General features: G+C 44.7%; 1 protein-coding gene, 1 long non-coding RNA gene and 1 gene segment (V, D, J or C); 1 reads left to right on the top strand and 2 right to left on the bottom strand.

Annotated features, from left to right (window-relative positions):
- Positions 1-18809: 18809 nt before the first annotated feature.
- LOC141272221 (uncharacterized) lies at positions 18810-42565 on the bottom strand. 3 transcript variants are annotated; one of them, XM_073682695.1, is made up of 15 exons: positions 42465-42565; positions 41911-42286; positions 40740-40851; positions 40313-40477; positions 36585-36718; positions 28193-28313; positions 27415-27564; positions 26970-27127; positions 26488-26853; positions 24252-24354; positions 23808-23938; positions 22672-22792; positions 22313-22462; positions 21942-22114; positions 18810-21583 (listed from the first exon to the last, which is right to left on the bottom strand). In XM_073682695.1, coding segments are annotated over exons 1-15 (2535 nt in total). In that variant the 5' UTR covers positions 42467-42565; the 3' UTR covers positions 18810-21310. The 3 variants fall into 3 exon arrangements, with proteins under 3 accessions (XP_073538796.1, XP_073538797.1, XP_073538795.1); XM_073682696.1 differs by having other exon boundaries at positions 42415-42542; XM_073682694.1 differs by having other exon boundaries at positions 42389-42525.
- A 15-nt stretch (positions 42566-42580) lies between these two features.
- On the top strand, positions 42581-48135 carry LOC141272220 (uncharacterized). Its single transcript, XR_012321994.1, has 3 exons — positions 42581-42727; positions 44495-44687; positions 47507-48135. It is a non-coding gene; the product is annotated as an uncharacterized lncRNA (long non-coding RNA).
- On the bottom strand, positions 46178-56792 carry LOC141272219 (Ig mu chain C region secreted form-like). The segment is given in 6 exon segments: positions 46178-47778; positions 47901-48209; positions 51742-52101; positions 53549-53869; positions 56043-56387; positions 56530-56792. Coding segments are annotated over 6 exon segments (1713 nt in total).
- Between the last annotated feature and the right edge of the window lie 15297 nt (positions 56793-72089).

Raw genomic sequence — 72089 nt, 5'->3', positions numbered from 1 at the left:
AATTTTGGAGATGGAATGGCCAGCTGAAGGGATTGGAGGAGGCTGGATTTTTAACACCATGTGTGCATGTCCTGTAGACTAACATACTTGTTGTTAAATTATTGTTAGGTGGCATGATGGACCAGAATATTTACATGCTTGTCAATCTTTGAGATGGCAAATTTCTTTGATTTGTATTCATAGTGTGGTTATTTCTTTCATACAATGCTGGAGCTGGACAGAATGGCAACTTTTAGTGGAAGAAAGATAAATGCTGTACATTGTCCTTAACACTAATATACATGTTGTTAAATTGACTTTAGGCAGTCTGATGGTTCAAAATGTTTTCATTCTGGTCACTCCATGATATGGCAGATCTCTACCCTTTCATTTTTATGTTACACCCCAACTCATGCATACAATGTGGGTCAAAATGGTATGTTTTATTCAAAGAACAAAGATGGTTTCCATTGATAAGATATGGGAAAGGTGCACCCAGGGCTGGTTTAAGGCAAAGTGGGGCCCCTAGGCAAAAGTTTCATACGTGGCCCGAAATGCTGACATTCTGCACTATCACATAAACATTTCGGTTGTATTTACTTGCACTGAGTTTAGGCAGTTTAATGAGCGTGATCGACAATATTAAAGTAATTCGACGCTTGTTTCCGGGCCCCTTTACTCAGTCTGACAAAGCATGATGGGAACACTGCCGGGATTTATAAATGTGGATCACGCACGCACACTGTGTTGGTAACCGACCATCTACATATACTATTAACATATATACAAGTTAGAATAATGCAATAAAATATATAAACATACACACTTATATACACACACACGCACACACGTACAAGGCCCACACGCTGCACAACAAATGCTCAGTAGATACACACAGCACATGTATGCAGGACAACAAACATTCATATAAACACATACAAATCTTTCACAGACAGCACACACCTCACATACACACACTGCTTTATGCTGCAGAGAATGAAGATGTTCCTCACTGTGAGCTGCAGCTTCTCCTGCTCACAGCAGCACTATCCCAGTAGACACCTCCCTGCCCTCTCCTTTGCTGGGAGCTGGCAGGAGCAGGAAAAGGCAGACAGGGGCAGGAGGAGGAGGCTGATAGGAGGAGCTGGAGAAGGCTGGCAGGAGGAGGTTGACAGGAGCAGGAGGAGATTGGCTGGAGCAGGGGGATGCGGGCAGGGTGAGGTTGGCAGGAGCAACGGGAGGCTGGCAGGAGCAACGGGAGGCCGGCAGGCACAGGCTGGCAGAAGCAGCACAGCTCGGTAGGTGCCGGGTTTCTGGCTCTCCCTCCCCTCAAGCTCTGAGCAGGAGGACAGGAGCATCGGCCAATGAACGCTTCTAGCACTCTGATGGGGGAGGTTCAGCGGCCGGTGCTCTTGTCCTTCACTGCACTCATCTTTCAATGCAACACCTTCACCAAAGGTTCTGAAGCTCTTCAGACTGCAAGGCCTGTAGTGACATCATGGTTACATGATTGTGATGTCACGACAGGTCCTTAACCAGTCTCTACATCGAAAGCTTCACTAATAATGCTAATATCAGTGAAGCTCCTGCTGTAGCCGCTGGGGGCCCCCAAGGTAGGGGGGCCCTAGGCAGATGCCTAGTCAACCCTAACGGCCCTGGGTGCACCAACCAATAGATGAAAAGAACAGTGGAGAAACACGCAAAAGTTGGACTATGGTGTGACACATTTTGATAGCTGTGGACACTACCTGTTTGCACAAACCTGGCCTTCAGAAAGATCAGGTTCTCTAAAGATGAGTAACAACTTTTCTAAAGATTGAATACCTTGCTAATACATTAGAAAAATGCACTGATCATCAGATAAGGATGGTGGCCCAATCTGCAATTGTTAAGTTGTGGACAGACATATTTAGGAAGTTCTGGACACCACATATTTGTACAACTAACCCTTAAAACTTGGCCTGCTCCTCAGCAAGATCAAGTTCTTCAAAGGTGCCTATATTCTGTTTGGTTTTAATGATTTAGTCATTATGTCTTCTAAACATTAGGAGTTTCTGCACCATTGGGCACTTTGTTTTTAACCAATATAATAGGAAATATTGGTGTGAAAATGCACAAATTCTGGAGATGGAATGGCCAGCTGATGTGGTTAGAGGAGGCTGGAATATTTTCCCACAATGTGTATGCTCTGAAGACTAACAAACATGTTAAATTATATTCAACAAGCTTCTTACACTGCTCAACTAGAATGCTGGACCACTCTTTTTTTGCAAACTGCTCCAGGTCTCTTATATTTGAAAGGTGCCTTCTCTCAACAGCAATTTTAAGATCTTTCCATAGGTGTTAAGTGGGATTTAGATCCAGACTCTGGATTAAAGCCAGTGTGTTAGTGCACATGGCTGATTTTCCACATGCACCAATGGTCTGCATAGAAAAAAAACACAGCATGCACTATTTTGGACTTGAGCACGTAAATAGGCGGATAGTATGCTATGTGGACGTGCACAAGGAGCTGCACACGAGGCCCGAGTTTTAGTATTATCACCTGGTCCTGCTATTACACTGATAATCGGGAACTAGGAATGTTTTATCAGAAAAATTAACTCTGCAAGAAGCACAGGAGTTGGACTGAAGAGGACTGTAGTAAAGTTATTTTCTCTGATGAAGCTCCCGTCAGACATCTGGAAGAAGGATTGTCTGGAGAAGAAAAGAGGGATTTTTGGTACTCACCGTAAAATCTTTCTTGGAGCCTTCATTGGGGGACACAGGACCATGGGTGTATGCTGCTGTCGCTAGGAGGTTGACACTAGGCAAAAAACAAATAGCTCCTCCTCCGCAGTATACACCCGCCTACAGGCACCAAGCTCACCAGTTAGTGGCTAAAGCAGTAGGAGAAGCATAAAATAACCAACTATGCAATGCCCAACAGGGCACAACCGTGAAAACTAAATGAGATGTCCAACAGGGCCAACTGGACATACTGTGGTGGCCAAAAGTATTGGCACCCCTGCAATTCTGTCAGATAATACTCAGTTTCTTCCTGAAATGATTGCAATCACAAATTCTTTGGTATTATTATCTTCATTTAATTTGTCTTCAATGAAAAAACACAAAAAGAATTGTCCTAAAGCCAAATTAGATACAATTCCACACCAAACCTAAAAAAGGGGGTGGACAAAAGTATTGGCACCCTTTGAAAAATCATGTAATGCTTCTCTAATTCGTGTAATTAACAGCACCTGTAACTTACCTGTGGCACCTAACAGGTGTTGGCAATAACTAAATCACACTTGCAGCCAGTTAACATGGATTAAAGTTGACTCAACCTCTGTCCTGTGTCCTTGTGTGTACCACATTGAGCATGGAGAAAAGAAAGAAGACCAAAGAACTGTCTGAGGACTTGAGAAACCAAATTGTGAGGAAGCATGAGCAATCTCAAGGCTACAAGTCCATCTCCAAAGACCTGAATGTTCCTGTGTCTTCCGTGCGTAGTGTCATCAAGAAGTTTAAAGCCCATGGCACTGTGGCTAACCTCCCTAGATGTGGACGGAAAAGAAAAATTGACGAGAGATTTCAATGCAAGATTGTGCGGATGGTGGATAAAGAACCTCGACTAACATCCAAACAAGTTCAAGCTGCCCTGCAGTCCGAGGGTACAACAGTGTCAACCCGTACTATCCGTCGGCGTCTGAATGAAAAGGGACTGTATGGAAATCCCGACTTATTATAATTGCCAGACCTGAAATAACAAGCACTTTCCACCTATTGTGTCCCCCCATTTCCATGTAGATTGTAAGCTTGCGAGCAGGGACCTCACTCCTGATGTAACTGTTAAACTGTCTCACCTTGTATTGAATTTATTGTTTGTACATGTCCCCGCTTAATTGTAAAGTGCTGCGGAATATGTTGGCGCTATATAAATAAAAATTATTATTATTATTATGGTAGGATACCCAGGAAGACCCCCCTTCTTACCCAGAGACATAAAAAAGCCAGGCTGGAGTTTGCCAAAACTTACCTGAGAAAGCCTAAAACGTTTTGGAAGAATGTTCTCTGGTCAGATGAGACAAAAGTAGAGCTTTTGGGGAAAAAGCATCAACATAGAGTGTACAGGAAAAAAAAAAGAGGCATTCAAAGAAAAGAACACGGTCCCTACAGTCAAACATGGCAGAGGTTCCCTGATGTTTTGGGGTTGCTTTGCTGCCTCTGGCACTGGACTGCTTGACCGTGTGCATGGCATTATGAAGTCTGAAGACTACCAACAAATTTTGCAGCATAATGTAGGGCCCAGTGTTAGAAAGCTGGGTCTCCCTCAGAGGTCATGTGTCTTCCAGCAGGACAATGACCCAAAACACACTTCCAAAAGCACTATAAAATGGTTTGAGAGAAAGCACTGGAGACTTCTAAGGTTGCCAGCAATGAGTCCAGACCTGAATCCCATAGAACACCTGTGGAGAGATCTCAAAATGGCAGTTTGGAGAAGGCACCCTTCAAATATCAAGGACCTGGAGCAGTTTGCCAGAGAAGAATGGTCTACAATTCCAGCAGAGCATTGTAAGAAACTCATTGATGGTTACCGGAAGCGGTTGTTCGCAGTTATTTTGGCTAAAGGTTGTGCAACCAAGTATTAGGCTGAGGGTGCCAATACTTGTGTCTGGCCCATTTTTGGAGTTTTGTGTGAAATGATCAATGATTTGATTTTTGCTTCATTCTCTTGTGTTTTTTCCTTGCAAGCAAATGAAATTAAGATAATGATACCAAAGAATTTGTGATTGCAATCATTTTCAGGAAGAAACTGAGTATTATCTGACAGCATTGCAGGGGTGCCAATACTTTTGGCCACCACTATGTCTAAAAACAGGGAGGGTGCTGTGTCCCCCAATGAAAGATTTTACGGTGAGTACCAAAAATCCCTCTATCGCTTCATTGGGGGACACAGGACCATGGGACGTCCCAAAGCAGTTCCCTGGGTGGGAGAACAGAAGATAGCCACAGACTAGGTCAGACTGCGGCAACTGCCGCCTGCAGGACCTTCCGTCTAAGACTGGCATCAGCCGAAGAATAAGTGTGGACCTAATAAACCTTGAAAAGGTGTGAAGAGAAGACCACGTTGCGGCCTTACAGATTTGAGAGGCCGAAGCCTGATGGGAGACCGCCCAAGAGGCCCCCACCGCCCTGGTGGAGTGAGCCCTTACTCCGGGAGGGAGAGGTTTGCCCGAGATGCGATGTGGCTCCAAGATGGTCGAACGTATCCAAAGGGCGATGGTTGACTTGAAAGCAGGGAGACCCTTGCGATGCCCCACAGGGATGACAAAAAGGGCATCCGAACGCCGAAGGGAGGCCGTTCTAGAAAGGTACACACGTAGAGCTCTGACCAGGTCCAGTTTGTGCAGGGACTTCTCCTGTGGATGCACTGGAGCAGGGCAAAAAGGAAGGCAAAACGATGTCCTCATTAATGTGAAAAGCGGAAACCACCTTTGGCAAAAAGGAAGGCACCGGCCTGAGCACTACTTTGTCTTGATGGAATACCAGAAAAGGCGACCGACAAGAGAGGGCTGTGAGTTCTGCGACCCTTCTAATAGAGGTAACAGCCACCAGAAAAGCCACCTTCCAGGAAAGGAGAAAGGCTGGAATGTCCTGAATGGGTTCAAGCGGAGGCTGTTGTAGGACGCTTAGGACCATATTAAGGTCCCATGGTTCCACTGGAGGGAGATAGGGGGGCGCCAGGTGGGCCACCCCTTGTAGAAACGTCCTGACCTGAGGACGGCTAGCTAAGTTACGTTGGAATAGAATGGACAAGGCCGAAACTTGGCCCTTGAGAGTGCTGAGAGAGAGTCCCGCCTCTAGGCCAGACTGAAGAAAAGCCAAAATGACTGGCAAAGAAAAAGACATAGGAGTCAGCTGATCCTGTTCGCAGTGACGAAAAAAGGCTCTCCAAGTTCTGTGGTATATGCGCGAGGTAGCGGGTTTTCTGGCGTTAATTAGGGTCTGAATGACATGGTCAGTAAAGCCCGCCGTCTTCAACACAGCGGCCTCAACGGCCATACCATTACATTCAGAGAGCGAGAACTCTGAAGAATAGGACCCTGAGAGAGGAGGTCCGGACGGTCTGGTAGTCTCCAGGGGGAGTCGACAAGCAGATTTACCAGATCTGCGTACCAGATGCGTCTGGGCCAATCTGGGGCAACTAGGAGAACTGGTACTCCCTCTGTCTTGACCTTTTTGATGACTCGAGGGATCAAAGGTAGAGGTGGAAAGAGATAGGGCAGTTGGAACAGGGACCATGATATGACTAGCGTGTCCTGGGCGATTGCTAGCGGATTGCGGGACCGAGCTACAAAGGACAGAACCTTGTGGTTTAACCGTGACGCCATGAGGTCGATGTCTGGCGTGCCCGACCGTAAGCAGATTTGGTGAAACACCTCAGGATGGAGAGACCATTCTCCTGAGGCAAGGCCCTGCCGACTGAGGAAGTCGGCCGCCCAATTGTCGACCCCTGGAATGTGGACTGCTGAGATTGCTGGAACCGTCTTCTCGGCCCAAAGTAGCACTCTTGCCACCTCTTTTAAAATGGCTTGCTGCGCATTCCTCCCCGATGGTTTATGTATGCCACGGCCGTGGCATTGTCCGATTGTACACGGACTGGGAACCCTGCCAGGATCTTCTGCCAGTGACTCAACGCCAGGTAAATCGCCCTTATCTCCAGAATGTTCATGGGAAGGGAGACTTCGTGGGGACTCCACCGGCCCTGGACCGTGTGTTGTAGAAAAACTGCCCCCCCCAACCGATGAGACTGGCATTGGTCGTGACCACCTGCCATCAAAGCGGAAGGAATGATCTCCCGGGTCTGAAGGAAGAAGGGCGGGACCACCAGGTTAGCGACCGTCTTACTTGACGAGGTAACTTGATGCGTCGATCTAGAGATGACGGATTCTTGTCCCATGCTGAGAGAATGGCTAGTTGAAGAGACCGGGTATGGAACTGGGCAAACGGAACTGCCTCCATGGCTGCTACCATCTTTCCCAGGACACTCATGCATAGGCGAAGGGAGTGCGGACTTGCGTTGGAGAGGATGTGGATTCCTTGTCGTAGAGAGTTGATCTTTTCCCTCGGAAGGAGGACCCGGGCACGGGTCGTGTCGAACTGCATCCCTAGGAAGGTTAAGCGTTGGGATGGGACCAGGGAGGATTTGTCTGTGTTGATCAGCCAGCCTAACCGGAGAGTGTGTTCAAGGTGATCTGGAGACTGTGGAGACAGTCCCTGAACGTGGGGCCTTTGATTAATAGGTCGTCGAGGTAGGGGATGATTACAATTCCCCTTGTTCGAAGAATGGCCATAACTGTCGCCATCACCTTCGTGAAAACCCTCGGGGCTGTGGCGAGGCTGAAGGGGAGGGCAGTGAACTGGTAATGCGTGTTCCTGAAGGAAAAGCGAAGGAACTTCTGATGTGACGCGCAGATTGGGATGTGAAGGTATGCATCCTGAATGTCCACTTAACATAGATATTCCCCGGCCTCCATCGAGGCGATTACCGACCTGAGGGACTCCATCCTGAACTGTCGGATGCGTACATGTCGGTTTAGCTGTTTAAGGTCCAGAATCGGAGGCGGTGAGCCGTCCTATTTTGGGACGACGAAGAGATTTGAGTAAAAACCGGAAAACCTTTCCTGAAAGGGAACCGGTACTATGACTCCTGAGCGCAGAAGGGAGGTGATGGCTTGAAGGAAACCGGGAAGCAGAGATGGTTGTGGGGGGCGGGACCTGAGAAAACGTGATCGTGGGCTGGAGTCAAACTCTATTTTGTAGCCGGAAGTCACAATTTCTTTGACCCAGGCATCTTCTATTGCCAGGAGCCAAGAATCTGAACAGAAGGAGACGGCCGCCCACCCTGGGAGAAGTCCCAGGTGGGAGTGACACGTCATGCTAAGGAAAACCTGTTTGATCGTGATCGTGATCCAGAGGACTTGGAGGAGCGACTCTTTGGGCGCCAGTTAGGCGTGGGCCTAAAAGGAGGGCTTACAACTGTCCCGCTGTGCTGGAGTACGGTCCTGTTGAGAGGAGGGGTTCGGTTCAGCGAACTGACGAAAGGACCGGAACTGAAGGGGGCGTCTCCTAGGAAAAGGGCATTTGGGTCTGGGCTGGGGGAGAGAGGAGCTCTTACCCCCAGTAGCATCAGAGATGATCTGGTCTAGCTTGGATCCAAACAGCCTGGAACCTTGAAAAGGAAGATTAGTTAGAGATCTTTTGGAAGCCGGGACGGCGTTCCAGGTTTTAAGCTGAAAGAATTCTACGTAAGGCAGCGAGATTACTGGAAACCCGGGCTGAGCATGCAGCGGAGTCGAGGGACACCGTAAGTAGATATTTTCCAGCGTGGCCGATTTGATCAGCTAAGTCGACCAGATCGTCCGGGGAGGCCCCTGCTAGGATGCCCTGTCTGAGCTGTTTGGCCCATGAGGACACCGCTTTTGATACCCAAGTTGAGGCGAAAGAAGGGCAAAGGGAGGTGCCCGCGGCCTCAAATGCTGACTTAGTGAGGGCCTCAACCTGTCTATCCGTGGTATCCTTAAGGGAGGAACCATCCGGAAGAGAGAGTACCGTCTTTGCGGAAAGGCGAGAGACGGGAGGGTCCACAGATGGGGACTCCGTCCATTTGCTGACAAGGTCATGGTTAAAGGGGTATAGGACGTTTAACTGTTTCTTTCCTGTAAAGCTCTTTTCTGGATGCTCCCACTGCTTTTGAAAAACACTGTCAAATTCTGCATGGTTAGAAAAAGTGCGTGCAGGACGCTTAATCTTTTTGAAGGAAACTGAGTAGTCCCGGGAAGGGCTCTCGTTTTCTGTAACATGCTGAGTCTGATTGACAGCCGTTATAAGGCTGTCTATCATGTCCTGGATCTTGGAATACTGGTCTGTGTCGGAACCAGAGTCTGAATCTGAAGCAGAGTTAGATCCCGGGGTGACCTCCGGGGAAGAGGTGTGAGAAGCAGGGAGCATCTTGGAGTCTGGAGAGCTGGAGGATGAGCTTGTGTGAGTCCGTTTCTGAGAAAGTGCCGTCAGTCTGCCCCTGTGAGGAGGGGGCAGGGGTGCCTGCGAATCGTCTGTGGGGACGTTCGGAGCGCTGGTGGCCGTGGATAACATAGGCAAACATTCTAAGACCTGCACCAGAGATTGAGAAACCTTGGTGAGGTCAGAGACAGACTGTGACATAGCAACAGCCCACTCCGGAGGGGAGGGGGTTACCACATCCTGAGCGGCGGGGGGATCTTGGGGTGCCAGCATGGCGGGAGGTTTGCAGGTCGAGCAGAAGGCCGTAGTGATACCCGAGGGCCACTTAGTACCGCAAAGAGCACAGGCGTAGTATGTGACAATTTGAGAGGGACGAACTGAGAGCTCCCTGGGTTTGGGCATATGTGCCTGACCAGGGATACTGCAGAGGATGGTGCTGTGGGCAGGGAAGGGTGGGGGTCGGTGTCAGGACAGACCTACCCGATCCTGCAGAGAAGCGGTCCGTGTCCCCCTGAAAGGCTCCGAAGGTGAGGCTGGAGCGGGTCACAGTAGGTGCCGACGGAGTAGGGAGCTGCGTGCGGCAGAGTGATGGCGTCGGTGTAGGGGGAGGAGCAGAGGACGCTGCGTTGATGATGGAGCGCGTCGAGGGTCCGATAGGCGGATGGGAAGGGGGGCGGGCTTGAAAGGCCCCCCGTTGATAGGTCTGCGGAATCGTCTCTTCCTTTCTCCTTCTGAGGATGGTCTCCGGATGCCTTCCTGGATAGGGGGGGGGGGATCCTGGCTTTTCCTCCTTCCCGCACTGTCCGGTCCTGGACAGTGCAGGAGACTGTGTCAACCCCAGAAAACTGGGGGAAGGTCACCTGCAGGGACCACCGTCTCCCTCCCAGGCCGCTCCGAGGAGGGGGCTGGGGTGGGGAACAGGCTAGGACTGGCCACCGAAATCACCCTGAGAAACCCTAAGGTGACAGGGGATAAGTCCTGCCCAGCGAGTCCGAGAGTGGGCCATGTGGGGGTAGCCACATTGCTCTCGGTCGCTAGTGGGTTAAGAGGGGATGCAGTGTTCCCTGTTAGCCTGAAGAGCTGTATCTGAAAGAGAAAAAACAAGGATTAATAAACACAACAAGGTTGGATCTGTGAAGATAAGGGTCTACCTCCTATAGACACTAAGCTTAAACTGGTGAGCTTGGTGCCTGTAGGGGGGTGCATACTGCGGAGGAGGAGCTATTTCTTTTTTGCCTAGTGTCAACCTCCTAGCGACAGCAGCATACACCCATGGTCCTATGTTCCCCAATGAAGCGATAGAGAAAGGTGAGTGTTACTATTAAGTCCTGCGTCATGTCACCAGTAAAGCATCCTGCAACCATGCATGTGTGGGGTTTCCTTTCATCCATGGAGGGGTCTCACTCACAATTTTGTCTAAGAACACTGCCATGAATAAAGAATGAGAGCTAAACATCCTTGAAGAGCAACTTCTCCTAACCATCGAGGAGCAATTTGATAATGAACTATGCTTTTTCCAGCATGATGGAGACCATGTCACGAGTCAAAAATGATAACTAAGCGGCTCGGTGAACAAAGCATTGAAACTTTGGGTCCATGCTCAGGAAACTCCCCAGCTCTCAATCACATTGAGAACCTGTGGTGAATCAGAGGGTGGACAAAATGACAGCAATTGTGATAAACTCTTAACGCTGATTAGACAAGAATGGCCAGTCATCATCAGGATTTGGCCCAGAAGCTAATATCCAGCTACAAGGGCAGGGGAAGAAGTCTTGAAAAATAAGGGACAGCTCTGTAATTATTGAGTCTTTACTAGTGATGAGCGAGAATGTTCTGTTAACCCTTTCGGCGAGCATGCTCGGGTGCTCGCCGAGTATTTGCGGCGTGCTCGAATGTTATGTTTGAGCCACTGTATGTGCATGATTTGCAACTGTTTGACAGCTTTAATACATGCGAGGAATGCCTAACAAACAGGCATTCCTCACATGTATTAAAGCTGTCGAACAGTCGCAAATCATGGACATGGAGTGACTCAAACATAACATTCGAACACACCGAAGATACTCGGAAAACTCCCAAGCATGCTCTTAAATCTCGAGTAACGAGCATGCTCGCTCATCAAAATTTGACGAATTTGTCAGAAGTGTAGAAACGTATGAAATGCTGGTAAGTTTTTCAGTAACGCGTTTTTAAATCTGTTAGTTTTCTGCTTCAGAGAAACATCCGACTATGTGAAAACCAAAATTTGTGTCAATCTCAAAAGTTTTGGCCATGACTGTAGTTCACAAACTGATCTACAGGATGAATGCACTCCACTCCTGAAATATTTTGTGCTGCTAGGATGACACTGCTCCTCGTTTATACAGCTGAACCTCTGTATGACGGATCTTAATTCATTACATTTATTTCATTGAACAAGACGGTTTGATTCCATGTAAATGGATTTATTCACATTTACATTTTTTAAATACACATTTATTCCGTGTGCAGTGACTGGTTTACGCAGCAAGTTCCAATGGCTCCATGTCATTATCTTTTTTGGCCAGTAGAAGTCAATGGCTTGAATTTAAACGCAGGTTTGTGCACAGATCACATCTCCACATTTCAGGAACATTACAAAACTTTAAAAATATACTGCGGGTGAAATAAGTATTGAACACGTCACCAATTTTCTAATTGGTAAATACAGTCAAGGCCTAAAGTGTTGGCACCCTTAAAATTGTACCAGAAAATGAAGTATTTTCTCCCAGAAAATTATTTAAATTACACGTTTTGTTAAAACAGAGGAAAAAAAAAAAAAAAGAGGTAAGTTGGACAATTTCACACAAAACCCCAAAATGCTGCTGTGAGTGGGTCGGATCCTCCCCGTACCAATATGGCTGGTCACAAAAGCAGCCCAGACCTCATCCCGGTCACCATCACAGGGAAGGAGTCCAGATTCCTTTTTCTCTTCCCAGGGATTTGCACCCCTCAGCACTCACAAATCCAGTTCAGAATCCATCCTGGATCCATATCAGTTGGGAAAATTAAGGGAAATGGTGAATAGTTTGGCGTTAGTAGTGGACGCAGACTCTCTGGGAGTTACAGCTGCACCGCCCCCTCCTGTTCCCGAAAAATGTTTCTGTAGGAGAGGTAAGCAGGTGGCTAGATCCTTTTCTAACCATGCGGAGTTTATAGAGGTGTTGCAGAAAGCATGGGAACACCCTGACGCTTTCAGAATTGTAGCTGTATGGAGGTTTCATATAACCTTCCCAGAAAAGATGGTAACTGCTTGGTCTACTCCACCGGTAACTCGTTTATCTAAAGTGATCACTTTACTGTTCAAGGAATCCTTAAGCGCCACAATCTCGGCAAAAGGTATAGAGTCTGTGGCTGGGTCCGCTTTTGAGGCAGCAGGCTTTGCCCTTTGTCCAGCCTTTTCTGCTACTTGGGTTTTCAAGGCGGTAAACGGCATGGGCTAGGCATTTGGGACAAAGTTTGTTGGCTGGTTCACAGGATCTGGAATTAGCCAAGATAACTCATCAAATCGCACTGGCAGGGAAGTATCTCTGTTCAGCATCCTTGGATGCGGCAAGCAATTGCAATTCGCCGTATGCTGTGGGTCTCAAGGTATAGAGGGCAGATTTAGCTTCAAAGAAATCTTTGACAAGTTTATCTTTCCAAGGGTCTCGCTTATTTGGGACCAGGTTAGACAAAATTATTTCTGATAAAACAGGCGGTTGAAGCACCCTTCTTCCTCAGTCTAGGGTCAGCAGTCCCTTTTGGAGGCATTGAGCCTTGCAGGTCCATCCCTTTCACCCTTTCCTGCACTTGACGAGTCAGGTCAGCAGGTTAGACCGAAGGTCAACCACTTCTGAGCGCTTCAAGGGGTTTTAGTCAAACCTATTCGTTATCCCCAAAAGCGCCATCTCAGAGCGGCCTATTTTAGGCACCTGAACAGATGGGTTCGGCTTCGTCACTTCAAGATGGAGTTGCTCTGGTCAGTGGTCGCATTCATGGAAACCAGAGTTTCTTTCTTCAGTAGATATTCTAAATGCTTACTTGCATGTGCCAATTTTTCCAGCCCCTCAGGGATTTTTTTGCTTTACGGTCAATCAGGATCACTATCAGTTCAGGGCTCTCCCATTCGGGCTGGCTACAGTGCCCAGGGTATTTACAAAGATCATACAGTTAGATTTCTTCTTGACTTAATTATTTTCTCCTCCTACTTCTTTCTCACAAAACTGAGGAATCTTGGCTCCAGCAGGAAGGATATAGTCTTGCTGTGGAGGAGCCAATTTTATTTAATTGCAATAATAGGGTCAGTCTCCATGTGGCAGCAGACTATCCCATGGTTCTGTGTACCCCAATGAAGACTACGAGAAACAGATTTTACAGTAAGTACAAAATACAAAACGAATTTTCACAAAAAAATTTGATGCGGAGTTGGACATACAATGTAATAGTGGTTGCAGAGTGGAATAAAGTGTTTGTTTTGTTTCCCAGAAGTACACAATGAGTTAACTTTTGTTAAGCCCAAGTGGGTGTTATCCCTGTATGAGTTGCAATCTGATAAATACAGGCCCCAGTGAAAACACTCATTTGGATTTAAATGAAGTTAACTCATCAGGTGCCAAGTAGTTTGATTGCTAATTTCTCCATAACCGAGAGGTGAAATAAAAATCAAATACAAACATTTTGTTACGCTCTGCAGCCACTATTAAATCTTGTGTCCAGCTTAACATGTAAAATTTGGAGAAAGGCCCTCTTTAAGAATGTTCACTTCAACAAGATCAAGTACTCGAAAGATGGAGATACTTGATAAGAAATTGGAAGAATGCACACGTAGGCTCATGTAGGACTGTCTAGCTTAATAGTTATTACTTCTGATGAGCATTTGTTACAAGTTATGTTGGAGCTTTGAATGATTAAAGAAATCAGTGGACAACGTCTGTGCTGCAGCCAGTGTATAACATTTGTGGGATGAGCTTTGTGTTAGGGAGTAAATAGATATTCTGCAGCCCCTCAATCTGGAGACTCAGAGGGGATCCGAGTTTATTGATATTTTAGCATTGCAGAGTGCTGCTTTGTTTGTTAAGTATGCGAACATGAAATATATGAAAATTGATAGCATTACTGCTCTGGAAAACAGAAATAAATGAGAAACACTAAATTACTTACCGGTAATGTGTTTTTCCTGAACCCATGACAGCACCTACAACGAGAGAGGGGATCCGCCCTTCCAGGACAGAAAACCTACAGAATAAAAAGGGCGGTGCCTCTCCACCACCTCAGTTGTTTACAGAGCATGAGAGGACACTACTTAATAGTTATATATCCCATGATTTTTCCTTCTACACACCACGTGAATCAAACACCATGAAGGAAATGAAGTGATCAACTTCTACCAGTGATGGGAGGGAATATAAAGGTGCTGTCATGGGTTCAGGAAAAACACATTACCGGTAAGTAATTTAGTGTTATCCTATAACCCATGACAGCACCTACAACGAGAGATTTACAGAGAAAAAACTTTAAAGTTAGTGTGGGACCACAGCCTGTAGAACAGTTTTCCTAAAGGAAAGGACAGCAGAAGATCCCAGATCAAGCCTATAGTGTCTATAGAAGTTGCAAGGTGAAGACTGAATCGCAACCTTGCATAATGCTTGATGGGGACATCCGCTTTCTTATTGTTCTGCCATGGATTCCCCGGATTAGCACAGAAAGTAGGGTGCACAATTTCCTGAATTCTCTTCCTCTTTATATGAGGTGCTGTTAAAGATAAAAGGTGAGACTTCACCATCTGAACTGATTAGACATAAGTGTCATTAGGGATCTTGTCAGAGTTCTTCCATAATGGTTTATGTAAGATAAAGCTACTCTATTGTATGACAAGACCTTTACATGGTGACCATGTATAGATGAATGGAGCTTTCTTATATACTGCCTAAAGCTTCTTTAGGTTAGAGTAACCGGATCTTTAGAGGCAGCCCACGGGTGTGTACCTGTGACCATGCTACTACTGGAATGTAGGAGATTAGTTATTAACAGCAATATTGCCTTGTTCAGAGTTGTGGCCAGACTGCTTATTAATTTTGACATAGCAGGACTCCTTATTCTACCTTGGGAGACCACAACTCTTACTCACTGCCCAGTGAGTTCTGCAGCACTCGATGGATCTGCCCATAATCCCGAAATAGTTGAGGTAAACTATTGTCAATGCCTCTTCCTTCGATATGAGAGTTGTCCTAACTACTATAATCCTCCATAAAGTCTTAAGGCTCATTAACATCTGAATGGAAGGACACAAACTGAAAGCCTAAATCCTCATTTTATGCCAAGAACTATTCTCAGGAAATTTGATGTTTCATGTGAATTGGAACCTGATTGTATACCTCCTTAAACGCCTATACTACTATATCGCAATCTCGAACCGCAGATTTACTAGCAGTTCTTCTAGAGTCCATTTCCGATGATCTAACTCTCAGGAATCTCAACAGCCCCTTCGGGTTGTAGCAAACTCAGGTAGGACTGGGTTAAATAGCAGCTTTACAGGTCTTGATTAGGGCCCCTGGAGAGCTAAGCACCAGTGCAGGCTAGGCATTCACCTTAGTCAGACTGCTGGAGAGCAGAGTAGATGGTATGTGTCTTGAAGCTAATCAGAGACACAGGCCAGACTCCACAAGTATCAGTGGTTACCCTGGATAAATATTGTTTTGTTTGATCAAGCTGGGTTAGCTGAACTGTATATGAGTAGTCAGAGTCTGTCCTATTTGGTCACAGCTTGGACAAGACCAGAAATATTAATGTTTACGACTTCTGTGCAACCTGTAAAAAGCAAGAAAACTGCGCTCGATTGGACCAAACCCACAATGGCTGTATGAGCACTACATGATGCCTCCTACCTTTAAGAGTGAAAACCTACAAGGTTTATTATTAACCTGCAAAACTAAGGAAGCGCTTTTATTGTCACCTGCCTCCAATCGGCATTCCACCGAGCCAGCTGAGCACCAGTCAGGAATACTGCTACCCTCTGTCTCAAAATAGAGGCTAGGATATTTTTTCCCCCTGAATTCGGTAAGCTTGCCATGCACAGTTTACAGTCGCTGAACTTGGTTTTGTCAGACAAACTTAGTTGTACCTTTACAAAGAGGGACTATGAGGCACAGACACCCTGTAAAAGCACTACAAGGCACAGGGGCACCCTGAAGCACTGAGAGACACTATGAGGCCCCATTAGGTACTAAAAGGCACTGTGAAGCGCTATGAGGTACTAACAGGCGCTATACGGCACTATGATGTGCTTTGAGACACTACAATGTGCTTTGAGACACTACAATGTGCTATGAGGCACTACAATGTGCTATGAGGTGCTGTGAAGCGCTATGAGGCACCATAACGTGCCATGAGGCACCATAACGTGCCATGAGGCACTGTGATGTGCTACGAGGCACTGTGATGTGCTACGAGGCACTGTGATGTGCTACTATTAAGTGACATGAAGCGCTGTGCCATGAGGCACCACGCTATGATGTGCCATGAGGCACCACGCTATGATGTACTAAGATGTGCTATGAAGCGCTATGCTATGACGCCATGAGGCGCTGTGAGACACTGATGTGCTATAAAGCGCTATGCTATGAGGCACTATGCTATGATGTGCCATGAGGCACTATGATGTGCTATGAAGCGCTATGATGTGCCATGAGGCGCTGTGAGGCACTATGCTATGATGTGCCATGAGGCACTATGCTGTGCTATGAAGCGCTGTGCTATGACGCACTATGATGTGCCATGAGGCGCTGTGAGGCACTATGATGTGCTATAAAGCGCTATGCTATGAGGCGCTATGCTATGATATGCCATGAAGCGCTATGCTATGAGGCATTAAGATGTGGCATTAGGGGCTATGAAGCGCTATGATGTGCCCAAAGGTGCTGTGAGGCACTATGATGTGATATAAAGCGCAAAGAGGCTTTATAAAGGCACTGCGCTCAGATTTTTATTTAAAAGAGCAATCCCTCTGAATGAAGGATAAACCTTTCCTTTGGGTGGTAAATCTCAATTGTCAGACTAGCCCCACCTGAAGGAGCCAACTGTTGAGACGCAGCTGGACAGCAGACCTTCACAGAGACCATGTGCTGTATTAACAACATGTGCCGTCCTATGGATGGAGTAAACAGACTGGAGGACACCAGTAAAAACCTCAGTGTTAGTTTAACATTTACTGAGCAGATTGAGGCTCATTTTTGTGGTAAATTCTGAAGGCCAATCATGAGGCTCTGTGCGGCCCAGACATGTGGCTAACTTTAGCCTAGAGGTCTAAGGTCCAGCTTCCATCCTGAAGCCAAATTTAAAGTACGATGCCCTTGGCCCAGATGGGGGTCTTACAGAGCGCACACACACCCATTTTTTGAGTTTTGCGCCAACATCCTTCAGCCTTTCCTAGTAACCATAACAAGGAAAGGGCCCCATAAACAAGGTAAACATTCACGAAGATCACTCACCACCAGCTGTACGGATTCGGAGGCTGTAACGAGTCACAGGCCTGTTCCTCTCCATCCATCCATGCCTGAGCAATACTGGGGTGGTCAATCCCAGGCAGGGGCGCCTCCAATAGTGCGCTGATCAAAGCTGGAGCTGCTACCCCCAGGCAGGGGCGCAGCTCAACAGGTGCTCCCACTGATGTGCAGAGCTGGAGCTGCTGATCCCAGACAGGGGCACAGTTCCACAGCAGCTTCTCCACTGATGCACGGAACTGGAGCTGCCAACCCCAGACAGGGGCGCAGGTCCACAGCTGCTCTCTCTCACTGACGTGCAGAGCTGGATCTGCCGACCCCAGACAGGGGCGCAGTTCCACAGCAGCTTCGCCACTGACGCACGGAACTGGAGCTGCCAACCCCAGACAGGGGCGCAGGTCCACAGCTGCTCTCTCACCGACGTGCAGAGCTGGATCTGCCGAACCCAGATAGGGGCGCAGTTCCACAGCAGCTTTTCCGCTCAGTCATATCCGGATCTTCAACAGGTCAGCCAGTCTAAGGTTCTCCCATTGGGAATAATCTTCTCTTCTTTCTTCTGCCGCCGTTTTAACAAGGTTCCCCCTCAAGGACAGGAAAACAAAAGGAGGTGGTGGAGAGGCGCCGCCCTTTTATTCTGTAGGTTTCCTGTCCTGGAAGGGCGGATCCCCTCTCTCGTTGTAGGTGCTGTCATGGGTGATAGGATAATCTTAGTGCATAAATTGGCCAATTCATGTGTACCTGGTAGCCACGTTAAGGCGTTTCTCAAAATATATGGAGGTAGCTGCTCTTAGCAAGCACCTGTTCACACCTATTTCTTGTTTTGGAAGTGCTGGTCAGTTTTTCTGTTTCTATGTATAAGCTTTGACTGAGCACTCCGCCTCTATGCCACAGGCAGTTTTAATTGCAGCAGGATCTTATTATCCCACACACAAGCAGACTTATGTCTCTTAGAGAGTTCACATTGGTAGGGTCCTGGTATTTTGACAAACGCCTTAACGTGGCTACCAGGTACACATGAATTGGCCAATTTATGCGCTAAGATTTCTCATTTATTTCTATTTTCTAGAGCAGTAATGCTATTCAAATTTCATATACTTCATGTCCTCATACTTAGCATTGCAGAGTGCTGCTATGTCTGTTAGTTGTATATGGAGGTAGCTGATCCTAGTAAGCACCTGTTCACACCTATTTCTTGTTTTGGAAGAGACGGTCAGTTTTTTATGTTTATTGAAATCTTCAGATATGGCACAAGGCATACGATTTTCGCTACACATTTCTCTTACGAATAAAGGAAGATGCGGGTAAATCAGACTCGCAACAAGGCTCCGCTTTTCCAAATTCCTTTATTGAACATGGAAACAGAAATATTGCACACTGCGATGTTAAGTGGAGCACTGCTCGGCTTGTCATCATATGAAATGTTTCGCCATTATAGCTTCATATTAAAATAAAGGCACTGACTTAAGATGACCACTGGGAACACAACATTCAGGTAAATGTGTAAATGTCGACCCCTAGAAAAGGTAAATCCCAGATGTTTCTGATGTTCCTTCATCTGCATTACACAGTTACCTGAAGGCCTTTACATGTTGTTGCTGCAGAAATCAGATGCAACGTAGTTTTAGAAATGGACATCAAGACAACAGCTCATAAGACATGGTTATGCTCTGCCAGCAGCCCTAGGATGGTAACCCTATGCACATGCATTATGATAGTCATACTAGATTGTGCCTGGCAAAATCTGCCATTATTTAACTGACTGATCATCTAATATAACGTTATTGCTGCTGGAGCGTTTCTCACATTGTCCCATAGATAGAAAGACTGATCCCAATGTCTGACATCCACCTCTCAGTGAATAGGGTCCTTCCAGTCTTGTGTAGCCCAATCCGTGTATTATGAGACGTTCTGCAGCCATCTAATAGACCTTTGTGCTTCATTCTTCACCATCTTCAAGATCTCGGCTTGCTAATAGTGATTGAGAATGTTCTTATTTACATGCACGGACAGAAACCCCGTCCTGGCCATGATGTAGGAAATCACGTCACTATATTAATTAATATATGTACCATATTTTCAGACTAGAAGACGCACCTAGGTTTTAGAGGAGGAAAATAGAAAAAAAAATGAAGCAAAAAATGTGGTCATGATGCACTGTTATAGGGGAGGGGGTCTGCTGCTGACAATGTTATAGGGGTAATGTCCCCCAATTCTGTACGGATATCCCTTATCCTGGTGTATGTGGCCCCCCTTCCTGTTATTCGTGGACCCCATCCCAGGATGCATGGCACTCCCACCCCCATCACACACAAAAGAAAATAAAGGATTCTACTCACCTTCCCTCTGCTCCAGGCTGTGTCCTGTTCTGATGCCAGCTGCTAATCTCAGCGCGTGAGCAGCGCATGATGTCACTGCCATGCACCCTCACCCGCTGAGGTCAGCTGACGGAATATTCACTGCTCTACACGCTGGGACTATGGGCGTGGGGAGCAGTGAATATTCATTCTTAATAGCGCGCACAGTGTCAGCCGCCGGCTCCTGTAGCGGCTTGGCGATCATGTGTTCATTAAAGAGAATGAATTTTCACTACTCTCAGCGCCCATGGGAGTGGAGAGCTGTGAATACTCATGCTTTTTAATAGCGGGCACAATGTTAGCCGCAGCCTCTGTAGGACCCGGCGGCTGACACTGTGCGCGCTATTAAGGAGAATAGGGGAGCAGTGAATATTCCTTTTTAACAGCAGGCAGTGTTAGTCTCACTAGGCAGCTCCGGCCTCCTGTGACCCGCTCCTCTGCCGCTCTCCCCTACCATCCACAGCCGGACAGTACAGCTGGACTATAAGACGCACCCCTCACTATCCTCCAAAATTTTGGAGGAAAAAAAGTGTGTGTCTTATAGTCCGAAAAATACGCTACCAGCAAACCTGCATGACATCAGATTGTCAAGACTGGATAAAACTGTAACAAACCCTCAGATGAAGGAAGTGCCAGGTCAAGACTATTCAGCCTTTGGATCTAACCAGTAATTAGGTACCTTGAAAATAGTGAGGAGCTGAGGCACAAGGAAAGTTACACAATTTCTCATATGATGAAACTCAATAAGGAACCCAATATAAATAGGAGAGGACACGTATTAAACATAATGAATATTAGGGCTCATGCAGACGTCCAAGAAACTAGGAGCGAGCACGGACCGCGATGCATGGAGGGTCCTCAGATCTCCTGACCAGAGCTCAGCAGCCTCATAGGCACATGAGGCGGTTGAGTAGGGGGATAAGCGGACAGTCCGTGCATTGCAGTCCATTCTCACATCGATATTTCATAGGCAACTGGATGAGCCCTTAGTCAGTCAGGAGGCCATACATGTAGCAGCGGCGAGCCGCGTGGTCAAGAACTGCAATTTTGGTATGTGGTTGTGGGGCCTGAGGCACTCCATCACTACAAGCATCGGCTCCTGCAAAATCCACCCCGGTGACTGCTCTTCTGTGCATGGGCTGCACACAATTACCAATCAGTAACCTTTAACATATCCTCTCTGGATCTAATCTATGACCCATTAACCCTTCATCTCCTCAGGTTTATTGTTCATTCTTGTCCAATCTTTGTTACGCCTTAAAATTGAATTCTTTTTCAATAACAAAACTTTCTCATCTCTGGCACTGTCGCCCTCTGGCATCAGAATTAGGAATGTGTTTAGCAGAGGTCCCATTATAGCGTCGATCACCAGCTCCTTGCTGGACGGGTGCCAGGCCTGCAACCCAGTCCGGATATCCAGGGCACAGGACGACCCCAAACTTTGGTAGATTTCACACTTTTTTTTTCCCTCCCTCAGACGTCCTTCCTTAAAATCACCTGCGTGTGGATGGTGCCAGCATCTACCTGCTCCACTTCCTGCAGTCCTGCCACCTGTATGCCAATGATACTGCCGTCCTCAGTGTGCACCGGGAGGACGTGATACTGAGACAGTGCCTCAATCTCCTCCGAACCGCTGATGAGGAAGTGGACCTCAGCCTCCTGTTCTGCTGGGACCACCTGCCAGGCAAACTGCTCTTCCTGTGGTTCCGGGCTCCATTCATTCTCCAGCAGACTCGATTTATTGTTCTGAAATTAGAGGGATCAGCAAAATATTCTTTACAGTCTTAGTTACAAGTACTGAATGAGGACTCCTTTTATATAACCCGATAGTAGAGAGCATAGAATGACTATACACATAGGACGCAGCCCTCACCTCTGATTCCCCATTATCAGAAGGGCCAACTTGTTCCATTTCTCTGGCCGTTATCATATGCTGTCCCCAGTAAATCTATCACTCAGCTTGAGGAATTCGGTAAATCTAGGGTGGTGCACATCATCTGCACCAAAATCTCATCATTGCTTAGTCAATACTTTCTGCGGCACCTCAGCAAATACATCCCCCAGAAACAAAGTAATCAAGCAATCTAACAGTCTTCACACTCACATTTCTCATCACCACTTTCCTCTTGATCCTGGGCACATTAGACTTCGCAGTCTTCTCTTTCTGATGGACTTTTTGGTGCTGTCTCAAGACAAAGCGCTCATGAAACGTGGCCGGGCAGAAGCGACACTTCAGTGCGTACGCCGTTTGAGAGTGCTGCTTGCGAATGTGAATCTCTGCAAAATAGGTCACAATGTAAGAATATCAGGACTGAAAATGGAAGGCGATAATGCAGGTGGTGGCCACGATACAAAAATAATGGTCAGACCTCTGGGTGAACCTATTAAATGCATGATCATCTCTGTGTTCTCCCAACATACAATATTCTGCTTTTATAACTAAAGTTCCTGATAAATGATGACTAAGATACTCACTTAGGCCAACCTTCCCGGTCAGGACGGTGTCACACAGGGGGCAGTGTAGCTTGGGCAGCTCTTTTGTGTGTTTCCGCAGAACGTGCATTTCCATAGTGGACTTTTGGGTGAACGTAATCTGACAGACGGAACATGAGAATGGACGTTCACCTAAGGAGAACAAAGTGTCATCACTCATGAAAAATGCACAAAACTCAAAAGATCCGGTAAGGCATCACTCTCCTGGTATCACAGGAGCTTGAATATCAGAGTGTAATAATCAGTCTTCTTTTGACTTTTTAAAGGCTGAGAATACCATAGTTCTATCTTGCTGGAAGTGTTTTAACCTGCATGCTTCTATGTTCCCCTACTTTACTGACCTGTATGAGTCCTCTTGTGTCTAGTCAGCTTGAAGGCATCTGTGGTGGCATAGTTGCACTGATCGCAATGGAAAGGTCTGTAATCATTGTGAATTTCTATATGTATGACCAGGTCTTCTGCCTAAAGAGGAGACCACATAATTACAATGCAGTGATGCACCTACAGCGCCCCAGTCTGTGCACTAGCATGACGCAATGTGCCCACAACATATTATATGTATGCCCTGGTACTTTATCTTTTCTTTTAGCATTATGATAGATATTCTGGTAATCAGGGGACCAGAAGGATTCTCAAAACAGATCTCCAGGGCTGCAGCCACACCCGGGAAGCTGCTATAGCACACCAGTGGGCAAAGAGGGAAGCTATCCACCAAGTCAGTTGGGGATGTAGTTACACAGCACTTCTCTACTTTTCCCATTTTTACTAAAAGTGATGAGGCAGGGGCAAAATGTATCAGGAATCTGCAAAATCAAATTGCTAATATATCGCACAAACTTCTGGGGAATCTTTCTATATGACCGAGGCTCATCCTAAACATCGTGATCTGTGTTATGAGGAGACAGTCTGATTCCAGCAAACACTTCCTTCTATAAAATGACAATCTGCTTGTCAGACAGTGCAGGTAGTTATATCGGCCGTGATAACATAGGAATATCATATTTTTTATTACAGCATCACTCCAGCGGGTTGTTTTTTTTATTTCCCTGCTTGAGTGGTCTTTCTAATCTAGAGTTCCCTGCCCCTAGTCTTATACTTACAAGCTGTCTTCATCTGTTCTCAGCGCTGCTCCGGTCGCTCTCCAGCAGTTTGTGACTTGCCGGATCGCTCCAGTGTTGGCTGGGCAGATAAGAAGTCCCAACTCCATGTAAGTCTATGAGAGCCAGAACGAGGTCTTCAGACTTACACTGAGAGCTTGTGACCATTACCTTTGACTACCAGTCGGTCAGAAGCTGTGGTCACAATATGGCGACGCGGGAAAGCTGAAGACGGCAGGTGGTAATTATAAGACTACGGTCAGGGAACTTAGATTAATGGCACCTCTTAAATACTTTTGTTTACTGTACAAAAGAAAAAAAAAAAAAAGGCAAAAAATGAATTAAAAAAAAAAAAAAAAAAAAATGTCACCACTACTCACCTCTGCGGTCTCGTGATCACAAAACGGGCATTTGAACAGGTTTTCTGTTTTATGTGATTTTTTATGCTTTGCGAGCTCCAGACCGGTGAAAAAAGATTTGTCGCAATCTTTACATCGATGAAGTTTCACCTCTGTCAGGAATAAATAACAGGTTTTATATTGCAGAGACAACAGTGATGTCTTCTCTATATGGCTGCCTGTGTATGGAGCAGTAGCGCAGAATTATTAAGATTCTGTGTGTCTTCTACAATTACAGTGCATGATAACTGCATTGAAAACACTGGAGTACTCTGTGATACTATGTGTGCACGTGCGCTTACATTAAATTATATGTAGTCTTTATATAAAATATAATGGACTCCACGTACAACAATATCTCGGGTCAATGAATTCTATCAGCCAGAATTTGTGTTAGATGAATATATGGCTAAGACTCTGACATACCGATCTGATCTTCAGGGTTAATAAATTGAAGCCTCCTTCTCTTGGTCGGGGGGGCTATGGGAAGACCTGCTGTGCCCTGAGAATCGGTGTTTTGGTTCTCAGCCTTTAAAGTAAAAAGCAGAGAGATAATTACAGCTGTGATGTACCACATTGGCACTTGTCTACTGGGGTAAGAGAAGTCATACGTTACATCATTACAACCCATCCTGCTGGTGCTTTTTTTATCTACATTGTCCTTCGCGTTATTAGCCTCTATACATAGTTTCCATTATAGTTTTCGGGAATCTTTCTAGATTGTAAGCTCCTGTGTGCAGGGCCCTCACGTCTATTGCTTAAAGCACCAATCCAGTGTTTATATCTACGACAAAACTTGTGTTCCTGACTTGGATGCGGGCTCGCACGCCGAGCCCGCATCTTACCCCGCACATGACGGCTGATTTAATCAGCCATCATGTGCCTTTAACAGCCGATATGCACGGCCCCCCTCATCCCCACCCTGGTATGCACGGCCCCCCTACTCTCCAACACGCTGCACATAAAAAAAAAAACTAACAAAAAAAAAAAAAAAAAAACCACAACACTCCTACTCACCTCTCTTCTCTCCTCCAGCGCAGCGTCCTGTCGGCCCGAACTGATCTCGCCATGTGAGCCACACATGGCGTCACTGCCATGCGCAGCTCACAAGGTGAGATCAGCTGCTGAAAAAGTCACTGCTCCCCACGCCCATGGGCGTGGAGAGAGGGTGAATATTCATGCCCTTTAATAGCGGGCACACGCGAATGCCCGGCAGCAGCTGCGCTGCAGCTACACTGTGTGCCAGCTATTAAGGAGAATGAATATTCACTGCTCCCCACGCTCCTCTGCCGCTTCCCCCCCCCCCACACACACACTTCTACATATACACGTACATAGATACCGTATTTTTCGGACTATAAGACGCACTTTTTTTTCCTCCAAAATTTTGGAGGAAAATGGGGGGGGGGGGGGATATAGATAATATATCCCCCCACACTCGAACTATAAGACGCATCCCCATTTTCCTCCAAAATTTTGGAGGAAAAAAGTGCGTTTTATAGTCCGAAAAATACGATCTGCATAATCAAACTGACCAGGAGAATGATGTTGCCAGGTCAATTTTACCATATAGTGAACATGGTAAATGAAAACCTTTGTGGAATTGATTTTTTTTTTTGCAATTTCAACTCACTTGCAATTTTTTTTCCCCGCTTTCCAGTGCATCACATGCTAAAATAAATGGTGTCATTCAAAAGTACAACAAAACAAGCCCTCATATGGTTATGTGGACAGGAAAAAATAAAAATAAAAAATGTTATGGCTCTTGGAAGAAGGGGAGGAAAACACAGAATCGTCTGTGGGGTTAATTGTGAATGTGTTACTCCAAAATATCTGATATTGTTTGTACATGTCCCCTCTGTAATGTAAAGTGCTGCGGAATATGTTGGCGTTATAGAAATAAAATTATTCCCAGGTTAACATGCGTGCGGTGCCATATTTCCTTCCTACACCATAAACACCTTCCAGAATCTGACTGACTTCATTAAAGGCGTTGTCCAACTTTGGGTACTAAAAAGAAATAAAAACTAAATTTTTTCGACTTGATTTCATAAAAAAAAAAAAAAAAAATTTGCACCAGTTGGCTTTTACAGACTGTTTCAACTTTGATGAGGTCTGTGGTAATAAATCACCCGAGAAGAGCTCTGAAAAAGACAGATGGAAGTTACAAACTCCCTGTCACACTATTAGGGCGCAGTCAGACTGCCATATTACTCGTGAGAGGATTGCATCAAAATCCTCGAACTGGCCGTCGGCTCTCCTGACCTGAGCTTGACAGCTGCATAGAAATACATACTGTTACGCTCAGGTCAGGAAAGCCGACAGCCAGTCAGTTTCGATGCAATTCTCTCGTAATATGGCCGTCTGACTGCACCCTTAGGATGAGCTCACTGAAGGATTCTCAGGTAACTCATTCTGCAGCCATAGAAGACAAATAGTGCAAAATGTTTACTGAAACCCAATTGCAAAAATTTGTTTCAACTACCAATAAATCGATTTAAAAAAAAATTAAATAAAATTGTCCCCAAAAGTGGACAATCCCTTTACAAGTTAATATAGCCATCAGGCACTGACTATGCTTGTCATCTGTGGCTTCTGTTATAAGCAGAGCTTCACAGTTAGGACATATCTCACAATGTCTGTTCAGTGCTCATTAACACACCTGCTCATGTTCAGTCAGTATAGACTGATCCAAGGTGCCGTCCACAGCAATAACTATAGACCCGGATGCGGAGTGCTGCTCCATTAGCGGCTGCAGAACGTCCCCCAGATCCTGCAGCTCATACACCTGAGCATGAAGCTCTGCAGCGTCCAACTGCTCAGTGCTCTGCACCACCAACGCTTGCACGATGCTTCCGTCCTCTGCCTGCATGGGGATGCTGTGCAGCTCTGTCACAGTGCGAGGCTGCTCGTTCCCATCAAGACTAACAAACATCTGCGTCTCCTCACTGCCGGGGAGAATTTTCCACGTTAAACAATTTTCTTTCGCCCCGGCTTCTGCATCTCGCTCATCCATACTGGCATTTCCCTAGTGGAAAAGCAAAATTAGAAAATACACAAGTCAAGAACAACGTAAACATTGAAAAAAAATTATTCTATCCACTCTAAATAACAGTGTCCATAGGATATAGTATTCAGCCTCACCTTCCTGTCCCTGGCCTTTCCAGCTCGGTTTCCTTGTCTCTTATTTCTGTGACTCTGCTGATGCTGCCGGAAGATGTAGCGCTCGTGGAAAGTCTCTGGGCAGAAGCGACACTTTATCGGGGTCTCCAGGTAGGAGTGCTGCTTGCGGATATGAACCTCTGCATAAAGTGTTTACAATGTGGACTTAAAAAGTGGCTTTCCGAAAATCCATAATGGAAAAAAAAAAAAGTCATAAAATATTCGAATACTGTATTGGAATCCAAAAAAGAAGGCATCTACATACAAGAACCTTGTACTCTGGCAGATAAGCTGCTATAAGCTATTGTTCCCCGCTACCAATATGGAGCAGACATTATGAAAAGCTGTACCCCCCCCATATAATGTAATATTTTGCTGATGAAAAGAGAGCCCGGACAAAACACAGACGGCTGGTGAAAGTACTTACGTACGTCGTTTTTCCCAAACAGGGAAGCATTACAGATGGGACAACGTTCTTTGGGTACATTTTCTGTATGTTTCCTTAAAATATGCATCTTCATACTGTTTCTCTGTGTAAACGTGGCCTGACAGAAGTTGCACAAGTATGGTTTCTCCCCTGGAAGAAAGCAGGGAGTATCATATTTTTTAGTCCTGCTATGCTGCGGCTAGAAATGGAAATCTAGAGCTGTAGAATAATTGCATACAATTGTTTCTGCCATCGTTGTGACCGCCATTTTTACATCATGTTAAAAGAAGGGTTTCTCCAGTGACTTTACAAAACCTGGAGTTACCGCCCGTAGAACAAGCTCACAAGTCATTTATCCAAGCATAGATCTGATGAACAGCAGCAAATATATGTAGCAGTGGATCACAAGGACTCTCTAAGATGGGAGGTGAGATTTCTCACTTCCCTGTAAATGCTTGAAGGAACAGATCTAGGCTGAGGCTCTCTGCTCTCCTTGGGTTTCAGGAGCAAAAGAAGCTCTCCCAAATCTTTGGCAGGGGGAGGCAGCCTATCCCTAACCCTTGCAGTAGTCTTCAGGTTTGAAGGAAGCGCTCTCTTTTCTGAGAGGGTTGTGATAGAGTACCACAAGAATGCGGTCAATCACGATCTTGGGCTTTTAAACTAAGGTCTACTTTGTGTTCTGTTCCATTTACTGCAATGTTACATGGAGATCTGATCTTGAAATGTGCGTTTAACAAATTTTTATTAGTAAATTCTTATAAGACTCACTGTCACAGACCTGTGTGCGTCCTTATATGTCTCTTCAGTTTGAAGGCATCAGTTGAGGCAAAAGAACACAGAGTGCAGGTGAAGGGGCGCTCGCCAGTGTGCGAGCGAATATGAATTTTCATCCTAGTCGCCTGAAAAGACATTAGCATCAAATCAATTTCTTTCAACCCCTTATCGATGTTGGCCGCACTGGTACGCCCAACGTGGACTCACTGACTTTGATGCAGGCTCACAAGCGGAGGCCGCATCTTTTAACAGCAGATGATAGCTGTGTTGCTTAGCCATCATCTGCCAATAACAGCCTTACGTGGAGCTCCGCCTTCATCTGTTTACCTGTTAAATGCTGCTGTCAATTGGTGCATATGACAGCCGAGGGTCTGCTGAAGACACGTATGCCTCATAAATGTACTCCTATGAAAGCCAGCCCGTGATTCTTGCTATATACAACAAAACTGCTGTATTGCAGTACATTGCAGAAGCGACTGAACAATCACAGGTATATGAAAAAAAATATTTCTCATATTTTTAAAACATTTAACAGTTTATATTATTAATTTAATGTATTCCTTTTATTATGTACATTAAATTTTTACTTTTTGCACTCAAAAATTAAAAGATATATATATATATATATATATATATATATATATATATATATATATATATATATATATATATACACACACACACACACACACACACACACACACACACACACACACACACATATATACATATATACACATACATACACATACAGTAAAGACCAAAAGTTTGGACACACCTTCTCATTTAAAGATTTTTCTGTATTTTCATGACTATGAAAATTGTACATTCACACTGAAGGCATCAAAACTATGAATTAACACATGTGGAATTATATACTTAACAAAAAAGTGTGAAACAACTGAAAATATGTCTTATATTCTAGGTTCTTTAAAGTAGCCACCTTTTGCTTTGATGACTGCTTTGCACACTCTTGGCATTCTCTTGATGAGCTTCAAGAGGTAATCACCGGAAATGGTTTTCACTTCACAGGTGTGCCCTGACAGGTTTAATAAGTGGGATTTCTTACCTTATAAATGGGGTTGGGACCATTAGTTGTGTTGTGCAGACGTCTGGTGGATACACAGCTGATAGTCCTACTGAATAGACTGTTAGAATTTGTATTATGGCAAGAAAAAAAGCAGTAAAGAAAAACGAGTGGCCATCATTACTTTAAGAAATGAAAAGTACTTTACTTTGTGTCTTCTATGGCAAAAAATTGGGAAAACTTTGAAAGTGTTCCCAAGTGCAGTTGCAAAAACCATCAAGCGCTACAAAGAAACTGGCTCACATGAGGACCGCCCCAGGAAAGGAAGACCAAGAGTCACCTCTGCTTCTTTATCCGAGTCACCAGCCTCAGAAATCGCAGGTTAACAGCAGCTCCAGATTAGAGACCAGGTCAATGCCACACAGAGTTCTAGCAGCAGACACATCTCTACAACAACTGTTAAGAGGAGACTTTGTGCAGCAGGCCTTCATGGTAAAATAGCTGCTAGGAAACCACTGCTAAGGACAGGCAACATGCAGAAGAGACTTGTTTGGGCTAAAGAACACAAGGAATGGACATTAGACCAGTGGAAATCTGTGCTTGGTCTGAGGAGTCCAAATTTGAGATCTTTGGTTCCAACCACCGTGTCTTTGTGCGACGCAGAAAAGGTGAACGGATGGACTCTACATGCCTGGTTCCCACCGTGAAGCATGGAGGAGGTGGTGTGATGGTGTGGGGGTGCTTTGCTGGTGACACTGTTGGGGATTTATTCAAAATTGAAAGCATACTGAACCAGCATGGCTACCACAGCATCTTGCAGCGGCATGCTATTCCATCCGGTTTGCGTTTAGTTGGACCATCATTTATTTTTCAACAGGACAATGACCCCAAACACACCTCCAGGCTGTGTAAGGCGCTATTTGACCAAGAATGAGAGTGATGGGGTGCTATGCCAGATGACCTGGCCTCTACAGTCACCAGACCTGAACCCAATTGAGATGGTTTGGGGTGAGCTGGACCGCAGAGTGAAGGCAAAAGAACCAACAAGTGCTAAGCATCTCTGGGAACTCCTTCAAGATTGTTGGAAGACCATTTCCGGTGACTACCTCTTGAAGCTCATCAAGAGAATGCCAAGAGTGTGCAAAGCAGTTTTCAAAGCAAAAGGTGGCTACTTTGAAGAACCTAGAATATAAGACATATTTTCAGTTGTTTCACACTTTTTTGTTAAGTATGTAATTCCATATGTGTTAATTCATAGTTTTGATGCCTTCAGTGTGAATGTACAATTTTCAAAGTCTTGAAAATACAGAAAAATCTTTAAATGAGAAGGTGTGTCCAAACTTTTGGTCTGTACTATATATACATACAGTTAGGTCAATATATATTTTGACAGACAACATTTTTCTAATTTTGGTTCTAGACATTACCACAATGAATTTTAAACAAAACAATTCAGATGCAGTTGAAGTTCAGACTTTCAGCTTTCATTTGAGGGTATCCACATTAAAATTGGATGAAGGGTTTAGGAGTTTCAGCTCCTTAACATGTGCCACCCTGTTTTTAAAGGGACCAAAAGTAATTGGACAGATTAAATAATTGTAAATAAAATGTTCATTTCTAGTACTTGGTTGAAAACCCTTTGTTGGCAATGACAGCCTGAAGTCTGGAACTCATGGACATCACCAGTCGCTGTGTTTCCTACTTTTTGATGCTCTGCCAGGCCTTCACTGCGGTGGTTTTCAGTTGCTGTTTGTTTGTGGGCCTTTCTGTCTGAAGTTTAGTCTTTAACAAGTGAAATGCATACTCAATTGGGTTGAGATCAGGTGACTGACTTGGCCATTCAAGAATATTCCACTTCTTTGCTTTAATAAACTCCTGGGTTGCTTTGGCTTTATGTTTTGGGTCATTGTCCATCTGTAGTATGAAACGATGATCAATCAGCTTGGCTGCATTTAGCTGGATCTGAGCACACAGTATGGCTCTGAATACATCAGAATTCATTCGGCTGCTTCGGTCCTGTGTCACATCATCAATAAACACTAGTGACCCAGTGCCACTGGCAGCCATGCATGCCCAAGCCATTACACTGCCTCCACCGTGTTTTACAGATGATGTGGTATGCTTTGGATCATGAGCTGTACCACGCCTTCGCCATACTTTTCTCTTTCCATCATGCTGGTAGAGGCTGATCTTGGTTTCATCTGTCCAAAGAATGTGCTGGCTTTTTTAGATGTTCTTTAGCAAAGTCCAGTATAACCTTTTTATTCTTGATGCTTATGAGTGGCTTGCACCATGCAGTGAACCCTCTGTATTTACTTTCATGCAGTCTTCTCTTTATGGTAGATTTGGATATTGATACGCCTACCTCCTGGAGAATGTTGTTCACTTGGTTGGCTGTTGTGAAGGGGTTTCTCTTCACCATGGAGATTATTCTGTGATCATCCACCACTGTTGTCTTCCGTGGGCGCCCAGGTCTTTTTGCATTGATGAGTTCACCAGTGCTTTCTTTCTTTCTCAGGATGTACCAAATTGTAGATTTTGCCACTCCTAATATTGTAGCAATTTCTCAGATGGTTTTTTTCTGTTTTTTGCAGCTTAAGGATGGCTTGTTTCACCTACATGGAGAGCTCCTTTGACCGCCATGTTTACTTCACAGCAAAACCTTCCAAATGCAAGCACCACACCTCAAATCAACTCCAGGCCTTTTATCTGCTTAATTGAGAATGACATAACGAAGGGATTGCCCTCACCTGCCCATGAAATAGCCTTGGAGTCAATTGTCCAATTACTTTTGGTCCCTTTAAAAACAGGGCGGCACATGTTAAGGAGCTGAAACTCCTAAACCCTTCATCCAATTTTAACCACTTCGCACCAGAGCCTGCTTTTGCCTTCGTGACTGGGCCAATTTTTTCAATTCTGACCACTGTCACTTTATGAAGTAATTACTCTGGAATGCTTCAACGCATTCCCCTGATTCTGAGAATGTTTTTTCATGACATATTGTACTGCATGATAGTGGTAAAATTTCTTCGATATAACTTGCGTTTATTTGTGAAAAAAATCGGAAATTTGGCGAAAATTTTGAACATTTTGCAATTTTCTAACTTTGAATTTTCATGCCCTTAAATCAGAGAGATGTGTCACACAAAATAGTTAATAAATAACATTTCCCACATGTCTACTTTACATCAGCACAATTTTGGAACCAAAATTTTTTTTTGTTAGGGAGCTATAAGGGTTAAAAGTTGAGCAGCGATTTCTCATTTTTCCAACAAAATTTACAAAACCATTTTTTTAGGGACCACATCACATTTGAAGTGACTTTGAGAGGTCTTTATGACAGAAAATACCCAAAAGTGACACAATTCTAAAAACTGCACCCCTCAAGATGCTCAAAACCACATTCAAGAACTTTATTAACCCTTCAGGTGCTTCACAGGAATTTTTGGAATGTGGAAGAAAAAAATTAACATTCAACTTTTTTCACAAAAATGTTACTTTAGACCCAATTTTTTTATTTTTACAGGGGTAACAAGAAAAAATGGACCCCAAAATTTTTTGTGCAATTTCTCTTGAGCGTGCTGATACCCCATATGTGAGGGAAAACCACTGTTTGGGCGCACTGCAGGGTTCGGAAGGGAAGGAGCACCATTAGACTTTTTGAATGTAAAATTTGTCTGAATAATTAGCAGACGCCATGTTGCGTTTGGAGAGCTCCTGATGTGCCTAAACAGTGGAAACCCCCCACAAGTGACACCATTTTGGAAACTAGACCCCTCAGGGAACTTATCTAGATGTGTGGTGAGCACCTTGAACCCCAAGGTGCTTCATAGAAGTTTAGAATATTGAGCTGTAAAAATAAAATTTTCACATTTTTCCCACAAAAACGTTTTTCATCCCTTAATTTTGCATTATCATAAGGGTAATAGGAAAAATTGCACCATGAAATTTGTTGTACAATTTCTCCTGAGTACGCCGATACCCCATATGTGGGGGGAAACCACTGCTTTGGTGTACGGCAGGGTTCGGAAGAGAAAGGAGGGCTATGTTGGCTGGGATAGGCAGCAGACACCATGTCATATTTGAAGAGTCGCTGACATGCCGAAACAGCAGAAACCCCCACAAGTGACCCCATTTTGTAAACTACACCTCTCAAGGAATTCATCTAGGGAAGTAGTGAGTATTTTTTAATTTATACCATTGGGCAGTGAAAAAAGCATAATTGTATTTTTACCACAAAAAAATGTTTTACCCTCAGATTTTACATTTTCACACAGGGCAATGGGTAAAAATGGTGCCGAAATGTGTCACACAATTTCTTCTAAAAGTGGCAATACCTCATATGTGGCTGTATCGTACCGCTCAGCCATACGGGGGGACGGAGCGCTATTTGACAATTGGAGAACAAATTATTGTAGAATAGGCATTTGGATTTGGGAGCACAAAATTTTCTGAATTTCTTTAGGGGGGCAAGGGCCATTTCGCTTTTCCAGAGCCTTTCTGCTACCAGTAACTTGGAAGTCATATTTTTAACAGATGACGGACCTGAGTGGGGACTAGCTTTTTTTGAGGACTGAGTTGAAGCTTTTATTGGGAACATTTTACGTAACATTTATCCGGCGCTCTAGGCTGAGAACTTACATCGGGGTTTCCATCTAAATTTCCAAGTGATGTAATTCAGATGAAACCCCTCCAGGATCCATTCACTATAATGAGGCAGCAGAGTTACTCTGGACTCCGTCTGGCCTCTGTTTAGCGGTGTCCTTTTTTTCTGAAGTGCACAAAACTGTAGCCAACCGCACTTTTATGCACGCCTAAAACAAATGACACCGTGGGATCACAGGGCAGACTGCATCCACAGTGGCCTATATCTGCCTCATTACAGGGAATCTTCCGTCATGGGTTCTGTCTGAATCACATATTTCAGAGATTTACACGGAAACTCTGGTGTAAGTGCTCAGCGCAGAGCGCAGGATAAATGTGGGCAGAGCCTTACTGCGATCTTTGGGAGACATAATAAACAAATCAGTAGCAGGTGAAGAATTGGTTTTATTTATTTTTTATGCCGTTCCTAGTGTGATATAACTGATTAGATTACTTTATTCTTCGGGTCGGTGCGATTACAGAGATACCAGATTTATATCGGGTTTTTATGACTGACAGCTGTCACACACTAAGAGACGCTTTTTTTTTTTGCAAAATCTAGTTTTTGCATCACCATATTTTGAGAGCTATAATTTTTCCATATTTCGGCCGACAGTCATGTGATGGCTTGTTTTTGCGGGACGAGTTGACATTTTTATTGGTACCATTTTTGGGTACGTGACATTTTTTGATCGCTTTCTATTCCGTTTTTTGGGAGGTAAAATTAACAAAAACAAACAATTCAGGAATTGTTTTTTGAGGTTTTTTTTATGCCGTTCTGCGTGTGGTAAAAGTGATCAGGCAGCGTTATTCTTCGGGTCAGTACGTTTACGGCGATACTACACTTACTGTATTTATTTTATGCTTTGCCGCTTTTACACAATAAAACAATTTTATAGAAAAAAATATTTTTTTTGCATTGCTTTATTCTGAGCGCTATAACTTTTTTATTTTTTGGCTGATGGAGCTGTATGGCGGCTTTTTTTTGTGGAACAAGATGACGTTTTCAGCGGTACCATTTTTATTTCCATTTTGTTTTTTGATCGCATTTTTTTCCACTTTTTGTTTGGCGATATGATGAAAAAGCATATTTTTTTGCCCCGTTATTTATTTATTTTTATTACGGTGTGCCACAGAAGGAGTTAATTAGTGTGACAGTTTTATAGCTCGGGTTGTTTCGGACGCAGCGATACCAAATATGTGTACTTTTTTTGGTTTTGTAAAAATATACGGATTTATTGGTTTAATATTTTATTCATTTATTTTTATTTATTTTGTGATTTTTTTTTAACAGTTTAAAAACTTTTAACTTTTTTATACATTTTTACTTAGTCCCTGTATGGGACATTAATTTTTATTTTTCTGATCACTGATCTCATGTAATGTAATAGACATGTATTACATTACATGAGATCTTCGCTGACTGTTTCACAGTCAGTCTCCTACCTGGCTTCAGCTGCAGGCTGAGCCAGGCAGGACACCATATATGGCAGATCTGGAGGCGGTCATGTGACCTCCAGCTGCCATAGCAACCCCAGGTCCTGGAAGCTATCAGGGGTCGTCGGAGAGGTAAGTAAGATGACCCCCTCTCCTCCTTCTATATGCCACGATCACTATAGATCGCGGCATATAGAACATAGCAAAGGGTTAACATCACTGGTACCTGATCCAATCAGGTCCCGATGATGTCCCCTGTCAGAGCTAACGCTTTGCACCGGAATCACAGCGCTTGCAGGACCCTGGGGGTCCTGAGCGCTGCGAGACCACCCACCGTTTTTAAACGTCGGCGCTGCACAGAGCCCAGCAAGCGCCGACGTTTATCTACAGTGGGCGGTCGGGAACCGGTTAATGTGGATACCCTCAAATGAAAGCTGAAAGTCTGAACTTCAACTGCATCTGAATTGTTTAAAATTCATTGTCGTAATGTCTAGAACCAAAATTAGACACACATATATATATATATATATATATATATATATATATATATATATATATATATATATATATATATATATATATATATATATATATATATATATATATATATATATATATATATATATATATATATATATATATATATATATATATATGATATCCCTACACCTGTAAAAGCCCAGTCTATTAAAGCATAAAAATGACCTAATCTGTAAACACCGCAACAAGGGAAAAAAAAAAATATATATCTCTCAAAAAGACAGAATTACGATTTTTCATCCACCACAACAACGCAGGTGTTCAACATCATATTTACCCTAAAATGGTATCAACAAAAACATTGCCTCAAAGAGCAAAAAAAAAAAAAATAATAATAATTATGTCTCTTAGGCCACGGCCCCACTATCAGTATTCGGTCAGTTTTTTTTCTCAGGAGTGGGAGCCAAAACCAGGATTGGAATAATCAGAGGGAAAGTATAATAGAAACAAGTCACCAATTCTGCATTTATCACCCACTCCTGGTTTTGTCTCACACTCCTGAGAAAAAATACTGACCGAATACTGACCAAATACTGATAGTGGGGCCATAGAAGAAGGATAGGAGAAAAACTGAAGTGTGGATGAAGCAGCTCCAACTTGTTCTCTATGGAATTATGTACAGTAGATTTATAATATAAGCCCAATGGAAGCAGGAAACAATGTCTGTGAAAACAACTGGAGAATACACTAGAAATAAAAAGGATTTCATAATGAATACACACAATGCTCAGAGCCGTAGTGCACGTACCTCAACACTTGCATAATCACAGTAGCAGCACTGGAAAGGTTTCTCGAGGTCATGTACAGACCTGGTGTGTCTCTGGAGATCTGCAGCAGTCCTGTACGCCATGTCACATTCACTGCACTTATGAGGTTTGATTCCTGAAACACAAGATTGTATTTTAACGACAACCCGTCACACCGGACCTGTGCTGCAGTTCCCTGTGGAGCTGACTGGCCTAGGTAAACACTGCTCGTGAATAGGAGTCGCCAGGCTACGGCAACAACTCCTTCACGCCATGGCCATTTTCCATTTTTTTTTCTCCCCTTCTTCCAAGAGCCATAGCTTTTATAGATTTCCATCAATATGGCTGTATAAGAACTTGTTTGTTTGTTTTTTGCGGGACGAATTGTACTTTTGAATATTTTGCCATATAGTGTACTGGAAAACTGCAAAAAAAAAAAAGGGCAATTCCACAATTTTTTTTTTTTGACGTACCATATTTACTATACAATAAAAGTAACCTGGCAGTATGATTCCCCAGGTCAGTACGAATACGCAGATACTAGACATGTATACTTTTTTATTTAAATGATGGAAAAAAAATTCTGAAAATTCCAAGACCCATAGCTTTTACAATTTTTTAAATCTGGGGCTGGTTGAGGGTTTATTTTTTGCGCCCTGAGCTGACATTTTTATTGATACCATTTTTGGGGTAGATACAATGCTTTGATCGCCTCTTATTGCAATGCTGCGGAGGCAAAGCCCCCCCGTAGGTCTGGTATTTCAATTTTTCTCATTACGCTGTTTATCGATCGCATTCATTTATATTATATTTTGATAGATCGCACAGTTCTGAACACAGCGATACCAAATAAGTGTATTTTTTTTTTTTCAATGAGGCAAAAGTGGGTGATTTGAACTTATTTTTTTCACATTTTTAACCACTTTACAGCCTGTGGCATATTAGTACACACCAGGCTGTCACCCCCTGTTCAGAGCGGGCTCCGACGCTAAGCCCACACTGAACCGGGCACATGTCAGCTGATTCTTACAGCTGACATGTGCCCGCAACAGCCGTGGGTGGAATCGCGATCCACTCGCGGCTGTTAACATGTTAAATGCCGCTGTCAATCTCTGACAGCGGCATTTAACATTGCCGCGCCGGAAGCGCATCACTTACCCCGTCACGTGATCGTGGGTCACCGATGCATGGGCAAGACAACCCTGGGTCTGCAGCAGACTCCAGTGGTTGTCATGAGCTGATCGCTATGAGCGCCACCTAGTGGTCGGCCCTCATAGCACAGGAGCATTTATGCTAGATAGAGGTGATCTGCTCATCACCTCAATGTAGCAGAAGCAATCAGACAAGTGCTGCTTCTAGTCTCCTATGGAGACTATAGAAGCATGCAAAAAGTGAAAAAAAAAATGTTTTGAAAAATATTAAAAAAATCTCAAAGTTTAAATCAACCCCCTTTCGCCCCATTCAAAATAAAATAAAAAAAAAACCACACACATATTTGGTATCGCTGCGTTCATAGAGTTTGTAGATACCAAACATGTGTAGGTTCTTTTTTATTTAAGTGGTGAAAAAAAAATTCAAAAGTTTGCTAAAAAAAAAAAAAAAAAAAAAAAAAAAAAAAAAAAAAGGCGCCATTTTCCAAGACCCATAGCGTCTCCACTTTTCGGCATCTGGGGCTGGGTGAGGGCTTATTTTTTGCGCGCCGAGCTGGAGTTTTTATTGATACCATTTTGGGGTAGATCTGATGTTTTGAACGCCCATTATTGCATTTTATTGCAATGTTGCGGCGATCAAAAAATGTAATTCTGGCGTTTAGAATTTTTTTTATCATTACGCCGTTTACCGATCGGATTAATTCTTTTTTTTATATTGATAAATCGGGCTATTCTGAACGTGGCGATACCAAATATGTGTATGTGGTTTTTTTTTATTTTTATTTTGAATGGGGCGAAAGGTGGGCGATTTAAACTTTTATATTTTTTAAAAAACTTTTTTTTTTTTTTTTTTTACACTTTTTTCTTGCTTCTATAGTCTTCATAGGAGACTAGGAGCAGCAACTGTCCGATCGCCTCTGCTACATAGAGGTGATGAGCAGATCACCTCTATGTAGCAGAAATGCTCCTGTGCTATGAGCGCCGACCACTAGGTGGCGCTCATAGCGATCAGTACATGACAACCACTGGGGTCTGCTGCAGACCCAGGGTTGTCATGCCCACCCATCAGTGACCCGCGATCACGGGGTCACCGATGGGCGGGGTAAGTGACGCACTTCCGGCGCAGCGCTGTTAAATGCCGCTGCCAGAGATTGACAGCGGCATTTAACATGTTAACAGCCGCGGGTGGATCGCGATTCCACCCGCGGCTGTTGCGGGCATATGTCAGCTGTATAAATCAGCTGACATGTGCCTGGTTCAGTGCGGGCTCAGCGCTGGAGCCCGCGCTGAACAGGGGGCGACAATTACGCCCCAGGCTGTAAAGGGGTTAAATAGTCCCCCTAAGGAGACTTGAAGCTGCGATCATAGTATACATAGCAGGGCTTCAGCTCTGCTATGTATAGCAGAAATTACAATCTCCTATGAATGCCGGCCAGGAGCCAGCATTCACAGTAGGTTCATAATGATAGGCACAGGGGTTTACAGCAGACCTCGAGCTGTCACAACAACCCATCGGTGCCCCGCGATCACGTGACAGGAGCACCCGGAATAACGTGCTTCCGGATGGCGTGTTAAATCCCGCTGTCAGAGCTCCGATCAACCCACAGCTGTTAAAGGCACATGACAGCTAATTAAATCAGCCATCATGTGCGTGGAAAGATGCAGGCTGAGCATCAGAGCCCGCATCAAAGTCAGGGACATGACATATGCTATGCCAGCACATGTTAAATGCTGCTGTCAGAGTTTGACAGCGGTATTTAACAGATTAACAAATCGCAGATTGTTAGAGGCAGGTCTTGGCTGTAACACACAGCCATCACTTGCCAGGTATGGGGCATGCTCACACAGTGAGCCCGCTCCATACACCTGCTTTCGATTTGTGCACAGCGCATGTAATGTTTAATAAATGTCACATATTTCAGCTGCCCATGCGCCAAAACCAGAAATCTGTCAGCCTTGAGACTCTCTGTATAGAGAACGGGACTGAAGATCCAACAGCGAGAATAATGACAGAGCCCGCGGGTCCACCAGCATTCGGCACAGCATGCTGACATACACTTTGAACAACAAGACTTTATGAATAAAAATATAATAAATCTTCACTGCATGATTAATAAAAAGAACTTGTCAGCACATTTTTACATATGGAAGTACAAATAATATGGCAGTATAGGTGCTTGTTCCTCCCAGTCAGTAAAGAAGCAGCCATATGCAAAAAGCAGGCTGAAAGTTCTCTGGAAGTGTCAGTGCACTTGGAAGGAGCCAAATGCATTGACGTGCCACTAGAGAACTTCCAGCCTGACTGCACATGCCCTGGTGCATCAGATCTCCACAAAATAAAGTATCACACTCATTTGGGGGACAAGTGCCTTTCCAGCCATGGCACTACTTCCATATGTAAAAATCTGCTGACAGGTTCCCTTTAACACATGTAAATAGTAAATCGACAAGTGTCAGAAATCAGACTTCCATCAACCATAAAGTGACAGCATATCCTAGCAATACACCGCCTTTTTAATGCTTTGAAGAAAAAGCCAGTCTCTAAACAGAGAAAAACTTGGTGTCGCTGCCTTACGTACCCATGTGGACATTGGTGTGAAGCCGCAGTTCCGTAGAAGAGGCAAACGTTTTCTCACACAGCTTACATTTGTGTCTGTCTGAATGTTTCCGCATGTGTCGCCTCATTGCTACCAAGTTACAGGAGCTGAACTTACACATTCCACAGCTGTACATAGTCTTCATTTCTGGTAGACAAGAGATGGATGGTAAAATAAGGAAATCAAAGCCATTTTTCCTATGACAAACTATGTGGTATATTGTGGCATCTCCACCATGAATGGGGTACAGGCCGGCTCTTAGGATCAGTGGAGGCGCACAATGATCATACTCTTACAAAATGAAACAGGATAATTTTTGGACACTCCTCTAAATATTATAATCACTCATTCTGGTATTAAATAGAGAAGCAGAAAGGATATTGTCTGCCATGATACACTACACCCATACCGGTATTCTCTGTGGCTACAGGCGTCTCTGCCACTGACTGTACTGGTTCTGCCATTGCTTGAGGTTCTGCAGTCATTTCTTCCATGGTGGTGTCAGTCTCCTGAGGTACATCCTCCAAGAGATAAAGTAATTTTACAAAAGATTAGCTGAGATTAAAAGGAGGTCGTCCAGGACTATACAACTTATCTGTGGGATAAGTCACAAATTAGACACCTGGCAGCCCTATGAATCAGCTGATAATTGCTCCAGCGGTGGCTAGATATAAAAGATGTTAGGGGCAGCAGTCACGTACATGGCTTAGTGGCCATGGATATTTCTCACACCGATGTATCCTTATAGATAAGTCATTAATGGTTTAAGTACCACTCCAGCGGGTTTTTTTTATTGCAGTGGTGCCACTAATCTAATTTCCCTGCCCCTAGTCTTGTCTTTACCAGCTGCCGCCTTCATCTTTTAATCGGTGACGCTCCGGTCCTCTCCTGCAGATTGTGACCAGCCGGATCTCTCCAATGTTTTCTGGGTGATCCGGAAGTCACAACTCAATGTAAATCTATGAGGCCAGAACAAGGCTCTCATAGACTTATATAGAGGGTTTGTGACTGCTACCTTTGACTTACGGTCAATCAGAAGTTGGGGCCGTAAGATGCCGCAACGGAGCATCGCTGGGAAAAACTGAAGATAGTAACTGGTAAGTATAAGACTTGGATCAGGGAACTGACGTTAGTGGCACCATTGCAGCGCTGAAATAAAAAAAACAGCAGGAGTGATGCTTTAAAGAGTAACTAAACTTTCTTCTGATTCTTCATATTTAGCAGGTGCTAGGGTAGGCTGCAGATCGGTGGGGGTCCAGGTCCTGAAGCACATGCTTTCTATTGAATCTGTACGCCGCTATGAGCACTAATGACGGCATTGTTGCTCACTTTGCGGGGTGTCTATTGTACGATCAGTGGGGGTCTCAGTACGTAAACCCTCAACAATCTGCAGGCAATTCAAATGCCCCCTTAAATATGAAAAATCAGGTAGAAAGTTCAGTTACTCTTCAATGTCCTGGACAACCCCTTTAAAGGTTGCTTTGAAACTACATCTCCCAAAAGGTCCTGGCAGCTGCAGTCAGGGCATACTGGGAGATGTAGTGCTGTAGGTTCCTGATATTCTACAGGTCTCAGCCTACCTGGCCTTGTTCTTGGGCCACTGCCTGCTCTTCAGTAACATTCGCACAGGGCTCTTCGCTCGCCTGGTGCGGGGGATCACCCCGGAGGTGTGGGGAGTCCTCTAATTCGTGTATATCGAAGACCTGTGTGTACAGGGCGCCGTCCTCACTGTCACCTCCTTGCTGAATGCCAGTGACCTGAACACCAATGATGGCACCGTCCTCTCCTTGCATGGGCACAAGGTGGAATTCGGACACGTTACTAAAGGCCTCGTTCCCATCCAGCATCTTGTAGACCCTGAACGCCAAATCCGCTTCATCGTGAGTGGCCGGGGTCGGCATAACAACGGCGCCCTCCGGCTGAGGGGTATAGAGCTCCTGTCTGTGAACCTCCATCCTGTCAGCACAAAACACAGCTCTTAGCTCTGCATTAACCCTAGTAACCTGCCCCCTCAAACACCCACATGTACAGGACCTCCAGAGGGACACATTTACGCACATAGGCAATGTATGCACCATTCACACCTGCACACACTCCAGGACGAGGAACTGTCTGTGGGTCACTATATCCTCACATGTAAACGGGAAGGCGCAGCGCTCCACACAAACCGGAAGTAACTTGAACTTCCTGTCATTGGACCGCTGACGTCACCGGAAGACTGCAGCACGTGATACCGCGGTCTGCAATTGATGCTGGGCCCATGTGCTACACAGCCTGCTGTGTGATTGGCAGACACAGGGCGGTGCGGAAACGTCTTCTCTAGTGTGATGAGACGAGCACTTTGCTCCTCCTTAGCAACCAAAGCTTATACAGGACCGAACCATGGCTGTCTGTGGGGTTGGTGATGTATCATAAGTAATATAAATAAGAGGAAAAATTATTAACCATTCAGCTTCCACCTCTTATTTTTTTAGAGGGCATCTGGAAAATGAAAGCAGCGACTTGATTGGATAGTTTGAACGACTGCTCCATTTACCATTATATCATAATCTTATACCTTATTGGGTTGGCCACCATTGGGGACATTTTTTTTTACTTAAATAGATGTTAGTAGGGGCTGAAATCATTATAGCAATTGGGTTCCATTAAAATGTTTGCACCGTTTGCCTTCTATAGCTGCAGTGTTGTACTGTCTATTGCTGGGTGCAGAGTGAGGCAACTGAGAATCTGTCAGTCAATGGTCAGCTAGCGAGTTTGTAACAGTTGTGATTTCTGATCTCTCAGCTGATTTATGATCACAGACCACATCAATGTTGAATGTGCGTTGGCAAATTGTGTAAAAATTTTAATAAAACACAATTGTCAACAATTATTTTTAAGACCCAAATGCATGAGTTTAAGTAAAGAAAAAAAAAAGGCCTCTGAAGTGAACTGGTCAAGCCATTTAAATCCGGTTGTTAAGGATGTATCATCTATTAGGGGGTCACTCAGTTTCTCCCCCCAATTTTATTAATGCATCTCAGGGTGCAGGTCTGCAACAGCGAAGTAACCGGAGACAAACATCCAAGAAAGAGGTGGCGGCTGGATTGGCCTTATATATTGGATTGGTGGTTGGATTGGCCCTGATCCTGATGTCTTCTACACTACCCTGCCAAACTCTATACCATACTATTCCTGGTGCTTCCAACACCTCTCTGCCCCTCGCCCCTGATTCCTACACCGACCTGTCCCCTCTGACCTCAGTGTCAGTTGGACAGACACTGTAACACACTGCCACCCTGCCCCTGGTGCCACCTACACTACTCACCATGCTGCCCACTTCACCAATATTTTTGCGCTTCCTCCTACAAAACCCTGTCTCCTTACACCTTCCTGATCCACGTGCCCCCTACCCCTCTCTCACCAAGATTCTTAAACCACATCTCTGGTGCAATACACCACCCTGACCCAGGTGCCCCCTATACCACTATGTCCCAGGTGCCCTCTATACTTTCCTGACCCAGGTGCGCCCTATACCTTCCTGACCTAGGTGCCCCCTATACCACCCTGACCCAGGTGCCCTCTATACCACCATGTCCCTGATGCCATCAAATACCATCTTATTTCGGCTGCCTCCTACACCTCTCTCACCAAGGTTCGTACACCACATCTCTGGGCCATACAACACCACCCTGACCCAGGTGCCCCCCTATACCACCATTTCCCAGGTGCTCCCTATACCACCCAGACCCAGGTGCCCCCTATACCACCCAGACCCAGGTGCCCCCTATACCACCCAGACCCAGGTGACCTCTATACCACCCTGAACCCGGTGTCCCCTACACCACCCAGACCCAGGTGCCCCCCCCCATACCACCCTGAACCAGGTGCCCCCTATACCATGTCCCTGTTGCCATAAAGGTGCACCACACATTGTCCCTGGTAACTTCAATGCAGCATTTAAATGTAACATGCGTTTTCTTTCTGCCGTTTTTCAATTCATGGAAAATGACATGAACTCAAAAAATGCCTCCTAAACACATGAACCCCCATTTATTATTGCTTCTGCACATTTTTTTCTTTTGCCTAGTTTTGATTTACGCAAAATTGTTCTTTTAATTTGTGCCTTTTTTAAGTCTATTTTCCACTTATTCATGTTTTCTTTTTCTCTGTTCACCATTATAGGTGTTTTTTTTAAATCCAGATGTTTGCAGCCGATTAATTTTTTGTGACTTTTTAAAAAGTTTTTGCGCAAGTGTTCCCCAGTCGCTCCCAGAGTGTTTTTTTTTTTTGGTACGGCCAAATTTCTTGCTGAAATGTTACAGTTGCATGCGACATTTGTAACGGGCCATGTGACTTAGTTATAAAAAAGTTAAAGGTAAAAATAAAGCATTTTTCATTTTGAACAAAATTCATGAACCACGTGCATCATTTTAAAGAATTTGTTGCATAATATCATTAACGAATACTACAAGACCAAAAAAAGATATAAAAAATGACAAATGATGAATTGGGCTCTTACTGTTTTCGCTTGTGGACTTTGTGCAAATTCATCAAAGTGGCACATAGCGGCCAGATATTTAAGACTCACGCCACTCTATGTGACTGCCGACGTCTGAACCCTCACAGCACGTGTACCGCACACTGTCAGGATTCTCTGGTGCCGGCGGCGAGAGCGAGTATGTGATATGTATACATCCGACCACATTCCTACTAGACATGTGGAGCCTCACGTAATTCACTTGTATCAAGCAAGGCTGCTCATGTCTAGTTGGAATGTGGATGGAAGTATACATATCGCAAACATGCGGTCACATGACTGCCTGCTCTCGCCACCGACACCAGAGAATCCTGACAGCGCACTACAGACTTTCATGACAACCCTTTTAATGAAGAGCCCACTGGAGTATGATGTAGAGGCATCTAAGTAGTGGATTGCACTTGGCCAGAAATGCTACTCCTGCTCCACCCCAGCTTTGTCCATTTTGGCGCAGTGGCTTCAGACTGGTATGAAACTACCAATAGTCGCAACATGTTTGCTCAATTTCACGTTGCGCCAAAGTTTTGTGACTTATCAAAGGTGTTTTATAAACACTTTGATGAATCGTCCCCATAATGTTTGATGAATTTGGCACAATTTTAAAGATAACCAAGATAGTAAAAACTAGCAAGATCCTTTCGACAAGCTTTAAAATGATGCATGTGAGGCTGGGTTATCATTTCAATTAGGCCTATGGTCAGTGGCTCCTTTGGGGCTTATATCTGAAGCCATGGAAAATGGGGTTCGGGCGTATGCGCTGATGGGGCCATTGACTGTAATGATGCAGATGGAGTCACTGTGTACTCTGCTGGACATCATTTTTGCCTGTATATGTCTATTTGAGGTGGGCTCCAAGATGCAGTCAACTACATTTTGGAGCCTGTCAAAAATTATGTCCAACAAAGCACTTAGTCTTCACCTGGATAATGAAAACCACGTTCACATTCTTGAACAAACCCCAAATATGAAGGACAGTGTCAGGGATTCCAACGACGACACCGGGAAGATCGCACAATATCTCGCCGTTGCCGTCACGCTGTCAGTATTTCGTCCGGAATTGCGAGCACACGATCCAGACTACTCACTCCTTGGGCATCAGCGAGCACACAGAAAGCGTATGGCGTCACACCTCCGAATTCCAGCTCCAGGAATATGTGTGTACGCCCCGTACGGTTGCTGCCGGCTGCACGATAGCCCGATTATTAATATTATTCTCTGCCACCACCGTCCAGATTTGAAATATAATGCAGGCCTGGGCGGACGCCTGCGTTTTGGTAGCGTATAGGGCTTCGGGGGAGGGAACGATTACGGGACAAAAGAAACAAAACTATTAAATTTTATATTTAATCCAAAAGGGAGGCAGTGTTTAGGAAAAATATGTACAAGGATGACACAAAGGAAACATTAAAATACATAAGCAGTTACATAAAATAAACAGGATAAAAGAAGACAATTTACACTATACAGTTCGCAGGGACGAATCAGCATAGGTGGAGGAGGGGCCCCCCCAGTTGATTTGAGCGTTATCGCACGTGACTCGTTGCTTATAATCCTTATACCCCCCTGGCAATGAGTCCTTCTGTACTGTCCATGAGTTCTCTTATGCCTATGGGGAAATTTACCCACATGCCCCTTCTGGTGACATCATGTGGGCTGGTCTCCAGCCTGTACATTTTTATTAAAACCGCTAACTTCTGCGATAACTCATCGCTCGTTGATCGCAGAAGCTTGCAAACGATGCCATTTTTTCCCTTATGATTTTATCTTCAGTTAGAGACCACACATCGCATAGTTGCAGTCTGCTATTCTGGTGTTTTTGTGCTACAGCTCTATGTAGCGTTTTTCAGCGGAAGAAAAAATATCCCTATTATTCACTCGCTGATTTTACCTCTAAAAATATCAGTCCCGTTATTGCCGGACGTGGCCGAGAATTGTTTTTGAGTGCCTTTGAACTTAATGAACCATTTCCTCTTTCCTCCAAACTCTGGCTTGGGAGAAGGTGTCAGTCTATCTCAGGTCTGTGTTAAGAGGAAATACATTTGCATTTTAGTTAGCTTGTAACACTTCATGGCTGGCATTTGTTTGTGTAAGGCCTCCCTCATGACTGTTAATTGGGGCTTTTATGCTGAGCAGAAGGGGGAGAATGGTGAATATCTGGGTCAGGGAAATATGGAAGAACATTTTCAATATTCCTCAATACTTCCCTGACAGACAGAAAGAACCGAAGTATAAATGTTGCAAAAGTCATTATGAATTTTGCACAAAAATAAACATGCCTAAGATCCAAACTTTTACTCTAGAAAAAAAAGTGCAAAAAAAATGATGAATCGTGAGCTTAGTCGTTTTATTAGTGCTCTACAGACTTCACAGAATCATCCAAAAATTGTCATTTTTGTGGAATCTCTGTGTGTATGAATGTCGCCAAACGCTCAATTCTTCAGCCTTAGAAGTCATCGTCTATGTCCTGGCCGTGCAGCCGGCGAGCAGGGACGTCGCACGTTACTCTCTGTTTATAAGAGTCTGGTACTTTATTATCTCAAAAGTTAAAGAAAAAATAGCTGTTTATAAGTAAAAAAAAACGATGAATGACAAATCTACACCCAGTGATTCTCTGCTGGGACACTCAGGTTGTAAGTCCTCTCCTCTCTGTGCCTCAGAGCCGTGTGCTGCACTGAACACGTGAAGACACAACCATCATCCTCAGCTGCCGGTGTAAACCTCAAGGAACTCCACATTGAATGGACCCCACTGGTGTTGGTAACACACAGAGATTCACAGACCCCTGCGTCCAGCTTGACTCCATCTTTGAACCAGTCCACCACTATACCCCTGGGAAAGAAGTTACAGATGCTGCAGCTGAGGAGCAGTTCTTGTCCGATGATGGGAGTCACAGGATCGGCGGAGATAAACTGCACCTCCGGGGGTGTTCCTGGGGACGGCAAACACAACGAGAATTATTAATGACAGTTTCACTGTAGTATGTCATCTGATAATCCGGCGCCTGTCCCATAAATTCCAGACTAGCAGAACGTTACTGCCTTATTCTGATACCTTGCGTGTTGATTTCGTAGGACAGTTCCTCTATGCCCCTCAGACTTCGGTGAATGATCTGACAAGTATATATCACCCCGTCCTCCTCCTCAGTTACAATCAGATCTATCTGGCTCCAGACGCTGTAATAATCATTTTCACAGGGGAACGGCCCGAACTGTGTGGCCCCACCATGGATTTGGCCGTTCCTCAGCCACGTTACTACTATTGGCTTCGGATAAAACCTTTCCACAATGCAGCTCAGTGTCAGTTTATCTCCTCTCCTGGGGTCCTGTGGCCAGCTGGTTATGTAACTTTTCTTGGGACGTGCTAAGCAAAAAAAAAAAAGTTATTTTTTTTTATTTCCACCATTTTCAAGATCTCTGCCTGTTGTCAGTATATGGGATCATTTATTATTAAGGATGAGTTCACATTGAGTACTTGGAGCAAAAACTCTCCGAGGCTATGTACACACAGAGTTTTCGGAGCAGAAACTGTTCCAAATTCTCCTCCAAATCTGAAAACACCTTAAAAACTGTGATTTTCCGCTCAGTAGCTACGTGCAAACGGTGTCTATTAGATGCCAGTGTTTTTACTCACAGATTTGCTTCAGGAAAGAACTGGTGGCTTTTCCCTGAAACAGATCCGCTGGCCGTTTTGCCCGTGTTTTCGCAGCGGCTCCGCCATCAGCATCTTTTTACTTATATCTCTATTAAGAGAGCGAAGAAGAATGGACATGATGCTTCCTTTAACTGCTTAATGGTTTCTGAACCTTGAAGAGTGAACATGTGCACAACAATGTTGTTTTTCCATAGACATGTACAGTGGTGTGAAAAAGTGTTTGCCCCCTTCCTGATTTCTTATTCTTTTGCATGTTTGTCACACTTAAATGTTTCAAATCACAAAACAAATTTAAATATCAGACAAAGATAACTGAAGTAAACACAAAATGCAATTTTCTTATGAAGGTCTTTATTATTAAGGGAAAAAGAAATCCAAACCTACAGGGCCCTGTGTGAAAACGTGATTGCTTCCTAAACCTATTAACTGGTTGGGCCACCCTTAGCAGCAACAACTGCAATCAAGCGTTTGTGATAATTGGCAATGAGTCTTTTACAACGCTCTGGAGGAATTTTGGCCCACTCATCTTTGAAAAATTGTTGTAATTCAGCCAGATTGGAAGGTTTCCGAGCATGAACTGCCTTTTTAAGGTTATGCCACAGCATCTCAATCGGATTAACCCCTTCGCACTCCTGGGATTTTCCGTTTTTGCATTTTCGTTTTTTGCTCCCCTTGTTCCCAGAGCCATAGCGTTTTTATTTTTTGGTCAATATGGCCGTGTGAGGGCTTATTTTTTGCGGGACGAGTTGTCCTTTTCAACGCCATTACTAGTTTTACCATGTCGTGTACGGGAAAACGGGAAAAAAAATACAAGTGCGGTGAAATTGCAAAAAAAGTGCAATACCACAGATGTTTTTTTTTTTTTTTTTACCACATTCACTGAATGCTAAAACTGACCTACCATTATTATTCTCCAGGTCATTGCGAGTTTGCAGACACCAAACATGTATAGGTTCTTTTTTATTTAAGTGGTCCAAAAAAATTCCAAAGTTTGCTAAAAAAAAAAAAAAAATGGCGCCAATTTCCAAGACCCGTAGCGTCTCCATTTTTCAGGATCTGGGGCTGGGTGAGGGCTTATTTTTTGCGCGCCGAGCTGAAGTTTTTATTGACACCATTTTGGGGTAGATCCGATGTTTTGATCGCCCATTATTGCATTTTATTGCAATGTTGCGGCGATCAAAAAACATAATTCCGGCGTTTAGAACTATTTTCTCGCTACGCCGTTTACCGATCGGATTAATTTTTTTGTTATATTGATAGATCAGGCGATTCTGAATGCGGCGATACCAAATATGTGTATGTGGTTTTTTTTTTTATTAGTTTATTTTGAATGGGGCGAAAGGTGGGTGATTTAAACTTTTATATTTTTTTAATGTTTTTTAATATTTGTAAAAACATTTTTTTTTCACTTTTTGCTTGCTTCTATAGTCTCCATAGGAGACTAGAAGCAGCACTTGTCTAATCGGCTCTGCTACATAGAGGTGATCAGCAGATAACCTCTGTGTAGCAGAAATGGTCCTGTGCTATGGGCGCCAACCACTAGGTGGCGCCCATAGCGATCAGCTCATGACAACCACTGGAGTCTGCTGCAGACCCAGGGTTGCCATGCCCACCCATCAGTGACCCGCGATCACATGACGGGGTCACCGATGGGCGGGGTAAGTAACGCGCTTCTGGCGCGGCGATGTTAAATGTCGCTGTGAGAGATTGACTGCGGCATTTAACATGTTAACAGCCGCGGGTGGATCGCGATTCCACCCGCCGCTGTTGCGGGCACATGTCAGGTGTAAGAATCAGCTGACATGTGCCCGGTTCAGTGAGGGCTCAGCGCCGGAGCCCTCACTGAAACGGGGGTTACAGCCTTGTGCGTACAAATACAGCACAGGCTGTAAAGTGGTTAAGGTCAGAACATTTACTATGCCACTCTAAAGTCTTAATTTTGTTTTTCTTCAGTCATTCAGAGGTGGACTTGCTGGTGTGTTTTGGAACATTGTCCTGCTGCATAACCCAAGTCCGAATCAGCTTGAGGTTACGAACAGAAGGCCGGACATTCTCCTTCAGGATTTTTTGGTAGACAGCAGAATTCATGGTTCCATTTACCACAGCAAGTCTTCCAGGTCCTGAAGCAGCAAAACAGCCCCAGACCATCGCACTACCACCATCGTATTTCACTGTTGGTATGATGTTCTTTTTCTGAAATGCTGTGTTACTTCTACGCCAGATGTAATGGGACATACACCTTTCAAAAAGTTCAACTTTTGTCTCATCAGTCCACAGAGTATTCTTCCAAGAGTTTTGGTGATCATAAAAATGTTTTCTGGCAAAACTGAGGCAAACCTTTATGTTCTTTTTGTTCAGCAATGGTTTTCATCATGGAACTCTACCCAGTCTTTTTCTTATGATGGAGTCATGAACACTGACCTTAACTCAGGCAAGTGAGGCCTGCTGTTCTTTGGATGTTGTTGTGGGGTCTTTTGTGACCTCTTGGATGAGTCGTCACTACGCTCTTGGGGTAATTTTGGTCGGCTGGCCACTCCTGGGAAGGTTTACCACTGTTTCGTGTTTTCGCCATTTGTGGATAATGGCTCTCACTGTGGTTCGCTGGAGTCCCAAAGCTTTAGAAATGGCTTTATAACCTTTTCCAGACTGATAGATCTCTATCTCAATTACTTTGTTTCTCATTTGTCCCTGAATTTCTTTGGATCGCAGCATGATGTCTAACTTTTGATAATCTTTTAGCCTACTTCACTTTGTCAGGCAGCTCCTATTTAAGTGATTTATTGATTGAGAATAGGTGTGGCAGTAATCAGGCCTGTGTGTGGCTAGGGAAATTGAACTCCGCTTCCCAAAAATGTGACAAACCACAGTTAATTTATGTTTTAAGAGGGAGAGGCCAATCACTTTTTCACACAGGGCCTTGTAGGTTTGGATTTCGTTTTAATAAAGACCTTCATTTAAAAACTGCATTTTGTGTTTACTTGTGTTATCTTTGTCTAATATTTAAATTTGTTTTGTGATCTGAAACATTTAAGTGTGACAAACATGCAAAAGAATAAGAAATCAGGAAGGGGGCAAACACTTTTCACACCACTGTATACTTTCATTCTTTTGAATGATTTTTAATAGGTTTCCACGGTGGAAACCACCTAAAAAATGTGTGCACATAACCTGAGAGTTTCCGCAGGCCTCACTAATCAGAAGCCCGGGTGAGATTATAATATGTGAACATCTCCGCACCTACCTGCTACACTAATGTGGCTCACCCGTCTGGCTACAGCGCCCAGGGCCTTGTGCTGCACCACACACACTAGCATGGCGCTGTCATCCTGAACGGATGGGGTGTATGACAGCTTGGAGGTGGCATTAAACAGGCTGCCATGTTTGCTGACCTCCGGGTGCTTTGCATGACTGGTAACATCGGTGGCCTGGAACAGGGGCTCATCTTTGCTACGACCACTTCCCGCTACGTGGTCGTTCTTTTCAATGTACCAGCAAATATTCACTGCTTTAGGCCTGAAGCCATTGATATTACATATGGCGTCCACCTTCTCAGCCGCCAGGATCACCTCCGGCAGGATAATCGCAGACACGTTTGGAGTCACTGGGAAAAAAAGGCAGATCAGTAATTTATTGTCCACCGACTCCAGGCGCAGACCACCCATCACATTATATGGCTGGAGATTACATCAGTGCAAGAGCGGAGCCATATAAGAGACACTTATCCTACTGAAGAACATTACAATCAGCGCCACGCCAGGATGACATGGCTGATAACAGAGAACAAGAGGTGTATTCACCTAAACTATAACGTCTACCTGGTCTGAAATGGCTGATAACAGAGAACAATAGGTGCATTCACCTGCTCTTCAGCATCTACCTGGTCTGAAATGTCTGATAACAGAGAAACATAGGTCCACCATGCAGAGTCTACCTGGTCTGAAATGGCTGATAACAGAGAACAATAAATAGATGTATTCACCTGCTGTACAGAGTCTACCTAGTCTGAAATGGCTGAAAACAGAGATCAATAGGTGCATTCACCTGCCCTACAGCGTCCACCTGGTCTGAAATGGCTGAAAACAGAGAACAATAGGTGCATTCATCCAACATGTATCTACCTGGTCAGACTGGCTGATAACAGGGAGTTATAGGCTGTATTCACCTGTCCTGTCAGCCTGAGATGACTGGTAATAGAGAGCAATAGATTGACTATAGGGTGCTCAACCAGTTTTGATCATTATGGTCCCACATCCTGCCTCTTCAGTATAATATTGGAATAAGGGGCTCGTGCTGAGACCCCGGGTGAGCGGAGGAATATAATTACCTGAGGCCAGAAATTTCCAGTATAAAATTGCAGTTGCCACGATGAGCGCTATCACCAGGAGGAGCGCACTGACAATGAGCGCCACCCTGCCCGAAACCTGCTCCACTGCCAACAGAGAGAGCACAGGGTTACTTCCCATCAGTGCTGCCCTGTCAGGGCTTCGGGGGATCCCATAGGAAAATTTCCTGCACGTGGATTCCCTCTGCTTTCCGGTTGGAGCGATTAGCTGATTTTTAGTTATATGAAGACTGTTAGGATTCGGTAAACTGCACTGAGCTCAGTTGTCCACCTCCGGGGACATCATTTTTTTTTGCTCAAATTAATGTGTTTGGGGATTAAAAATAATTTTTGCTATTCAGTTTCATTAAAAATGTTGCACCATTTTTCTTTTATTGGCTATTTGTTTCCCTGCACTTTCAACTTTGATGCGGTCTGTGGTCATAAATCAGCTGAAAGGAGCTTGTAAGACATATAAAATAGTTACAATCTCAGACCTAGCTCACTGAAGGATTCTCAGTTAACTCATTCTGCAGCAAGCAATAATGCAACACGGATGCTATAGAAGGCAAATTTTTAATGAAACCCAACTGAAAATATGATTTTTAGCCAAAAATACATGCATTTGTTAAAAAAAGTCCATAAAAGTGGACAACCCCTTTAGAATAGGCCCAGTGTTTTGTCACATCGCTGCCGTACACTGATCTCTGTATGGCATCAGACTTACCAGTGAGATGAATTGCGGTGTCTATTCTCAAAGGTCGCCGCAGTGACTGGTGTCTGACCTCACACCCGATCATGCTGCCATCGTCTTCCTCAGTAAACATTATGGAGACCTGACTGTCGGCAGTGAAGGTCCCATTTTTACCCTGGAACGGGACCCCTGAGCAGATATCCTTTGTCAGGACTGTTTCTCTTTTCTCCTTCTTCATTATCCATTTTATATCGAGAGCTTGTGGATAGAAATGACTGAGCTTACAAATAAAGGTCTTCATCTCTCCACTGGTCACACGAGGGTCCACCGGGAGCAGTCCGATGGTGGGCTGAGCTGTACACAATACCGTTAATATAAGTTATACCTTTAGGATACCTAGATACAATATCCAATCCTGAAGCTGGTCTTACATGTTAGAGTTCATATAAACAAATGCTCACTGTTCCTCTTCACCCTCCCCCACACACATGCACAGGGCCGCCATCAGGGCATTACTGCCATATGGGGCCCGGTGACCAACTTCTGCTCACCGGGCCGCAGCGGCAGGATTCTGCCGGTTCAGTTGAAATCTATTGCCATGCGGGAAGCTTCCCGCACAGCCATAGTTAACAGGCGCCAGCCAATCACAAGCCGGCAGCTGACGTCAGCGTGCACGCTGCCGGTGTATGACGCCACTTTCATGCGCCGGCGACCGTGCCTCGGATGATGGAAGAGCCGGGCGCCGCTGGACCGCGGCAAGGTAAGGATTAACTTTTTATTTTTACTTTTTTTGTAAAGCCGCACTATGGGGACAGAATGGAGATAAATGGGGGCAGAATGGAGAGACATGGGGACACGATGGAGACATGGGGGCAGAATGGAGAGACATGGGGCAGAATGGAGAGACATGGGGCAGAATGGAGAGACATGGGGGCAGAATGGAGAGACATGGGGCAGAATGGAGAGACATGGGGGCAGAATGGAGAGACATGGGGGCAGGATGGAGAGACATGGGGGCAGGATGGAGAGACATGGGGGCAGAATGGAGAGACATGGGGCAGAATGGAGAGACATGGGGGCAGAATGGAGAGACATGGGGGCAGGATGGAGAGACATGGGGGCAGGATGGAGAGACATGGGGGCAGGATGGAGAGACATGGGGCAGAATGGAGAGACATGGGGGCAGGATGGAGAGACATGGGGCAGAATGGAAACATGGGGCAGGATGGAGAGACATGGGGCAGAATGGAAACATGGGGCAGGATGGAGAGACATGGGGGCAGGGTCAAGAGACATGTGGGCAGGATGAAGACATGGGGCAGAATAGAGACAAGTGGGTGCAGGATGGAGACAAATGAGGGCAGGATGTGGGACATTATTACTGTAGGGGCTAATTTTGGATATTATTACTGCTGTGATGTATTTTATTTTTGAGGATACTGTTTTCAGTGGGGGGGGGGGGTCCTGCTGTTACTGTGCAAGGTGGTACTATGTCGCTTTTTTTTCTTCATCTGATGTAGTGTAGAAGTTGGGGAAAAAGTGGGGTATGTGCTCTGGAAGCTGCTCTAGATAGTGTTATTTTCTGCAGAGACGAGTCCTAGCTGGAAGAAGTGACTGCAGTCTGTTCTGGATAAAGAAGAAAATCGAACAGAGACGTACACATACACTATATAGTATATACAGAGCTCCTGTGTATAATGTCACTGGTGATCCTTGTATTACCTGTACACTGATACTATACACTGTATACTATGTACAGAGATCCTGTGTATAATGGCACTTATGGTAATATTAGTATTGTGTTTTTTTTTATTAATGATCATTATTGTAGTATTCAGTCACTATGTGGTGGTAATATGTGGTCTGGTCATTGTGTGGTATTCGTTGACCCTTTTTGCGCCAAATTCTTCAAAAGGGCGAACGTGTAAGTTTAAACTTCTCTTGATTTTTGTCGTTACCCTGCTTTGCAACCTTTTAGCAAAATAATTTGCACGTTTCCGCTAAGTGGTATAATATTTGTGGAAAAAAATTCAGACGTAAAGTACATAAAATCACACCAGGAGGACAGGAGTACATTTACTCCAAAATTGAGACTTTTTTTTTTTTTTTTTTAAATTACAATTGATGAGTAAGTTGAAAACATTCAGAGAGCCCAAACCCCATCCATAATGATGAACATAAAAAAAAAATAAGCATACACATATAAAAAAAAAAGCCGCAAATTAATAGAATAATAAAGCACAAATAAAAAACACCAAAATCTAGATAGAAAAAGAGGCAAATGCAATAATGAATAGAGCCCCTAAGTGAATATTTCAGTGCTGCATTCATAGTTCTGCAGGCTTCAGAGCTGAAATCATCTAGCAAAATTGAGAATGCCCCACTCACCGTATATTGAGTCAGGAAGGAGTTATGCTCTCCATTTCAAAACCCCTCCATTGAGATAAAGATGGAATGACAGTAGGATACCCCTTTTTAGGATTGTTAAAGACGTACACCCAGTTTGCAGAGTGCCACCAATGCTCACCTGCGAGTCTAAGGACCAGCGAAGCTTCCCCAACCTCTGGAGATATTAGCACAGTGCAGGTGTACTCGCCTTCATCCTCCACCGTCAGGTTGGGCAGGTATAAGGAGGCATTGCCCGTCTCCAGGAGTCGGTGATCGATGGAGCTCTCTGGTCGCAATGAATTGATTCTAACACCATCAAATGTGTACACTGGCCTCACCGCACCATCGCTGCCCCTCACCGTCCACTTCACAGCCACATCTTCAGCTCTGATGGGTTCCAGGAAGGTGAAGTGACAATGGAGTAAAATGTCTCCATCCACCAGGACCAGAGGCTGCGGCGCAGACGTTGTCACTTCCAGACATTCTGGAAGAGAATACATAGGAGAGCGTCTCTTACTACAGGTGTCACCCTCACCTCTACCCCAGGTCCTGACGGGCATGACTGCGGGTGGCATAAGTCAAGGGGGTCGGCCAGATTCACCATGAGGCCTGAGGTCTATACACACCTGTCAGAGCACACAGAACACCAAGGACAAGGATCCTCGCCATAAGCTGCTCGGGAGTATCCCTGCATTCACATACCTGGACTCTGCTCACCTGGGAGGAGACAGGAAGCAGCGACACAGCCTGAATCCCCGGCAATACTGTATACAATACTCTATGTGGAGATCACATCTGTAGGAGCATGCATAAGTAATCACACCCGCCCCCTGCAGCCCATAGACATTGTATATCACTAATAAATAAAACCATGCACAGTTCCCCCAACTTCTCATCTGGCCATCTCTCCCAGTATAAAGGAAAGCATGGCTCTGCCCAAAGGCGTAGCCAAGGGTTCAGCTCAGGGGTTCGAAACTTCTGAGTGGACACCTAACCAGGTAACCACTACGGTGGCGCACCCTAATAGTGGGTATAGGAAAACTTCAGCAGATGACCATGGTATTAATGAAAATAACTCACTATACAGTACAAAGACCGACACTAATATTACCACCATATAGTGGTAGAGACCAGCAGAACACATAAGAGATTACAGCTACAGATGGTGACTTACAGCTGACGTTCTTTCTGATGGAGTCGTTAAATTTTCCCGTCTTTTCCATCTGGCTGAGGCCAATATGACTTCCAACCATGACTCGTCTGCAGAGATTAGAAAAAAGACACATTTGATTTCTCACATTCCCAGCACTGTCCCAAACTATTCCCAACCTGCTCAAATGCCTCATCTTGCTGATACCTCATTGCTGAGCCACTGATGCCATATGTATCCCTATTACTGCATCTGCTGTGTGGTACAAAAACAGCTCCCTTCTCCACAGTATGATGTTGCCATCGCTTCCCTATGCACAGTAAAGTGCCCATGCAACTCTCTATACACAATATGATGGGCCCACAGCTCCCCTGTATACAGTATGATGTCCACATAGATCCCTATACAAAGTATGATGTCCCCACAGCTCCCCTTTACACAGTATGATGCCCCCACAGCTCCCATATACACAGTATGATTGTCCCATAACTACCCTATAGACAGTACAATGCCCCCAAACTGTATGATGCCCCCACAATAGTCCCACACAGTATGATAGTCTCTACAGTAGCAATCACACTGTATGATGGCTTCCACAGTAGCCTCCTGCAGCGCCGGCATCTCTGCCTCCTCCCCAGAGACGCCGATCCCCTTACCGCCTTGGCCGGAAGGTCCGGCGTCTTCTAATCATGCTGTCACAGCCCAGGGTGCGCGCAGATCCCCGGGCACTGTGTTTAGGGCGCGCGCTTCCCTCTTCTTAAAGGGACCGTGCGCACTGTCCAAAAGTGTCCCCGGCCAATGGCTGGAGGACTCTGGCTAGATTAGGCACCTCCTCCAAAATGGAGGTGCCTGTGCAACTTCTCTGTTTTGTGTTTAGCACGCTCTCTAGTTCCAGGTCCCAGTTCTTGTACCTGCCTGCCTGTCTACCAGCTGTGCCCGCCTGCTTGTCTACCAGCCGTGCCCGCCTGTCTGTCTATCAGCCGTGCCCACCTGCCTATCTGCCTGCCGTGCCCGCCTGTCTATCAGCAATGCCCTCCTGCCTGTGTATCAGCCATGCCCGGCTGTCTGTCAGCCATGCCCGCCTGCCTGTCTATCAGCCGTGCCCGCCTGCCTGTCTATCAGCCGTACCTGCCTGCCTGTCCCTCAGCCGTGTCTGTCAGTGCCTGCCTCCAGTCCGTGGGGGTCAGCTGCCAACCATCCAAGGTCAGTACCCGAGTAGCAGCTGGTCCACCTTCCTTGTCCCTCCTTGGATCACAGAGTCGTTAAGCCGCCATAGATCTAGGGTTGGATTCGGTAAAGCACCTAGTTACGCCTCTCCAGTCTCTCCTTGCACCGCAGCTCAGTGGTTCCACCACCCGCCACGTTACACCTCCACACTGTATAATGGCCCCTTAGTAGCCCCAACACTGTTTGATGGACTCTACAGTGTATCATGCCCCCATGCTGTGTCTCACATTGGCCCCCTCACTGTATTATGGCCCCCTTTTTGTATGATGGTCCCCTTAGTAGCCCCTACTCTGTATGATGACCACTTTAGTAGCCCCCATGCTGTATGATGGCCCACTTAGTAGCTTCCACTCTGTATGAGGGCCCCCTTACTAGCCCCACTCTATATGAGTGCCTCCTTAGTAGCCCCACTCTGTATGAGGATGCACTTAGTAGCCCCCATATTGTTTGATGGCCCCTACAGTGTATCATGACCCCACAATGTACAATGGCCCCACATTAGTCCCCTCTCTATATTATGGCCCCCACAAGTAGTCCCAAAAGTGTATGGTGGCCTCCACAGAAGTGCATATTCTGTGTCTTGGCCTCCTTAGTAACCCCCACTCTGTATGATGGCCCCCTTAGTAGTCTCCACTCTGCATGATGACCCCCTTAGTAGCCCACACTCTGAATGATGGCCACATTAGTAGCCCTACTCTGTATGAGGGCACACTTAATACCCCCCACTCTGCATGATGGCCTCCTTTGTAGCCCACTCTGTATGTGTACCTCTTTAGTAGCCCCACTCTATATAAAGGCCCCCTTAGTAGCCTCCATCCTGTATGATGGACCCCTTAGTAGACCTCAATCTGTATAAGTGTCCCTTTAGCAGCCCCCACTATGTATGAGGGCCCCCTTAGTAACTTCCATGCTGTCTGATAGCCCCCTTAGTAGCCACCACTCTGTAAGATGGCCTCTTTAGTAGCCCCATTCTGTATGAGGGTCCCCTTAGGGCACACTTGGCAGCCCTATGGTGTATCAAGCCCCCTTAGTAGCACCCTTGCTATATGATGATCCTCCTTAATAGTACCCACGCTGTATCATGGCCTCCTTAGTAGCTCCCACTATGTATGAGGGAACCCTTAGTAGCCCTCACTAGGTATGAGGGCCCCCTTATTAATAATAATAATAATTTTTATTTTTATAGCGCCAACATATTCCGCAGCACTTTACAATTTTAAGGGGGACCTATACAGACGTTACAGAATAAGCATAACTTAGATATTAAAAGGAGTGAGGACCCTGCTCGCAAGCTTACAGTCTATAAGGAAATGGGGGAGACACAAAAGGTAAAATGTACATATATTGTATAATACAGCCATAATATGCTAAATAGGGCAAGTACATAACACTACATGAACTGGTCACCAGCCAGTATGTGTACAGTACAGATAGACGCTATTCAGTGCATGGATGGTATGAGCATGATTTTGAAGAAAATTTTAATATGGGCCAAACTGGGACAGCTAGATAAGTGTGTTGAGGTGATAGGCCAGTCTAAAGAAATGTTTTTTTAGGGCACGCTTAAAACTGTGGGTAATGGCAATTAATTGAATTGTCCTGGGTAGTGCATTCCAAAGAATTGGCGCAGCACGCGAGAAATCTTGGAGACTGGAGTGGGAGGTTCGGATTATGGAGGATTTTAGTTTTAAGTAATTAGCAGAATGGAGGGCACAGCTAGGATGGTAGACTGAGACTAGGGAGGAGATGTACAGTGGTGCTGAATCGTGGAGAGCTTTTTGGGTAAGAGTGATACGTTTATATTGAACTCTGTATTGGATGGGCAACCAGTGCAATGACTGGCACAGGGAAGAGGCATCGTGTATCAGTTGGTGAGGAATATGATCCTGGCTGCTGCATTCAGGACAGATTGGAGAGGGGAAAGTTTAGAAAGAGGGAGACCGATTAGTAAAGAGTTGCAATAGTCCAGACGAGAATGAATAAGAGCTACAAAAGAGTTTTTACCGAGTCAAAGGTAAGAAAAGTTCTGATTCTAGAGATGTTTTTGAGGTGTAGATGACACGAGCGAGCGAGTGATTTGATGTGAGGAGTGAAGGAAAGATCTGAATCAAGTATGACCCCAAGACAGCGGGCATGTTGCTGGGGAGTAATGGTAGAGCCACAAACGGAAAAGGCAATATTGGGCATAGGTAGGTTAGTGGAGGGAGGAAATACGAGTAGTTCAGTTTTTAACAGATTAAATTTTAGATAGAGGGAGGACATAGTGTTAGAGACAGCAGAAAGACAATCACTGGTATTTTGTAATAATGCAGGGGTGATATCCGGAGAAGAAGTGTGTAATTGGGTGTCATTAGTATAGAGATGGTACTGAAAACCAAATCTGCTGATTGTTTGTCCAATAGGAGCGGTGTATAAGGAGGAAAGAAGGGGGCCTAGGACTAATCTTTGAGGAACCCCAACAATAAGGGGAAGGGGAGAGGAAGAGGAGCCAGCAAAAGACACAGTGAAGGAGCGGTAGGAGGAGAACCAAGAGAGAACAGTGTCCTTGAGGCCCATAGAGCGGAGCATAGTGAGGAGGAGCTGGTGATCCACTGTGTCTAATGCTGCAGAGAGATCCAGGAGAATCAGCAGGGAGTAGTGACTATTAGATTTAGCTGTTAGTAGATCATTAGAGACTTTAGTGAATGCAGTTTCAGTAGAATGTAAAGAGTGGAAACCAGATTGTAAAGGGTCAAGAAGGGAGTTATCTGAGAGATAGCGGATTAGACAGGAGTGGACCAGGCAATCCAGGAGTTTAGAGATAAAGTGAAGATTGGAAACAGGTCTGTAGTTAGCAGCACAGTTCTGGTCGAGGGATGTTTTTTTAAGTAATGGATGTATGCTGGCGTGTTTAAAAGAGAAGGTAAAAATACTAGATGAGAGGGAGAGGTTGAATATTTTAGTTAGGTGAGTGGTGACAGCTGGAGAAAGGGACTGAAGGAGATTTGAGGGAATAGGGTCACTGGTGCAGGTGGTAGGGCGAGAGGAAGCAAGGAGCCTGGTCACTTCTTCCATGACTGGTTCGAAGTCAGAAAATGAGCAAGATGAAATGTGGGAGAGAGGAGCATGCATAACATTTGGGGATTGGGAGAAAATTTCCTGTCAGATATGGTCAATTTTTTCTTTGAAATAATTGGCCAGATTGTCAGCGCTGAGATCGGTGGTTGGGGCCTGTGCTGTTTGATTAAGGAGAGAGTGAAAAGTGTCAAAGAGGCGTTTAGGATTATTGGACAGTGAGATGATGAGGTTGTTAAAGTAGGTTTGTTTGGAGAGGTGAAGAGCGGAGTTATATGTTTTAAGGATAAATTTATAATGGAGGAAATCTTCAGCCAGATTAGATTTTCTCCACACCCGTTCTCTACACCTGGAGCACCGCTAGAGGTAACGTGTTTGCAGCGTGTGCCAGGGTTGTCGCTGTCTGTGCCGAGTTGTTCTCTGCGTAGAAGGTGCGGCTTCATCCAGGGCACATTGCAATGTTTCGTTATAATGCTTCAGTGCCAAGTCAGAGCATGAGAGGGAAGAGATTGGGGCCAATGATGATTACAACATTTTCATAAATTTCTGGGTGTTAATGGCGTGTATATTTCTATAGGTGTGGAAAGTGGGGGTGTCTTGAGCAGGGAGACCGTTCTTGACAGAGAAAGAAAGAAGGTTGTGGTCAGAGAGAGGAAGAGGAGTGTTAGTAAAGTCATGTATTGAACAGAGCCGAGCAAAGATCAGGTCAAGAGTATTTCCATCTTCATGTGTAGGAGAATTAGTAAGCTGTGAAAGGCCAAAGGAGGAAGTTAGCGATAAAAGATGAGCGTCAGATGGGGAGAGGGGATCGCCAATTGGGATGTTAAAGTCTCCCATGATGAGGGTGGGAATGTCACAGGATAAAAAGTTTGGAAGCTAAGTGGCAAAGTGATCCAGAAACTGACGGGAGGGGCCTGGAGGGTGATACACAACTGCCACTCGCAGGGAGAAGGGCAGGTAGAGTCTGACAGTGTGGACTTCAAAAGAAGGGAAGTTCAGTGCGGGTACTGGGGGGATAACCTGAAAAATACATTTTGTTGAAAGCAGCAGACCAACACCTCCACCTGATCTATTGTGAGGTCTTGGAGTATGAGAGAAGTTTAGGCCACCATATGAGAGAGCAGCAGCGGCGGTGGTGTCCGACTGCTGGATCCATGTTTCAGTGAGAGCCAAGAGGGTTAAGGGAATTTGAGAGGAAGAAGTCATGAATGTAGGATAGTTTATTACATGCTGACCACACATTCCAAAGGGCATAATTGAAAGAGACAGAAGGCATGCAAGGAATATTAATGAGATTAGCAGTTTTTCTGAATGTAGCAGGGACAGAGTTAGTGTTATTATTACAAGAAGGTCCTGGATTAGGAGAAATATCACCTGCGAGTAAGAGAAGGAAGATAGAGAGAGTGAGCAGATGGTTGAGTGATTTGTGAGCACGTTTCTTGTGTTGTATGGTGGGAATGAATGGGTCTGTGCGGTATAACGTTGTGAAGAGAGCATGGGAGCTGTACATAGTAGAAGAGAGGAGAGAGGGGTTAATGTGGATGAAGTGTGCCGAGTTTGTGGGAGAACGGTGAACGTGAATGATTGTAGCAGCCAGAACATAAATGGCGCAAATACAAATAGTGAACACTGCAATATGAGGGCCCCCTTAGTAGCCTCTACGCTGTATGATGGCCCCCTTAGTAGCCCCCACTATGCTTCAGGCCCCCTTGGTAGACTCCACTATATTTCAGGGCCCATTTAGTAACCCACACTGTGATTAAGGGCCCTCACACGATATAAAAATAAACATCATATACTCATCTAACCACAGTAAGTCAAGTGGAAGACAATGGTAGGTCCCGGGCAGACTGATTTGGAGACATAATTGTGCCAGGACTCCAAGTTCTGTGTGTGTCACAGCGCGATGACGTTTTCACGTCACTCCGCCTGGGAAGTCGTTCTGCAGGCCACTGGCCTAAAGTGACTTGCAGCCTAAGAATGGAGAGCGGTAGTACAGGGAGACCATGTCTATCTGCTCTACTGCAGCGTTTAACTGTATCGGCGTGCACGGCGACCGCCCCCTCTGCCCCCCTGTTAACTATGCAACTGGTTCTGCCAAGCGCTCTGTGCTCACTATGAGAGAGCCGCGGTCAGACTTCTCTAGTGGTGGCTTATCTCCCTGAGAACAAAAGGATCACGGGTCAGAAATCAGACATCCCAGATCCTTATCTCCCCTGACAATCATCTGTCGGGAAGGAGTCGGGATGCCACCATATAGATTAGTCTAATGAGTACCTATTACCAATCAGTGGCTGTCCTTTTTATCTAGTAAGGACGGATAGCCCCAGACTGGTGATTTTATTCAATATAAGTTAGTGTAAAAAGTGCTCACAAGTGCTCCTAATGCACCCTAAAAGGGGTTGAGTTTCTAGTAAAGTTGGGAACCTGTTTCTGGATTGTGGCTTCTTGGCATATTTAGTGAAAAGTGAAATCTCACGATATCTCATGCATCATGAAATCTGAAGATTACTGTCAAGGAATCACAGCCTGAGAGGTCCCGCAGATCCACCCACTGTTATCTTTTTGTCACAACAGCACTCTGCTGCCCCCTATTGTCCGGACAATTATGCAATTGACCGACGATTAACAGAGGAGGCAATAAGCTTTTTCCACTAAAAGGCCGTTTTTTGGGAAACTAACAGTGAGCGTATGGTATATACACCTGCGATTCCAACGCATGGAATATGTGTATATACCCCCGTACTGGGAATTCCACAATAACCCAAGAAAGATTATTAGCTGCCACCACCAATTGCCTCTAAAAGGTGTTAGATATTCGCGTCCCTTCCTGTCAAATCCTAAGAGGCCTTTCCTGTCTAATTACCTGTCCAATTTATAAATCTCAGTCTTTTACAATATACATCCTCTTGTGAGTCACCTGCGCACTGAGGGGAATCTGGGCTTCCCTATCTACTGTGCAATTCTATGACAATTACCAAAGGATTTTGCGTTGCAATGTAGTGCCCAGTTTCAGAAAGTTGGGTTTGTGTCCTAGGTCACGGGTCTTCCAGCAGGACAATAACCCCAAACATACTTCAAGAAGCACCCAGAAATGGATGGAAACAAAGCACTGGAGAGTTATGAAGTGACCAGCAATGAGTCCGGATCTAAATCCCATTGAATAAGTGTGGAGAGATCTTAAAATTGCAGTTGGGAGACCTTGAGCAGTTTACAAAAGAAGAGTGGTCCAAAGTTACAGTTGAGAGGTGTAAGAAGCTTGCTGATGGTTATAGGAAGCGATTGATTGCAGTTATTTTAAAGGGTGTGCAACAAAATATTAAGCTGAAGGCCCATTTTCAGGGTTTTGTCTGAAATGATGCCCAATTTGCTTTTTATCTGTCCTTTTTGTGTTGCTCCAATACACACAAAGGAAATAAACATGTACAGTTATATGAAAAAGTTTGGGCACCCCTATTAATCTAAAGCTTAATGTTTTATAAAATTTGGTGTTTTTGCAACAGGTATTTCAGTTTGATATATGCAATAACTGTTGGACACAGTAATGTTTCTGCCTTGAAATGAGGTTTATTGTACTAACAGAAAATGTGCAATCTGCATTCAAACAAAATTTGACAGGTGCATAAGTATGGGCACCCTTATCATTTTCTTGTTTTAAATACTCCTACCTACTTTTTACTGACTTACTAAAGCACTTTTTTGGGTTTTGTAACCTCATTGAGCTTTGAACTTCAGAGCCAGGTGTATGCAATCATGAGAAAAGCTTGCCACTTGCAAGTTGTTCTCCTGTTTGAATCTCCTCTGAAGAGTGGCATCATGGGCTCCTCAAAACAACTGTCAAATCATCTGAAAACAAAGATTATTCAACATAGTTGTTCAGGGGAAGGATACAAAAAGCTGTCTCAGAGATTTAACCTGTCAGTTTCCACTGTGAGGAACATAGTAAGGAAATGGAAGAACACAGGGACAGTTCTTGCTAAGGCCAGAAGTGACAGGCCAAGAAAAACATCAGAAAGGCAGAGAAGAAGAATGGTGAGATCAGTCAAGGACAATCCTCAGACCACCTCCAGAGAGATGCAGCATCAACTTGCTGCAGATGGTGTCACTGTGCATCGGTCAACTATACAACGCACTTTGCACAAGGAGAAGCTGTATGGGAGAGTGATGCGAAAGAATCCGTTTCTGCAAGCACGCCACAAACAGAGTCGGCTGAGGTATGCAAAAGCACATTTGGAGAAGCCAATTTCTTTTTGGAAGAAGGTCCTGTGGACTGATGAAACCAAGATTGAGTTGTTTGGTCATACAAAAAGGCGTTATGCATGGCGGCGAAAAAACACAGCATTCCAAGAAAAACACTTGCTACCCACAGTAAAATTTGGTGGAGGTTCCATCATGCTTTGGGGCTGTGTGGCCAAAGCAGGCACCGGGAATCTTGTTAAAGTTGAGGGACGCATGGATTCCACTCAGTATCAGCAGATTCTTGACAATAATGTTCAAGAATCAGTGATAAAGTTGAAGTTACGCAGGGGATGGATCTTTCAGCAAGACAATGATCCAAAACACTGCCCCAAATCTACTCAGGCATTCATGCAGAGGAACAATTACAATGTTCTGGAATGGCCATCCCAGTCCCCAGACCTGAATATCATTGAACATCTGTGGGATCATTTGAAGAGGGCTGTCCATGCTCAGCGACCATCAAACTTAACTGAACTGGAATTGTTTTGTAAAGAGGAATGGTCAAAAATACCTTCATCCAGGATCCAGGAACTCATTAAAAGCTACAGGAAGCGACTAGAGGCTGTTATTTTTGCAAAAGGAGGATCTACTAAATATTAATGTCACTTTTCTGGTGAGGTGCCCATACTTATGCATCTGTCAAATTTTGTTTGAATGCAGATTGCACATTTTCTGTTAGTACAATAAACCTCATTTCAAGGCAGAAACATTACTGTGTCCAACAGTTATTACATAGATCAAACTGAAATAGCTGTTGCAAAAACACCAATTTTTATAAAACAATAAGCTTAAGATTAATAGGGGTGTCCAAACTTTTTCATATAACTGTATATAACAAAACATGTGTAATTGCAATAAGTTTTGGGGAGAAATACTTCATTTTCTGGAACAATTTCAAGAGTGTCAACACTTTCAACCATGACTGTATATGTACTAAATTCACCAATCTGGGGCTGTCCGCTCTTATATTTAATAGAAAGTGCAGCCCCAGATTGGTGATAGGTACTCTTTAATTATATGATTTATATTGAATGAAGAACATCCTGCTGACCCATGTGGGGCGCAGCTATAAGAGGGTGAAGGAACAACAGCCAAGTCTCTGTAGGGGAAACCAATTCCAGATGCTAATTAACATCACTGTTTATAGGGGTGCACTGACTTAGGGTGCATTTATGCTAGCCAATAATTGGGAACAAGCGTTCCTATTTAAATAGGCCGCCATGATTTTCAAGTTTGCTTCTAAATCATCGTTCTCGACAACACATTGTACTGTATAAACAGGTTACATGCTGCAAAGAACAATGGCAGCCTATGTGCGCAGAATGAATGGACAGGCTATTGAACAACCACTGATTGGTATACATGTACTGGACGCAATCGGCCAGTGTAAATTCAAAGGGGCCATCCAGTGAAAACCAGTTATCATCTATTCACAGGATAGGTGATAACTTGTTCAACGATGGGTGTTAGACTGCTAGGACCCGCACTGATTGGCAGCACAGGGCAATGTTATCCCCAATAGAATGGAGCGACAATGTGCACGCCTCATTCATTCCCAAAAGCTGCACTTGTTTTTTCCAGCAGCCCCATAGAAAATGAATGCAGCATCTGTACAGCGTTTAACTTTCCAATCCATTTTTTAACGGGAATTAAAGTCCCTCGTTCTGCCGATAAGTGCAGGTCTCAACAGTCAGATCCCCACTGATCAGTAAGTTGTCACCCATCCTGCAGATAGGTGACAATGACAACCTGTATTAATCAGATAATCCCTTTAAGATGCATTTACACCTGCTGACCGAAGCTATTACATGTCCACTGATCCACACGGTGATGTGCTGCCGATGACTAGGATTATAATGTCGGCATGAACGATCCAGTCCCGTGATGAAAGAGGGTGTTGCTCGTTCATCAGGTGACTGCAGGCTTCTTTACACAAGTCAATAATCGGTGAAGACTACTTCAGACGTCCATGAGATACGGTACAAGCATGGACCACAATGCACAGACTGGGCATGCGTCTCCTGAATCAAACTCAGCACCCTCATATATGCATATGATGCTGCTGAGTTCGGATCAAGAGACCTGCAGCCAGTCTGTGCTTTGCGGTCCGTGCTTGTACCGTACCTCATGGACGTCTGAAGCCACGATGAAAGCATTCTAACACTCGATCTCTATGATAAGCTTGTCTACATACAGTGGTGGCCAAAAGTATTGGCACCCCTGCAATTCTGTCAGATAATACTCAGTTTCTTCCTGAAAATGATTGCAATCACAAATTTTTTGGTATTATTATCTTCATTTAATTTGCTTGCAAGGAAAAAACACAAAAGAGAATGAAGCAAAAATCAAATCATTGATCATTTCACACAAAACTCCAAAAATGGGCCAGACAAAAGTATTGGCACCCTCAGCCTAATACTTGGTTGCACAACCTTTAGCCAAAATAACTGCGAACAACCGCTTCCGGTAACCATCAGTGAGTTTCTTACAATGCTCTGCTGGAATTGTAGACCATTCTTCTTTGGCAAACTGCTCCAGGTCCCTGATATTTGAAGGGTGCCTTCTCCAAACTGCCATTTTGAGATCTCTCCACAGGTGTTCTATGGGATTCAGGTCTGGAGTCATTGCTGGCCACCTTAGAAGTCTCCAGTGCTTTCTCTCAAACCATTTTATAGTGCTTTTGGAAGTGTGTTTTGGGTCATTGTCCTGCTGGAAGACCCATGACCTCTGAGAGAGACCCAACTTTCTCACACTGGGCCCTACATTATGCAGCAAAATTTGTTGGTAGTCTTCAGACTTCATAATGCCATGCACACGGTCAAGCAGTCCAGTGCCAGAGGCAGCAAAGCAACCCCAAAAGATCAGGGAACCTCCGCCATGTTTGACTGTAGGGACCGTGTTCTTTTCTTTGAATGCCTCTTTTTTTTTCCTGTACACTTTATGTTGATGTTTTTTTCCCAAAAAGCTCTACTTTTGTCTCATCTGACCAGAGAACATTCTTCCAAAACGTTTTAGGCTTTCTCAGGTAAATTTTGGCAAACTCCAGCCTGGCTTTTTTATGTCTCGGGGTAAGAAGTGGGGTCTTCCTGGGTATACTACCATACAGTCCCTTTTCATTCAGACGCCGACGGATAGTACAGGTTGACACTGTTGTACCCTCGGACTGCAGGGCAGCTTGAACTTGTTTGGATGTTAGTCGAGGTTCTTTATCCACCATCCGCACAATCTTGCGTTGAAATCTCTCGTCAATTTTTCTTTTCCGTCCACATCTAGGGAGGTTAGCCACAGTGCCATGGGCTTTAAACTTCTTGATGACACTGCGCACGGAAGACACAGGAACATTCAGGTCTTTGGAGATGGACTTGTAGCCTTGAGATTGCTCATGCTTCCTCACAATTTGGTTTCTCAAGTCCTCAGACAGTTCTTTGGTCTTCTTTCTTTTCTCCATGCTCAATGTGGTACACACAAGGACACAGGACAGAGGTTGAGTCAACTTTAATCCATGTTAACTGGCTGCAAGTGTGATTTAGTTATTGCCAACACCTGTTAGGTGCCACAGGTAAGTTACAGGTGCTGTTAATTACACGAATTAGAGAAGCATCACATGATTTTTCAAAGGGTGCCAATACTTTTGTCCACCCCCTTTTTTAGGTTTGGTGTGGAATTATATCCAATTTGGCTTTAGGACAATTCTTTTTGTGTTTTTTCATTGAAGACAAATTAAATGAAGATAATAATACCAAAGAATTTGTGATTGCAATCATTTTCAGAAAGAAACTGAGTATTATCTGACAGAATTGTAGGGGTGCCAATACTTTTGGCCACCACTGTATGTCCTTATCCTACAATCTTCTGTTTAGATCATGAGCAGGGTGTAAAGCAACTGCCAGTTGTGTAGGGGAGGATGATGGGCATTGTGATCCTAAAGGTATTTGCGCAGAACGTCTTTTTCAAGAGGAAGATGCTTGAGGAAAAGCCATTTTTTTCCTGAAGAATCTTATTTAGCTTTATTTTTGGTGCTTTTTTTGTCGTTTTTGAACACCGGCAAAGTTTTGAGCATTTTTACAATATTTTTGTTGAATCTTTTTTTACTGGTGTTTTCATGTAATATTTTTTTAACTACATTCAACAATGAAGAAATTTTTAGCGGTGTTCCAAGCAAAAACGTTCAAAATGAAGCCTGGGTGTCATTTTAGCTTTCCCATAGTATTGTAATTTACAAAGCATCTTCACAGCGACAAACGCCAGAGGAACGGTCAGGTCACTTTTTTTTTTTAGCCTTGGCTTCTTTGGAAGTCTGGATGACGCTCAAAAGTCTGAACACATGAGCATCGAGTCGTTTTTACATAAAAATGCTTATGTTCATTGTTTTGAGCGTTTTTTTTTCAGGCAGGTTTTGGAGCGCACTCACCTAAAAAACGTTGTGTGAACATATGCTAAGGGTGCATCCACATGGAAATGCTGCAGATTTGTTCTTTGCGTTTGTGTAGGAGGCATGTAATGATATTTGAACAGATCTCATCCAAATACTGCACAATTTTCCTAGAAAGAAAATGACCTGGATACATTAAAATCTGCAGCATGTCAACTTCTGTTGCAGATTTTCAGCATGGATATTATAATCCCATTAAAATGGGAGGAGGTAAAAATTGTGATGCATTTCAATCCAAATCCACAAGATGGAATCTGCAGGGTCCGTGTGGATCTGACCTAAGTCTATGTTCACACGCTGCAGAAAATTTCCACTGTGGATTTGATTACAAGTCCGCAACAAAATCGCAAGTGATACTTGCATATTTCGCTGCTGATTTGGCTGCAGATTTCACCCCACTCCATATACTAATAATTGAATAAGATGATTTTTTTTCCAGAACGTGTGACTGTGATCTTGAGGAACACAAGTATTTCTATTGTACTGTAAATTGCTGCAGAATCCGCACCGAATATCCACGAGGTTTGAACTTGCTTTATAGCTCAGTAAATGAGAGCGCGGCATATTCTTCCTTAACTCCAGTAAAATGTCCTTGGACCGGTGGAACCACAATTTCATAAGAGGAGAATTGAGCACTTGATCCAAGTGTTTTTTTTCTAGCAAGAGTGTAAATGCACAACAGACACGAGAAGTCTGGGTTGCTTGGACATCTTGCTTATCCAGAGGATGGGGGAATTGAACTCATGGCAGGAGAATGGGAGGCCCCCGCTCTACCCTCTGAGCTACGCACAGAAAGAATCCCCACCCTTTCCCAGCAGCCCCTGTATCAACGTACACAGGCTTGCATCTGAACGATTTGCTTCAGGTTCCCAATCGCTGCAGATGAGACTAGACGGAACTTGAACGCTACAATAACAACAAAAAATGACAGCGCCAATTCTGTAGAGCTGAATGATTATTAAAAAATGATGCCTGCTGTAATTACTCGCAGGATCCTCAGCTGGAGAGTATTGTAAGAGTGGAATGTGTTAAACCGGTGAGAGTCGCTGTATGAGTACTGGCAGCGATGCATGGATCTGGGCCCGCAGTTCTCCTGACCTGAATTTGACAGCCTCATTTATGCCTATGAGAGTGACGGAGACTCACAGATGTGAGAATGCAGCATAAAGTCAGACATACATGTGAGATAGCCTTCAGCCATCCCTCCCGACTCCCCCATACATGTGAGATAGCCGCCAGCTATCCCTCCCAACTCCCTCATACACGTGAGATAGCTGTCAGCCAACCCTCCCGACTCCCCCATACACGTAATATAGCCATCAGCCATCCATCTCGACTCCCCCATACACATGAGATAGCCATCAGCCATACCTCCTGACTCCCCCATACTCGTGAGATAGCCGTCAGCTATCCCTCCCGACTCCCCCATACACGAGATAGCCGTCAGCCATCCCTCCCAACTCCCCCATACACGTGAGATAGCCATCAGCCATCCCTCCCAACTCCCCCATACACGTGAGATAGCCGTCAATCATCCCTGCCAACTCCCCCATACATGTGCGATAGTCGTCAGCCATCCCTCCCGACTCCCCCATACACGTGAGATAGCTGTCAGCCATCCCTCCAGATTCCCCATACACGTGAGATAGCCATCAGCCATCCCTCCTGACTCCCCCATACACGTGAGATAGCTGTCAGCCATCCCTCCTGACTCCCCCATACACGTGAGATAGCCGTCACTCATCCCTCCAGACTCCCCCCATACACGTGAGATAGCCGTCAGCCATCCTTCCCGACTCCCCCATACACGTGAGATAGCTGTTAGCCATCCCTCCTGACTCCCCCATACACATGAGATAGCCGTGAGCCATCCCTCCCGACTCACCCCTACACGTGATATAGCCATCAGCCATCCATCCCGACTCCCTCATACACACGAGATAGCCGTCAGCCATCCCTCCCTACTCCCCCATACACGTGAGATAGCCGTCAGCCATCCCTCCCGACTCCCCTATACACGTGAGATAGCCGTCAGCCATCCCTCCAGACTCCCCCATACACATGAGATAGCCGTCAGCCATCCC

Source organism: Phyllobates terribilis, unplaced genomic scaffold, assembly GCF_046119375.1.
Source record: "Phyllobates terribilis strain yellow unplaced genomic scaffold, ASM4611937v1 Scaffold_5__5_contigs__length_657084704, whole genome shotgun sequence".
In the NCBI taxonomy this organism is placed as follows: domain Eukaryota; kingdom Metazoa; phylum Chordata; class Amphibia; order Anura; family Dendrobatidae; genus Phyllobates; species Phyllobates terribilis.
This window is presented reverse-complemented; position numbering and strand designations above follow the sequence as displayed.

Coding starts and splice junctions, on each gene's coding strand:
- LOC141272221 (XM_073682694.1), bottom strand. CDS start 42,408: ATGGTGCATACATTGCCTAT. Junction 42,287..42,388: donor ATGGTGCATACATTGCCTAT/GTGCGTAAATGT, acceptor TTGTGCTGACAG/GATGGAGGTTCACAGACAGG. Junction 23,939..24,251: donor TAACCCTGAAGATCAGATCG/GTATGTCAGAGT, acceptor TATTCCTGACAG/AGGTGAAACTTCATCGATGT.